This window comes from Sinohyriopsis cumingii, unplaced genomic scaffold (assembly GCF_028554795.1).
Source record: "Sinohyriopsis cumingii isolate HCF-2022 unplaced genomic scaffold, ASM2855479v2 utg000160l, whole genome shotgun sequence".
Lineage (NCBI taxonomy): Eukaryota > Metazoa > Mollusca > Bivalvia > Unionida > Unionidae > Sinohyriopsis > Sinohyriopsis cumingii.
In genome coordinates, this window is record NW_028315873.1 from 2,498,370 (window position 1) to 2,570,171 (window position 71,802).

Here is a 71,802-nt window from a genome sequence, read left to right on the forward strand (position 1 = left end):
GTTGGTGTTTGAGCGCCTGTTTGGTACGTCCCCGACGAGGGCTGTCCCCAAGAAAAGTGGAGTGTTGGCCGTAGGAGATTGGGTGCGCATTGGCAAAACCAAACGCACTTTCCACAAAGGTTACTTACCTAACTGGACGACCGAATTGTTTCGTGTCTTTGGACGAGTGCATGGCCGTCATCCTGACGTCTATAAATTGGAAGACATGAACGGAGAAGTGCTCAAAGGAACGTTTTATTTGCCCGAGTTACAACGTGTGACCAAAAAGAAGACGACGTGTACGACATCGAAAGCATTCTCGAACGCAGAACCCGTAAAGTGGGTAAACGACGTGTCAAAGAAGTGAAAGTACGTTGGAAAGGATATCCACCCAGTTTTGATTCTTGGATCGACGCTTCGCAAGTCATCGACTATAAAAAGAAGTGACCATCATGCCCTTTCACACAGACTCGGCTACTACGGCTACCAATCCTTCACCCAGTTCTTCTCTGCAAGATTTGCAAAAGCAACCCTTGTGGGTGTGGTGCGGAGAATGTGTGCCTAAAACGCAAATCGTCTTTTTCTGCCAAATCTTCGTGGTGTATTGTGTCATCGGGGCAGCCATCGCCAATTTGAGTTTGCAACAAGGAGACAAACAACTGTGGACCATTTTATTGAGCAGTTGCATCGGTTACCTGCTTCCCAATCCCTCCCTGAAATTCTCTTCCAATGGAAACCACGGGGACCTTGTGTCCAGTGCCAGTGTCAGTCACCACTCCAACCACAACCAGAACCCCATTTTGAGCGGATACACGCCTCTGACGTCCAGTAACCCCTCGGACAGCCACAGAACTCTGGAATTATGACTCACCAAAACCAATTTTACTTAACCTTACCCAGTGACAGTTCCATGGAGGTGTTTCCCAAGAACACGTTGTGCTGTTACACGGCCTAATTACCTCAGGCCATCCCATTAGATCACGAAGCCCATTGGGAAGTGGCTTTGGTAGAAATGATTCACCCAACACAAATCAAAAACATTACTTAAGCTCAAAACACTTTTGATGTCGAAATTCTAGACCCAACAGTGCAGCAAAACATGACGAACAGTCCTCAACATAGATCATTTCTTGCGAAGGAGCCATTACCCCGCAGCAGCAGTGACACTTCTCCTCCTTTTTACGTTTATCACTTTAAAATTAACTCAGGCCATTATTTTAGTGGTCAACATCTGGTGGAGGCCATCGCTGACAAATTCTATGCAGCATTTGACAAAGTTCTGACCGGACTAAAAAACGTGTCACCATTGAATACCACAAACTGTCTCACCGTCTACTCATCAAATTTGAAAGTGAGGAAAAAAGTATACATATTAAATTTTGCCCAGAATTGTATGACATTTTGGGTGGAGACCTCAATTTGGTCACGGATAAGCACTCCAAAAAGACTGAGAAAGCAGCGATTGACAACAACGGGCATTTTGCGAGGTATTTTCGTTTCCCGGTAGAACTGAACCAGGGACTGAATTTGATCTTTGTGTACTCCGATGTGGTGGAGTACAACGTGGTGGGACACACCTCCGTGCCGTTACTGCGTGTCATTCCTTTCAAAGTAAATTCTGTCACGGTCACTGACGAGGAAGGTGGAAACACTTACCACATTCACCGCGAATTTGTACATCCTCACTATTTGCCTGTCAGCAAGTCGTATTTGGACACGGTCAACATTGCTATAAAAGGAGATCTGGGACAAAATATTTCATTCACCAAAGGAAAAGTCACGGTGAAACTCCATTTTCGAAAACGGTTCTCTCACGACTCGTAAGTCATGTATCCAGTGTACCGAGGGGTTGCTCGACAGCGAGGACACGGTTTAGGAGATATTTTAAAATCGGCCTTTCGTTCGGTGGTTCCGGTGTTGAAACCGATGGTGACACGCGGAGTGCACGGCTTGAAAGATGCTGCACTGACACAAGGCAAAGAATTTCTCCAAAATGTCATCATCGACAAACAAAACCCCAAAGAAGCCTTCATGAGGGCAGGCAAAAATGTCTTGCTATAAATGGGTAAAGACATTTTGGGCCGACGAGACACACCTATAAATGCCCTGCACGCTACCGAGTCAAGCATTCAGCAAGGACAAGGCAGAAAGAGACGACGAAGAAAACACCCTTTCACCAGACTTCACACGTCTAAAGCTAGAAAGGCAAAGAAAAGAAGAACCGTTCGAGACTTAGACGTTTTCGATTATTGAGACACAGAAAAAAAATGATGCACCGAGAGTCATGCGCTTGTTCCAAGTCGGAACTGGATCTGTTTGCCATGCCACCTACAATGATGACGATGCAAGAATCCCAATGGGTGGAATTTCACCCCGTCCCCTCATTGACAGATTCCGCTCCCATCAAGTTCGACATCAAGGGACAACCCGAAGATTACATCGATCTGAATAGCAGTTACTTGTACTTGAAAGTTAAAGTTCTAGATAAGGGAGGAGATTCTATAAGCGGCGAAGAGAAAGTAGCTCCCGTCAACAATTTCATGCATTCCTTGTTCAGGTCAGTGACTTGTACTTGAATAACAAACTGGTCAGCAGCAGCATGGATACTTACCCTTACCGTGCCTACCTGGAAAATCTCTTGACATACGGAATAGATGCCAAGAATACTCATCTCAATGCCTGTGTGCTATGGGAACCTGACGAAGCGAAGGAGCTTAACACATTAAATAAAAGCAATGACGGCTTTGTGGAAAGACGAAGGAAAATCTTAAATAAGAAGAGTTTAGAACTGATGGATCGTTTGCATTTGGACATATGGTTGCAAGAGAAATATTTGTTGAACGGGGTAAATGTTCGCTTGAGGCTGAATCGTAGCAGTGCCGCTTTCCATTTGTTGGATGATAGTTCTGCCAAAAGCAAAATCGAGGAGGCCAAACTCTACGTACGACGCGTGGAAGTGTTGCCTAAAGTGGGAAACGACATCAGTCAAACGTTGCGCAGAACGACCGCCAAGTATCCCATCCGACGCGTGGAAGTGAAAACGTTCACCATTCCCTGTAACCATCATTCCATGATCGAAGATCATCTGTTTCAAGGACAGTTACCCAAGCGTTTAATCCTTGGTATGGTCTTGAATTCAGCCTTCAACGGAGCCTTCGCTGAAAATTCTTTCTACTTTCAACACTTCGACCTGAAGAAAATCGAAGTCAGTGGCGATGGCAAGACCTTGTCTACCCGTCCTTTCGAACCTGACTTTGGTGACACAAAGATGAATTACTTGAGATCGTACTTGTCCCTGTACGAAGCCACCGGACAATTAGGGACCAACACCAGTCACGGCATTACGTACGAGGATTACGCAGGAGGCTATGCTTTGTGGGCTTTCGATTTCACTCCAGACCAAGGCAGCGACGAGGGACATTTCCACCCTATAAAATCCGGCCAGATTCGTGTGGAACTTCAGCTTGCAAAGCCACTGGACGAGACAGTGAACGTCATCCTGTATGCAGAATTCGATAATACCATAGAAATCAACAGTTTGAGAAAAGTCATTCTAGACTATTAGAAGACTGTTATCCCTCTTTACCTAGTGGAGAAACTTTGGAGATGGAATGTGAGGAGACCGTGGAAAAAACATCTCAAGACAAAGACGACGAAGTTATGATGAAGTCAAGATGGCCAGAACAAGAAGTGCATTTAGTTTCCTGTTTTGCCAAACACTTGGTGGAAAAAATGACGGAATTGATCAAAAAAGAGTGCTATGGATGTCAAAATGATCATCCCAGTCAAATTCAACACGATAAATGCCTGATGCTGAGTCAAGAAGAAAAATTGGACGAGTATCTGGACGAAGCTTGGAGTCTCATCTCGGACGAAGTCGTGTTGCATCAGTGGTATAAAGACTTGCGTGAACATTCTTGTCCACCATTAACCACTCAAGAGATCCATCGTATCGAAGCTCTCCTGAATCAGAGTGAGGAGACGAAACGAAGAAACGGTTATTTGTCAGACATTTTCAAGCAAAAAGTCAGAATCGAATTGATGACTTATTATTACCTGCGAAGAAGAAAAAAAACAACACACAAATGGATACCTGGGAACTTTATTACCTTTTGAACCACAGTTTGTATACGGCTTCTTGGAATCCTGTCGTCTGTACTAAAGATGAACTCCCTCATCGCAAACCTCAAGACCATCTAGCTTACGTCATCAGCACGTACGACAGTCATCTCCCAGGAACCCACTGGCTAGCCGTTTACTTTCCTCAAGAAGGATGTGTGGAATATTTCGATTCGTATGTATTGCCCCCTTTGGAAGACGATATCATTGACTTTATGAGAAGAAATGCTCAAACCACCCGATTCAATAATGTGAAATTACAAGGCACAGATTCCTTGGTGTGTGGACAGTACTGTGTGTATTTTCTGCATCATCGCAGCCTGGGCTATTCCTTAGAACATTTAGTGACTCATTTTGATCCTTGTTCTTCTTCAAGAAACGATGTGAAAGTAGATCGATGGTTTTGTGACCATTATGTTTATCTTTTGTCTCAAGCTAGGAAACATAGTGTCCATCAATGGCCTAATGACTTCCAACAGTGGAAATCACAATTTCATTCAAAACATTGTCAACCCTGTCCAAAATAATGTGCAAATTGAAAAAAATGTTTGTCATTTGAAAAAAATGTTTGATGCTATATTGTTGAATTATCATTATTAATAATGTTAGAGTTGTTTGTTAGTGTTAAGTGATTTTGAATAAAAAATGTTGTGTTTTGAAAAAAAATGCCTTTGTCTTTTGTTTGGATATAAGAATTTTGATTCATGCTCTTTGACTTCTTACTATCCCTCTCATGACACTCATTGATCGTTGCGGCTCGAAAACCGTGGAGGGATGTTTTCCTTCACGTCCGCGCTTTGACTTTAAGAACCGGGGTAGTTTCCAGTCTAACCATCCATTGTCGACTCATCCTCCTACGAAGATGTGCTCCAAACTAGCTAAGCTAAACGAAGTCTACGTGAATTTGCATAGGGTCAGACACAGTCTGATACCGAAGCCAGAAGAGATAGAGAATGTGAGAATGTTAAAAGTCACTGAAGACCTGATAGAAGAGCTCTTCAGAGAAGAAGTGAACAGGGAGAAAGAAGAATGGACAGAGAAGTACAGACTTCAGAGACAGCAGCAACAGCAACAACAACAGCAGCAGCAGCAGCAAACTGAACCTGACAGAGGCTTTGTCGATTGTCGTATCGACACCAAAGAGTTCTTCTTCTCTTTCCGAGGAAGCAGACCTATCGTCAGAAAGTCTATCCTCAGAGGACGTCGCATTCTTAGAAACTAAAAGATTGCCATAGCAAACAAAAAAGCAGCCCTTTTCATGGCTACCCAATACTCTAGAAAAGAAATAACAATTGATTTGCCAATGTATGTAGAGTAGTGTGAATATAAACACTGACTCTTTTATTAGTGTGAGGGTATGTGTTTGCGTTTGTGTTTGTGTGTTTGCAAGTGCTCAAGTACGTTTGTGTGGATAGTAGATTAAGATCATGTTTTATTTGCTGTTTGACGTGTGGGGAGAGTAGATTTGGGGTCTGATTGCTTTGCGTATGTGGATAGTATATTGAAGTGATTACTGAAAATTTTTAAATTAGTAATGGGTAGTATAAAAAAGTGAGTGAGTGTTTCTTTTAGGTCCGCGCGTTGTTTGGTCATGATCTAGGTAAGATCAATTTTGTTTTAGGGGATGTTTTCCTTCACGTCCGCGCTTTTAGTATAAATTGAAAATCGCTGGGCAGTCTAGCTACCCTGTTCATTCGTTAACAAGACAATGAATACCAGAATTGTAAAGCTTCTAGAACTCCAGATGCACCTGGAATATGCCAGGCGCATACTAAATGAACTGGCCGCGGAGGTGATTGTCGAAGAGGGAAGGATGAAAGAGGAGGAGGAATGAAGAAAGAAAGAAGAGGAGGAAAAGGAGAGAAGAAATTTCAGAATCCCAGAGACAGAAAATTGGGATTCTGAAGCCACTTATCCCGCCTCTGCACTCCCAAGAAAAAAGGTAAAAGGAGATTAGGGAAGAAGATGTGTGTGTGGTGCCAGGCCTGGAAGGTGCCATCATTAACCAGGTGTCACTGGAGTTCAAAAACAAACAGCCCTTTTCAGGGCTACCCAAACCTTTAGAAAAGAAATAACAATCGATTTGCCAATGTGTGTATGTAGACTAGTGTGAATATAAACACTGACTCTTTTTTTCTTGTGTGTATATGTGTGTGTGTGTGTTTGTAAGCGCTGACGTAGGTTTTGTGTGGATAGTAGATTTGGGTCTCATTTTAATGCTTTGCGTGTGTAAATAGTAGATTAGGGGTTTGTTTATTGATGCTTTACGTATGTGGATAGTAGATCATATGAAATGAGAAAAGTAGGGGATGCCTTCCTTCACGTCCGCGTGTTGTTAGGTTATGATCTAGGTAATATCAATTTTATGTCTTAGGAGGATGTTTTCCATCACGTCCGCGCTTTCACTATAAGAACCCACAGTATTCGTCGCTCAAACCATTCTACAAAGAATAAAAAAAGAAGATGGCTTCAAACCAACTTGATAAAATGAAAACATTGCAAAACGTCCTGGACAATTTGGGTATGATGGAGCAAATGTTGGTTAACATAAACGAGGATCACTATTCTTATAATCCCCATCGTGTGAAGATGGAGATAAACAATTTAAGAAAAGTAAAGGAAATGATCAGTGCTCTGATGAAAGAAATAAAGGAGGAGAAGGAGGATGAAGAGGAAAGGATAAGGATGAGAGTATGGAACGAGAAAATTGAAAAGGAAGAAGAAAATGAGAAGAGGAAGAAAGAAGAGGAGGAGAAGCAGAAAGAAGAGAAAAAGAAGGAAGAAAAGAAAGAAAAGAAGAGAAAGAGTGTAGGACAGAAAATAAGAAGCTGGTGGAGAAATAGAAGAAATTAAAAGAAGAAGACGAAACCCAAAGGCCCTTTTCAGGGCCACTCCAATCACTCGAAAAGAGATTGACTTTCCATTGCCTACCCCATTTTTTTTTATTTTTTTTTTAAAAATCCCATGTTCAATTTCCCTTGAGGCTATACAGTCCCACCCTGTTTAAATTCCTTTGACGCTATACAGTCCCATCATGTTCAATTTCCATTGTTCAATTCCCCTTGAGGCTAAACAGTCCCACGATTTTTCGTCCATGTTAAATTTCCCTTGAGGCTAAACAGTCCCCGGGTGGTTAATGTTACATTTCCGTTGAGGCTAAACAGTCCCAGGGTGGTTAATGTGAATTTCCATTCAGGCTAAACAGTCCCAGGGGGGTCTGTAATGCTAATTCCCATTGAGGCTGAATCGTCCCTATTCACTACTTTCATAGTTGAAAAAGACTCTTTTCGAGAGAATTTAGTTATATTTGACGATATTTTAATCACTGGTACCTTACAAATGTTCTGTAGAAAAATACTTGTTACAAACTGCGTATTGATACAATACTGAAAGCTTCAATTTCAGGACGAATACGGAAGATACTGATAATGTAACTAGGAACCTTTAATGTATAACATGTGATCCATAATGGAAAGAACTAATATATGAAATCATAGAGCGATTAGGTGAGAAAGGTGTGACTTGTGAGTTCTAATGTTCATGTACTGTCTACCTATCTTGTCTGGACGTTTTAGAGTCTGTGTACACTAGATGGACAAACACTATGTGCTGGACATACCGATATATGTGGCTGAAACAGATCCCAGATCTCCGTGGTATGATCAGAGCACTCCTGTGTCCATCCAGGCCGTAATGCCTACAATATCATTAGCATTCAAAGCTTAATTAAATAAAACTCTATGCTCTTTTTGCCGCCTACGCCGTGTTATAATTCCACAAGTCTTGCAACAACAAAAAAGATTAGGTCATTGTGATTTAGTTTTCAATGAGAACCATCTTTTAAGATAAACGTCCAAATTAGGTTCCATGGCCGTAAGTGCAACAGTGCCAGAGAAACTGTGCTACCGGTGGTCTAGTGGTTAGAGTGTCCGCCTCGGAAGCGGAGGTCGTAGGTTGGAACCCCGGTCGAGTGATACCAAAGACTTACAAAAATGGTACTAACAGCTGCCTCGCTAGACGCTCAGCATTAAAAGCTAGTGTTAAGACTGGTCGGCCTGGTGTCAGGATCAGTGTGACTGGGTGTGACATCATGCTACATGTCTGTGGCATGATGCCTCAGTGCCGGACATCACTACAAACTGCCACATTGCAGACATCGTAGCGATATGACTGAAAAATTGTCTACATATAGAGGGAGTTAAGGATATTATATAGTTAACGATAACAAAATATAGAATTATGGATGTTTTGTAACTAAATGAAAAAAGAGAAACGAACTGTGCCACAATCAGAATTGAAATATATTTGATCTACAAAATATTTGCTTTTCTCAACATTTGTGACGGACAATATGAAGACCAGTCATTTTCAATTTGATGATAAAAGTAATTGTAATAATTTTAATAAGAAATGAATAACGGAGACGGTACAATGACACTACTTCAAGGAGACAAAACTGTACAATTTCACTTCAAGGAAACAAAACTGTACAATGCCACTACAAAACTGTACAATGCCACTACTTTAAGGAAACAAAACTGTACAATGCCACTACTTCAAGGAGATGTTCAAGATCGTAAAAATGAAACAAATGACACTAATTAAAAAAGTATAATCATCACATGGAAGACATAAAGACAGATTACCATTTAAATATTAAAATTTTACGTATGTCACATAATTAAAAAAATATGAATTGCACGTACATTTAGTAAACATTTTTATTACATATAGGGCTCCAGATATATCCAGTTCAAACAAATATTAGGCAACTCAGGACGCCAGATGGAAAGCAGTTTATACATCGTGTCTCTTACAAATAAATAATTTTTCGATTTGAAGCTCGCCGAAAACATAAATAATGAATCACAATGAAAAATTTAAACTTTTAAAAGGAATTAAATTATCTGAATTAGATAATGCTTTTATTCTTTCCTTCTTCCTTCTGTATATCAAGTCTTTAACCAAAAATTCGTTTGTGACATCAACTTCCATTTGATCCAAATCTGCTTACCAAATTTCTCAACAGTGTCTTTGTAACATTCAGGAAGAAAATACGCATTGCATGGAATTGCTAATAAGACTCATTATAAACATAAGTGTCATGAGACAAGCATGTCTCACATTTGAATCTTTCATATAAAGCCAAGCTTAACTAATCAGACTCCATTATTACATATTCTCTCCAAGCTTAACTTATCAGACTCCATTATTACATATTCTCTCCATTCTTAATTAATCAGACTCCATTATTACAACATATTCTCTCCAAGCTTAACTAATCAGACTCCATTTTTACATGTTCTCTCCAAGCTTAACTAATCAGACTCCATTATTACAACATATTCTCTCCAAGCCTAATTAATCAGACTCCATTATTACAACATAGTCTCTCCAACCTTAACTAATCAGACTCCAATATTATAACATAGTCTCTCCAAGCTTAACTAATCAGACTCCATTATTACATATTCTCTCCAAGCTTAATTAATCAGACTCCATTATTACAACATATTCTCTCCAAGCTTAACTAATCAGATGCCATTTTTACATAGTCTCTCCAAGCTTAACTAATCAGACTCCATTATTACAACATATTCTCTCCAAGCTTAATTAATCAGACTCCATTATTACAACATATTCTCTCCAAGCTTAATTAATCAGACTCCATTATTACAACATAGTCTCTCCAAGCTTAACTAATCAGACTCCATTATTACAACATATTCTCTCCAAGCTTAATTAATCAGACTCCATTATTACAACATATTCTCTCCAAGCTTAACTAATCAGACTCCATTATTACATATTCTCTCCAAGCTTAACTAATCAGACTCCATTATTACATATTCACTCCAAGCTTAACTAATCAGACTCCATTATTACATATTCTCTCCAAGCTTAATTAATCAGACTACATTATTACATAGTCTCTCCAAGCTTAACTAATCAGACTCCATTATTACATAGTCTCTCCAAGCTTAACTAATCAGACTCCATTAATACATAGTCTCTCCAAGCTTAACTAATCAGACTCCATTATTACATAGTCTTTCCAAGCTTAACTAATCAGACTCCATTATTACAACATAGTCTCTCCAAGCTTAAATAATCAGACTCCATTTTTACATATTCTCTCCAAGCTTAAATAGTCAGACTCCATTGTTACAACATAGACTCTCCAAGCTTAACTAATCAGACTCCATTTTAACAACATATTCTCATGCAAAAACACGAACTAGAGCCATTATTGTGACATCTTATTAGAAACTTTGCATTTGTTCTGGTCTGTTGAGGAAAATCTAATGATTCTTACTGACATAATGCATAAATAATAATATTTCATGAAGATATTATCTTACTAAAGTTATAAAGCACACAACAATGGTAAAAATAAATACTTGTTTTTAGTTTATAAAAGAATGGTCTTGTTGTTACTAAAGAATTGTAAAGAAACTACAATCGCCTCACAATCCATTTATATTCCTGACTTCCTGCCTGTTCAAATGTATGTATTTTCTATTGTTTACAATCACATAGCAAACGGAAATCCTGCCATTGCTGTCCTTCAGCATTCCTTGAATCAGATACAAAGCATCGGCAATCGAAAAATAAACTAATACTCCAAGCAGTTAGTCCTATTTAAAAGCAGTTTTTTGATAACAAGATGACTCCACGACAATTTCTTTATTTTCCCTTCAGGCACTCTTAACTTAAACAGAATGATGAACTCTTGTACCCGGATGTTTGCTTGCGTGAAATCAAATTCATGAATGGCATTTTGCGACAATCATGTGCTTTTAGAATATTCTGTTTTGTTGTCTCTACTCAACGCTGTGAATATCATCAACATGAAGGTCTTCTATTTCAGGAAATGCAAATCCTTTTGATGAATAAGAAAATGAAGATTTGTGTTCATTGGTATTACGATTTTCCTTTGATCCAATTTGTAGATACTATCGCAACGAACTTTTTTAGCCCTTAACAGCTACAAGCTTTCACAAACATTCTAATATTTAAGGAAAACAGTTTTTGAAAAGTTCAAAACAATCAATTATTACTGCAAATAATCTGGTTAAGGATGATATTGTGTTGTCAGTGACAGCCACAAGATTTCACTACCATATCTTTGTACGGTTTTAGCAATACGTTCGAATTGTCGTCAAAATGAAGAACTGTTATTCCAGACATTTTCGTCGGCGCACAGCAAGGTTTGGGGACTTCAGCTGGTTCAGAGAGGTGGACAAGAGTCTGAACTATAGCGTGATTTGTAGCATTCAGATGCGCCCCTAGTGGGAAAGAACACTCGCCTCCACAATAAAACGCGGCGTATCCATCAGGGGCGATAATCCAGTCCTGAAATGCATGAAAACCCTTTGAAGCTAGCAATGGAGGTCCATTGTTTCATATATATATATATATATATATATATATATATATATATATATATATATATATATATATAACTAATAGCTCTAATTGGGATTTGAGTATAACTTAATTTACGGCTAACTAATAAAAAGTTTATAAATAAATACATTATTGGCAAATAAATACATACATTCGAATAAATTATATGAAAGAAAAATGTAAACCATTTACCTCCCATCCTAAACTCCTGAAACTGACATACAATGTGTGTCGTTGGCATGCCTGACGTCTGAAATGCTCGCCAGCTGCTAAAGTAGAAAATCATTACACATGAAAAGAAAATAATAATAATAATAACAGTAAAATAGTTTTGTTCTCTAACAAATGTTGCATGTGTGATGTAAATAGTCGTTTCAGGAAGATACTAGTCATCAAAATATCACATATGTAATACGTCATCCCTGAACTTTCTTATAATACATCACCATTTTGAGACATTCAACAAATTAGCAGATCAAAATGCGACCAATATGTACTGAATCAATCAAGTTGTTTTCATCAAGCAGATGAAAGGTCTCTAGTTAGTCCAAAGTCTAAAACTACAGGCAGTCCCTGTTCCTTATTTTCATTTTGTAAGGTGTGTAATGTGTTATCTTCTTTTCCAGTTTTACATAGCGTGATTTCATATAAATAAGATCAGTATGCAATTATCTAATTTAAACAAAAAACAAGATATATGTGTTTTGATATATGTTTTAGATTTATACAAGCTAGGTTGATTAAAGCTTTTAAAAGTTTATGTTTAAAAAAAGAAAAAAACATGTGCACGAGACGAGACACCCAACACACAATTGCCAACTTTATGCAGACTGGATATCATACTAAACTGCGCATGCGCTTGCGATATTATGTTTACCAACTGCAAAAGACGATAGTTTTGAATAATTATTGCTGCTCGACTGAGGAGCAAACTCAAGCTAACGACTCTACATCATCTGGTCACTTCAGGCTATTCTAGATGAAAATTCATCCCAGTAGACTGTGATTTGATTAAGGTTTATGAACAATCAAAGTCGATAAGAATAATAGCTAAGCTAACAAGCTGCTACTTTAGTGCCTTTGGTGCAGACATCTTTTCACCAAAACAAAATCATTAAAACAATATAACGACCACAAATTCCTTATATTGCAAGTGCTCGAAGATTACGGATTCATGCATTCTTTTGTCAGTAATTTTACTGAACGGAGTGATTCGTGAAAATGATGTAGATTGTAGCACACCAAAGATTCTGAAGTGGTAGCGAAGGATTAATTGTCGAAAACGCTCTCATTGCGTCAAACAATTCGACCAGTTGCAGCTGCTGAATGCAATATAAACTAAGTGCTAAACAACCGGAAGTAGTCCACATGTTTGTGGCATAGGGCGGTGAGATTATTTATGCTCATCAGGTCTGAAGTCTGAATATTTGCAAGACAAAAAATACCCACCTGAACTCAAGAACACATTTATTTATAAATGTCTGATAAGAAACAAGATACAAAAGACAAACACTAAATATAAAACTTGGTCCAGGTAGCTTGTGTGTGCAATTGAATTGAATTGTTCAACTCATTGATTTGGCTAAATGTTGTACAAAAACGTTGTATAAAAATACAAATGTGATTAGCTGTACATTTAGATTTTACACAGAAATATTGCAAATTTTGAAACTGAGTAATTTAAATGACAATGATAAATGCACCTTCTGTACGAAGGGACTAGAACAAAGTGATGACTTATTCTATTACTGTTCAGGTACGGAACAGTTTTGGAAATTATTTACATAACGGATCCAAACTTCTGATCCAAATTTTAAATTACATGTAATGATGTCTATATAGGAAATAACGATCTTATCATTTTGATATTTTTGTTTACCAAATATATTATAAAAAGGAAATACTGTGCATCAAAAATCCCAAATCTCACCATTAAAAAAAACAATATTTTAGCATACAAAAGAACAGAAAAATATTTCTAAGTGAATAATATAAATGATGAGTTTATGAAAAAGAGAACCCTTTTTGTCAACCTTTCATTTGATTTATTAGGTCTTTACTTTCAACTAAAACAAACAGGCATTGTAAATACCTTGAGATTTGTAAAGGAATGGTTCTCTGTGTACAATTTATTTTATATATGTGTGTGCGTGTGCGCGCACGTGTGTGTGTGTGTGTGTGTGTGTGTGTGTGTCTAAATAAGAGAACATGTGCCAATATCAGGATAAGGTGATGATGTAAGAAACTATGTAACATCCTGACAACTTTTGTTTAATATTATTTAAAAAAGTTCAAACAACCAAGAGAATCCAGTGACATATTAACATGATAATTTGTTTTATTCCATTTTGTCAGCATTTTGTTTACTTTGCAAATGCAAATTAAGGTGGCAATAATTAAAATTTTAAATAATAGTAAAATGAAACCTGAACTTCAGATGTCCTGATGCTCTTTAGAAAACTGCCCACAGCTACATATATATACATGTTAATCCCAGGTAAGATTTTCGAGATTTCTGCCCATAACAACGTATATACATGTTAATCCCAGGAAAGATTTTCGAGATATCTGCCCATAACAACATATATACATGTTAATCCCAGGTAAGATTTTCGAGATATCTGCCCATAACAACATATATACATGTTAATCCCAGGTAAGATTTTCGAGATGTCTTCCGACAACAACATATATACATGTTAATCCCAGGTAAGATTTTCGAGATGTCTGCCCATAACAACATATACACATGTTAATCCCAAGTAAGATTTTCGAGATGTCTGCCCAAAACAACACATACATGTTAATCCCAGCTAAGATTTTCGAGATGACTGTCCAAAACAACACATATACATGTTAATCCCAAGTAAGATTTTCGAGATGTCTGCCCACAACAACATATATACATGTTAATCCCAAGTAAGATTTTCGAGATGTCTGCCCATAAGAACATATACCCATGTTAATCCCAGGTAAGATTTTCGAGATGTCTGCCCATAACAACATATACACACGTTAATCCCAATTACTATTCTTACTTTCAGCAATATTTGTGGTCGTGTGAACTTGTTTATTAACAAACGACTGGAATTAAGGCTTCCGCATACAATACAAAAGTACGCACTAATACACTACCATTATTCTTCCCTAGCTGTGTATTGTGCTGAAATCCTCCAAAACTAATATATTCAAGAAGGAAAACTCACAATAGCTGTGACTTCCCTCTCCCCAATGGTAATAGTCCTCTGTGTCTTCTTCTTCTGTCGGTGAAAAGTTCTGACGCTTCCGTCCTGAACGTCTGTATCGCAAGTGCAATTCATTTGTCATCTTAAAAAAGCCAACCATAAAGGGCTGCTTGTTTTCGGGACCATCTTCTCCTACAATTCCAAATTGTTCGGGGTCAATGTCTCGACCTGTAGTGAGGTAAATATCAAATAAAGGTTAATTGCTAGTCCCAAGGAAAAACGATCAGTATTGCGGGGAAAGAAACCTTTTTTAAATCATCATGTGTGTTAAGCATTTAGAATGCAGAAAGCCATTTGGGATGGTATTATGTTCTAAATTACTGACAAAGATGTAGATTACACTTAATACTTATCCTGAAACAAAAGACTTATTACATCTATCTTCGTTGTGATAAACAATTAAAATTAATTCTAAACATATCTGAGTAGTGAATGGGGATACCCTAGGGACAATGGGAATTAGCATTACAGACACACACCCCCGGGACAATCTGGCGACAATGGAAAATTAACATGGAGAAAAATCGTGGGACAATCTGGCGACAATGGGAAATTAACATGGAGAAAAATCGTGGGACTATTGAGCGACAAGAGAAATTAACATGGAGAAAAATCGTGGGACTGTTGAGCGACAAAGGAATTTAAACAGGGTGGGACTGTATAGCGTCAAGGGAAATTGAACATGGGATTTTTTGTAAAAAAAAAAAAAAAAATTTTAAAAAAAGGGGGTAGGCAATCGAAAGTCATTCTCTTTTCGAGACCTTTGAGTGGCCCTGAAAAGAGCCTTTGGGTTTATGTTAATATTAACATAGATGGCATCTGTCACATCTTCTTCTTCTTCTTAAACTCCTTCTACCTGCAGGTCCATACACAAGTACCCTCTTGAGGCATCCTTGTCTTTCTATGTAAACTCTTCTCATCCATAGACTAGTATCTGTCCTATCAACAACAGTCCACTTGGACCGGACATACATGAGCAGGTCCGTCCTAAACATCATTGAAGACACAAGGGTGGATGATTCAACTGTGGTCCACATCTTGAGGCGCCGAGAACAGGTGAATCAATGCAGTGAACTGTGTTTATTTATAGGCAGAGGAAGGATTGAAACGGATTGAGTTCATTCACCAATCCGAACACGTGTTACAAAATTCAGTCAGCCCGCATCCAATCCGAAGACAGCAGTCTGTGACGTCACGTGGTCTATATAGATTCGCTAGCGCCTGTGTGCTGTCAATCTATGTGACAGTGATTCAACATGACGGAAACTCAGAAAACGATCCACTGGGGTGCACCAGCAGTGGAGACCGCCCAAGGGAACCCGGACTTACTTTCAGAAGAGGTAAATTGGGATTTTGTGGATTTTCTTACCTCGCAAGAATTTCTTCCGGAACCTTCGTTAACTTCTTCATTACCGCAAGTGGAGAATTTTAGACAGAGACAGAAAGAAGAATTGGAGAAATTTATACAACGACAAAAGGAAGCGGAACAAGCTTTTCTCCTACAGCAACAGCAGCAAGAAGAAGAGGTAAGACAAAAACAACAACAACAACAAGAAGTAGCAGCAAAGAAACAAGAGGGTGAAAATCAAACGGTCACGGTACTGTTGGACATTTTAGCGGAGTTAAGGAGTCTGAAACAAATATATCAGACTTCTTTATTACGACCGAAGAGAATACGACCTTCCCGAGCTAAACACGTCAACCCTGTCACTAAGCCTGTCGTACCACCCTTAGTGATTTCAACCAAATCATCATCATCATCAACAGTACGCAGTCCAGAAGTAGGCCTTGGCCGTGGCAAAGGCTTAAGGCAGTTAAAGTTGATTGCTTAAACTCACCCCTACACCAAAAAAGGCCCTTTTCAGGGCCACCCACATTTCTCGAAAAGAAATACAATTTAAATTGCCAACAACTCAAAAAAAACCAAAAACATTTTACCTCTATAGTACGTGTATATGAGTGCGTGAGTGTAGCTTCTTATTTTAAAATCAAAACTCAAAGACACTTACCTTATATAATTAATTTATTCTTTTATCCATAGTTACAATCCAATACACAATTCACAACAGATCACTTTAAAAAGTTCATACACTTCTTCTGTCTCCTTGTTTAGTCTCTCTGTTTTTTAAATTTCTTCACCGTCACACTCTTTTCCTCTTCTTCCTCTTCGCTTTCTTCCCTTCTTCTTTTCTTCTCCTGTTTCTTTTTCTTCACCTGTCTGCTTTCTTCCTCTGAAAAATCCCTCTCCTCTTCCGAAGAATCCCTCTCTTCTTCTGAAGAATCCCTCTTTTCTTCTGACTTCTCTAGTTTCTTTTCTGGGCAATCTGGAGACCAATGTCCTTTTTCTTGACAATAATAACTGGTATCTTGACTTCTGTCTTTTTTAGCCCTTTCTTTTCTTTTTTGACGGTCTGGACACTCTGAAGACCAATGCCCTTTCTTCTGACAGATATAGCAAGTATCTTGACTTTTATCTCGAAAGGAAGGAGAGTAGTCCGTCAGCTGGTCTGAAGAGAACTTTCTAATGACCCCTCGCAAAGCTCTGATGAAACATTCGATTTGGCTAGTCTCTTCCATCGTTGTGCTCGGTTAGAGAGTGAAATGAATAGTGAAAGGACAAGACACACACCCTTTTATATACGCTGGTCTGCCATGACTATAAATTAGTACATGGTGTTTAAACTTGAGTCATTTGACGTTTTTTTACTCAAGATGAAACGATCCCATTCATTCGAGAAGAAAGAAGAAGAAGAAGAGAGTCAGAGGCAGAAACGTGATCTATCGCCTCGTACCAGGGCTGAAGTCTTGGCACAAATTCATGCCAGTGATTTTGAAGAGGACATGAGTGAACCAGAATCCGAACCCTCTAAACCAAGTTCACCACCCTTAGTCAACCCTGAAAAGTACTATTCCATTCGAGAGACGGAAAAGCGCTCCTCTAGAAAATTTAGAACCACGGCTTACAAATACACGGTGAAGTTTAAAGATTTCAAGGCTGAAGAACCGTTAGAGAAAGCAGAAGGGTTCATCACTGGGGTGTGGGATTCTTTGCTCACCTCACTCAAGCGACAACGTCAACCCAAAGAAGGCGATCGCTTGAGACTTTCCATACAACACGACGGTTTGAAATCCCCTGTTTGGATCGAGTTTAGCACCCCTGCAGAATTGACAGCTTCCAAAGTCATGGACAAGATTCAACACGTGCAACAATCTAATGACCAGTTTGACATCACCGATGGAAAAGCCACACTGGACATGACCCACGTCTCTCCTCCTCAAGGGACTGGACGCAAAAAGATGTTATTGGTGGACGACCTCCGCAACATCAAAACAAGTCTCGTCCGAATTAACAACCCTCAAGACCAGATGTGTTTAGCCCGTGCCATCGTGGTGGGACGAACCTATACCAACAAGAACGACACGGTAGAATGGAAAAGAACCTGGAAAACTATTCAACGATCCGACCGAGCCAAACAACGAAATGAAGCAGAACTCCTGTTACAACAAGCCGGACTGTCCAAAGACACACCCTGTGGCATTCCTGAGATGCAAAAATTGTAAGATGCCCTAGCTCCACGATACACCTTGAAAGTGTACCCTCAAGAAATGCGCGGACCTCTGTTGTTTCGAGGGAAAGACTTTAAGGACGGAAAATACATTCATGTCTATTATCACGATGACCATTTCGATACCATTACCAGTATCACCGGATTCCTAGGATACGGTTATTACTGCGAGAAATGTGACCATGGTTATAATAATCGAGAGCAACACAAGCATTGTGGATTGAAATGCTCTGGATGTTTGGCCTCTCCACCCTGTCTGAGCGAAGGACCATTGCCTTGTTCAACTTGTCTGCGCACGTTTGTCAGCCCTACCTGTAACCAACAACATTTGAAGACGCAAGGTTCACAGCAGAAATGTGCTTGTCAACTGCTGAGATTGTGCCCTACGTGTGGACAAGGCATACGTACCAACAGTGTCAAGGCACACGTATGTTCAAGAAAGAAAAAATGTCACATTTGTCATGACATCGTGGACTTGGAACACCAATGCTACGTGCAAAAATACCAACCCCCACCAGAGAAAGAGGACGGTCACAAGAAGAAAGGCAATTTCAATCATTTTCGATTTCGAATGCATGCAAGAGACCGGCATTCACATTCCTAATTTCTGCGTGGCTCATCGCGCGTGCGAGAAGTGCATTCAGGAACCTATCTTCAGTCATTGCCCTTACTGCAGCAAGATTCCCGGAGGGCGCGAAAAAATCTTTCGGGGACCGAACACGTTAGCCGATTTTGCCCAATGGGTTTTAGACCCCATCGACAAGACGTGGAGCCAAGAGGACATTGAACGTTACGGAGATTGTCATCGTCATGCCACGGTGATGGCTCACAATTTCTCCGGATACGATGGACAGTTTCTTTTGAGATACTATACGGAACAAGGCACCGAGCGTCCTAAAGTCACTTTGAACGGAGCCAAAATCATTTTCATGCAAGTGGGACAAGTGCAGTTTAAAGATTCGATGAGCTATTTGGCCATGCCTAAGAGTCGAATGCCTAAAACGTTTGGAATAACAGAAATGGCTAAAGGGTACTTTCTACACTTTTTCAATACGGAAGCCAATCAACACGCCGTTCTACCCCATTTACCTGTGGCTCACTATTACGACCCCGACAACATGCGTACGGAACAACGAGAAGCTTTCTACGCTTGGTACCAGGCTCACGCCTCCGACCCTTTCGACTTTCAGGAAGAAATGTTAAAGTATTGTCCTTCCGACGTGGACATTTTACGTCGTTGCTGTGGAAAATTTCGAGAACTGTTCATGGAACACGGAGGGGTCGATCCTTTGAAAGAAGCTTGCACCATTGCCAAAGCGTGTTCCTTAGTGTATCGACATCGATTCATGCCTGAAAACACCGTAGCTGTCATCAGTCCTCAAACGACACACTATGTCAAACGTTAATACTCGGTCAAAGCCCTACGTTGGTTACATTACTTGTGCGACAAGGAAGACAAGTGGATTCAGCATGCTCGCAACGGAGGGAGTGAAAAGACCATCGGAACGTATTCGGTAGATGGCTGGGACCTAGAAAACCCCAAGATCGTGTACGAGTTTAACGGTTGCTTATTTCACGGATGTCCCGTCTGTTACCCTGACCGTGGCACTAAAAATCAGTTTTTACAACGAACCATGGAAGACTTGTACCAGAACACTTGTCAGCGACGCCTAAAGTTAGAACAGCAAGGATACCAAGTGGTGGAAATGTGGGAACACGAGTACGATCACCGTATGAAAACCGATCCCGAGTTTAAACGCCTCGTGGAAAGTTACCAGTTCATGGACCCGCTGAACCCGAGGGATAGTTTGTACGGAGGAAAGACCAATGCCACCTGTTTGCTGTACCAAGCCGACGAAGAGAAAGGAGAAGAAATCAAATACTTGGACGTGTGCTCGCTGTATCCCTACGTGTGCAAATATTGTCGCTTTCCTGTAGGGCACCCACAATTGTTCACGGAACACATCGACCTGAAAAACATTCGACAATACGAAGGCTTGATCAAGTGTAAAGTTTTGCCTCCCACGAACCTATACCATCCCGTCTTACCTCACCATTGTCAAGGCAAACTGATGTTTCCACTGTGCCGTACTTGTGCCGAAACGTGCAACCAAGACCAACCTTGTCAGCACACCGAGGAAGAACGGGCCTTGACGGGAACCTGGGTCAGCGTAGAATTGTTCAAAGCTCTGGACATGGGATACCAACTGTTAGAAGTATACGAAAATTTGCCACTTTCCCAAGACACAACAATACCACAAGGGTGACCCCAGTCAGAAACGCATTTTCGCCGACTACGTGGATGCCTTTTTGAAACTGAAGCAAGAAGCCAGCGGCTATCCGTCCTGGTGTCACACTCCCGAAGACCAAATACAATTCAAAGAGAAATACTATGAACAAGAAGGCATCACTTTAGACCACATCGAGAAAAATGAAGGCAGGCGATCGTTTGCCAAAGTGATGTTAAATTGCTTGTGGGGTAAAATGGCACAACGACCGTGTTTACCCAAGACGGAATATTTGACCGAACCTTCCCGCTACTTCCAGATGATTCACGACAAAATGAAATACATGAAACACGTGAACGTCGTTCGCGAGGATTTGATCTTGGTCAATTACGAAGAAGATCTGGACTTTGTACAAGACGACCCTTTTGGAAATGTCATCATTGCGGCTTACGTGACAGCTCATGCTCGCTTAAAATTGTACGAAGCTTTAGAACTGTTAGGGGAACGCGTCCTGTACTTTGACACGGACAGTTGCATTTACATCCGTCACCCGAGTCAACAGCACCCTGACATCGAAGGAGACCATTTAGGAGCCTGGACAGACGAGCATCCCGACGACAAGATTCTAAGTTTCGTCAGTGGCGGTCCCAAAAATTACGGCTACGAATACCGGGACCCACAAGGAGAAGTGCACACGACGTGCAAAGTGAAAGGACTGACTCTGAATTATCGTACCAGTCGTGTGGTCAACTTTGGGGTATTGAAAGAAGCCTTGCAATCGGGAGAGGATGCAAACTTTAAAGTGACCACCTATCAACCGAACAAGATTGTACGTTTACCCACTCACCACATCGTCAGTCGACCCTTGGAAAAAGTCTATCAAATCGTGTACCAGAAGCGAGTGAGACTTCCCAATCATTTCACCTTACCGTATGGACACGTCGGTATTGGTCTGTATATAAAAAGGAACCCTAGGCAAGATCGATAGTTCATTGTGACTACCAAGACCGAGCGAACAAGATGAATACCTTCAGAGAAACACAAAACAAGTTCAGACAGGCACAATTCAAGTGTGGGGCTTCGGAAGTGGAATGCGATTGTGAGCCTTGCCATGGGTACGATGCTGTAACGTTGTGACCTTAGCGATGCCGTAAAGCATCATGGGAACTTTAGTGTCACTACTCCTATCATGGAAAGGGATGCTGTGCGTGTCAAACATGAGGGATGCGAAAGTGATGCCGCCCGTCCTCTTGGACATTTTACTGGGTTTCGTTTTAAAGGGGAATGTTCACCTTCACGTCTACCCCCCTACGGATGTCATCCAGCCCTGAGCAAACTCCTGTTCATGTCACCCAACCCTCATCGAAACGAACCTGTGAAAGACGAATATTCGTTTCCTGTGCGTTTGTCGGAATACTGCGACTTTGAAAATCGTCTTCAATCGTTCAAAGGAAAATGGCCTAAGTATCTGGGAGGCCCGACCCCCGAAGAATTAGCCAGAGCCGGATTTTTCTACTTCGGCGAAGGAGATAAAGTCAAGTGCTTCAGTTGCGGTGTGTCACTTCACCACTGGGAACCGCAAGATTCGGCCTACGTAGAACATGCTCGATGGTCACCAAATTGTCATTACTTACCCTTAGTGGGACCGAGACATTGAAGTAACTTACCATAATCTGTTCATGGATACTTTACACGAGAACATTCGTGCTTTGCCTGTGGAGTTGAGAGAACGCATTTACCGAGAACTGATCAAAATACAAGTGAAACGCAAACGCAAAGTTATTCAACCGTTTTTAAATTATGCTCTATTCCAAAGTATAAGAAGACTGATTATGAGTGGATATTACATTTGGCACAAAGGTAAACGAGGCTATTGGCCACCACCCAAGGATTCCAAAAACAGTGTATATACTTATGGATACTTTACAAGAGAACATTTTGGGCTTCCCTGTGGAGTTGAGAGAACGCATTTACCGAGAGCTGGTCAAAATACAAGTCAAACGTAAAGAACAGTTGCATCCGTTACGTCACCAGATCTTTAACCACTGGTACCTGAATGGGATAAAAGAACTGATTCGTCAGAAATTGTTTCAGTGGTCAGACATTGTTCAAAATTTTGAGGTCGCCAATGACCGACATGTTCATAATTTTGGTTACTTCGAGATTCACCTAGTGCAACGCATTGAGGAAGACAAGTTAAAGGATTACAAACATATTTTACGTGGAATCTACTTAGAGGAAGAGGAAACTCCTAAACGAAGTTTGACGTTTAGGTTACAGTATGCAAGATTTAGATCCCCTACTGGAGAACGAAGATCTCTGGCTAGAAAGTACGTGTATTGCATCCGAAAAAAAAGAGAATAAAAAAACAGGCTGCCATGCCACGACTTATGTCACATGTAATCCAATAGATTGAGTGGAAGGAACTCAATGACCATATTCAAACCGTGGATCATTACCATCAATTATTACAAGAACTGTATCCATTCAATTTGGGTCGACAAGTGGTGTGTGTCTTAGTGACTTGTTTTCTAGGATTTCGTTTACCAGCCGATTCTTTGTGGACTCTTTACGATCAGTACTTACCACATCCCCCATGGCCTTAAATGGTCACGAAAAACTCCTTTTGATCAAAGCATTGCGTTTTCATCTGGATACTTCTCGACCTCAACAGGAAAAAAAGATTCGTCAACTTTTAGCAACCCAAGACGTGTATGACGATGTGTGTGTAGTTTGTGACTTACATCCCCATTGGACAGATGTCCGTGCCTGGAAAGAATGGGATTTTGAGGCTTGGACCCAAGAAGTGGCCCAGTATGCACGAGAGTTGTTCAAGGAAGAAAGTTACTTTTCAACCCGTGTTAGTGACGGTGCCAGAAGAACCCGTCACCCAGGACAGGACTGTCGTGGACAGGCCTGAAAGACCCTTTCGGGAGGACACTTGTGTGACCTTGCCCCCTACTATAGAACCGGTTAGAACATTACCCAAAACATGTTGTACAGACACTTGTTTTTATTCCACGTTAATGGTTATCATGTGCCTTTTATCGTTGTACTTAAGCCTTTGGCTTTTATGTATTTTTGTCTTTCGTATTCATGTTTGAAACATTCAATAAACGTGTTCTGAAAAAAGTATATAAACTCTCGTCTTGTTTGTTTTCGTGTCACAAGTGACATTTCTCACACTATGGCTACCTCTGCTGTCTCTGCTTCCTCTTCCTCTACTGTCAAAGTCATCGACGAACACTTAGATCGTGCCAGTTGGGAGGCTTTGTATCTTCGCCATCCCTTTAACATGCTCATTGCTGGACCTAGCGGTTCAGGCAAAACCGAATTCGGCAAACGTTTGATCGAACATAAACATCATTTGATCGATCGACCACCTCAGCGGATCGTGTGGTGTTACAAAGAGTGGCAATCGGCGTACAGCCTCTTGCGAGAAAGTCAAGGCGATTCCATCGTGTTTGTGGAAGGCATTCCTAAAGAAGACGACGGCATCGTCTCTGACTCCCGTCAAACCCATTTGGTCATTTTTGACGACATGTTAGGAGAAGACGAAGAAGAAATTAAACTGTGGTTCACGCGCAAAGGGCATCACCGTAATGCCAGTGTCGTTTACATCACCCAAAATTTGTTTCAACAAAGTAAAGCCCATCGCACCATCAGTCTCAATGCGCATTACGTGGTCTTGTTTAAAAGCCCTCGAGATAAATTACAAGTGCAAGTCTTAGCCAAACAGTTAGGAACGCCTTGGCTGACTCAGGCGTACGACGATGCCACTCAAACGCCACACGCCTATTTACTCGTTGATTTGAAACCTACGACCCCCGAGGATTTGCGATTTCGTACCCACTTGTTTCACCACTGGTGCCAAGACGGAGGGCCTGTCCTGTACACGTCTCCGTCTTCGTCTTAACTTCACTCCACAAAAAAATCTATAAAAACCTCAGACCCTTTTCGTCTGTCTCACACAACGTCAACATGACGTCCCTTCAGTCGCATCTTCCCGTCAAATTGATTCGTGCTTGTATGGCATCAATCGAGAAAAAAATCCACAAATACGAGCTCGTGTCTTAGAAGCTAGTCTCAAAGAAGTCTTACGATGGTTCACGGTGACGGCACGTCAATTACTCCAAGGAATCATTCAGATTCCTCATCAAACCAAACGCTTTTTTGATCGAAACAAAGTCGCTTTGACCCAACTGGCCGATCCCCACCCACATCGACACTCAAACCAAAAAACAAATCATTTTGAAACCTGGAGGGAGCGGTACTCTATGAGGGGTCATCATTCGCTCTCTCTTAAGATGGGATCCTAATGCCCCCAAACTTCTCCCCAAGAAAAAAGTCAAACGAAGCTCCAAGAAGAAAAAGACCAGACCCCCAAGGAGAACTTCTCCAGTGGCGGGACCCTCCTCTTACCAGACACCACCACCCCGGAAAAAGAAAAGAAGCCCCCAGAAAAAGAAACAGAGAAAAAGTCCCCAGAAAAAGAAAAGCCCACAGAAGAAAACTACTCGAAAGAGAGGCACTTCTTCGGCCAGGACGCAACCTTACACTCGCAAACCACGACCTGCCACGGCGGTGACCGCGTCTCCGGCAGCCTCACGTTCATCCACTTCCCCGTTAATGACACCAAGAACTGAAGAGTACTTGGAGACGTTGATCACACCAAGAACTTCTCCGTTGATGACCCCAAAAAGAACTTCCCCAGTGCCAGGACCCTCCAATTTAGTGGCAGTGGCTGCTGCTCACAAAGTACCTTCTCCCAAAATCAAAGTCCAAGAAAGATCGGGCATGTTACAAAGTTTACTGGATTTGTCCAAGCAAGAACTGGCTCGATTTAGTCCGTTACGTACCCCTGCACGACGTGTCATGCCTGTCCTCAAACTGATACGACGTAAAGACAATCCGTGGCGACGCGTTCCAGTATAAAAAGGCCTGTGACTAAGTCGGGGTATCAGTGTTTTTGGTGCTCCTGAAGACTCAAAGATGTCACCCTCCAGAAAACATCCCTCTTCTAAACAGCCCCAAGGAAACAAAAGAAAAGGACTGCCTCCTCGTTTAGTCAAACATGGGGACATGTTGTCTGTCCTGTCCAAAGCTTCTCCACCCCTACGAAAAAAACTCATTCAATCAGCCTCCAAAGAGGTCATCGATACCGTGTGCGAATGTTGTTTGAACGTCTTGAAAGGCACGATCCCTTTGTCCAAACACCAGAAACAATGCTTAGGCAAACACCGTCACGTTCTTCGCCAAATGGTTCAAAAGAAAATTCCCATTCGTCAAAAGAAGATGTTGGTCCAACGTGGAGGCATTTTACCCCTCTTGTTAGGCCCCTTACTGAAAGGAGTCTTGGGAACCATGTTGGGAGGACTGGTGGGAGCAAGATAAAAAGGCCCTCGGAAGTCCCAAGATCTCAGAATTCACCCCTGACAGCCCCATGGAAGGACGAAAACTAGCTTTAGTGCCTTACAAACGATGGATGGAATACCATCGTTGGCAAGAACAGCGTACCCCGCATTTACCTCGCAATCCCAATTTGAGCGAGATGTCCCAGTTACAACACGAATTGCAGTCTTTGATGGATCGCCAAGATTTGTCCGAAACAGAAAAATCGCAAAAGTACGGTCAACTCTTGCAACGACTGCAACTCTTTCACCAGAAAGCTTTAGACGAAACAGCTCTACCCACTCTGAAAGATTTTAAGACCTTGATGAAAAGTTCAGCACCATCACCAGTATCAGTACCAGTGACAAAGACAGAAAAAGGAGAAGAAGAAGAAGAAGGGTTTCAAACTCCACCAGAAAAAGTACGCAAGTTAACAACACCACCTACCTCCAGAATTGGATGAATTAAAAAGATGATGGCCACCCCTTCTTCATCACAAGAGAAAAAGAAAGTGAAGACAGAAGTGAAGACAGAAGTGAAACAAGAACCGATATCCCCCGCTCACACATCCTCCTCCTCGACACCTATTGCCGGTCGCACACGCAAAGCATTGCAATCCAAGAAAATACCCCAAGAGAAAAAGAGTAGCATCACCGAAGAGTGTGTGACTTATTAACACACCACAAAAAGATGGAGAAGGTGTTAGCCAGCATTTACTACGATCCCTCGCATCCTGCAGGTTACGCAGGAGTTCAAAAATTGTATCGTGCTGCCAAAATGCGACTGAAAAGTCTCCGTTTACCTCAGGTGCAACGATGGTTACAAGAACAAGCTACCTACACTTTACACAAACCCATTCGACGCAAGTTTGCCAGAAGTCGCACCCGAGTGGAAGCCATCGATCATCAATGGCAAGCCGATTTAGCCGATGTCTCTCATTTGGCCAGTTACAATCGTGGCTACAAATATTTGTTTTGTGTCATCGACGTCTTTTCCAAATTTGCCTGGGTCGTGCCCTTGACTTCCAAATCGAGCAGCGAGTTAGTGCGAGCCCTGAAACGGGTGTTGAAACAAAGCGGTCGTCACCCTCTTCGATGGCAAACGGACAAAGGCACCGAATTTCTGAACCAAGCTTTCCAAAAAGAATTAAAGAAACGTGACATTCATTTTTTTACCACCGAGAATCCCGAAACCAAAGCCAGCATCGTGGAACGTTTTCAACGCACATTGAAAGAACGCATGTGGAAATATTTTACGCATCACCACACTCTGAAATACATCGACATCTTACCGCACCTGGCGCAAGCGTACAACCAATCTTACCATCGAAGCATCGGACGTGCCCCGCAAGAAGTGACTCCCGACAACGAAGTGCTGATGTTTGAGCGCCTGTTTGGTACGTCCCCGACGAGGGCTGTCCCCAAGAAAAGTGGAGAGTTGGCCGTAGGAGATTGGGTGCGCATTGGCAAAACCAAACGCACTTTCGACAAAGGTTACTTACCTAACTGGACGACCGAATTGTTTCGTGTCTTTGGACGAGTGCATGGTCGTCATCCTGCCGTTTATAAATTGGAAGACATGAACGGAGAAGTGCTCAAAAGGAATGTTTTATTTGCCCGAGTTACAAAGTGTGACCAAAAAAGAAGACGAAGTGTACGACATCGAAAGCATTCTCGAACGCAGAACCCGTAAAGTAGGCAAACGACGTGTCAAAGAAGTGAAAGTACGTTGGAAAGGATATCCACCCAGTTTTGATTCTTGGATCGACGCTTCGCAAGTCATCGACTATAAAAAGAAGTGACCATCATGCCCTTTCACACAGACGCAGCTACGTCGACCACTACTTCACCTAGTTCTTCTGTGCAAGATTTACAAAAACAACCTTTGTGGGTGTGGTGCGGAGAACGTGTGCCTAAAACGCAAATCGTCTTTTTCTGCCAAATCTTCGTGGTGTATTGTGTCATCGGTGCAGCCATTGCGAATTTGAGTTTGCAACAAGGAGACAAACAATTGTGGACCATTTTATTGAGCAGTTGCATCGGTTACCTGCTTCCCAATCCCTCCCTGAAATTCTCTTCCAACGGGAACCAGGGGAACCTTGTGTCCAGTGCCAGTGTCAGTCACCACTCCAATAACAACAACCCCATTTTGGGCGGAGACACGCCTCTGACGTCCACTAACCCCTCGGACAGCCACAGAACTCTGGAATTATGAGTCACCAAAACCAATTTTACTTAACCTTACCCAGTGACAGTTCCATGGAGGTGTTTCCCCACAACACGTTGTGCTGTTACACGGCCAAATTACCTCAGGCCATCCCCTTAGATCACGAAGCTCACTGGGAAGTGGCTTTGGTAGAAATGATTCACCCAACACAAATCAAAAACATCACTTAAACTCAAAACACTTTTGACGTCGAAATTCTGGACCCAACAGTGCAGCAAAACATGACGAACAGTCCTCAACATAGATCATTTCTTGCGAAGGAGCCATTACCCCGTAACAGCAGTGACCCTTCTCCTCCTCTTTACGTTTATCACTTTAAAATTAACTCAGGCCATTATTTTAGTGGTCAACATCTGGTGGAGGTCATCGCTGACAAATTCTATGCAGCATTTGACAAAGTTCTGACCAAACTAAATAAACGTGTCACCATGGAGTACCACAAACTGTCTCACCGTCTACTCATCAGATTTGAAAGTGAGGATAGAAGTATACGTATTAAATTTTGCCCTGCATTTTATGACATTTTGGGTGGAGACCTCAATTTGGTTGTTGTTGTTGTTGTTGTGGGGTTTAACGCCATTTTTCAGCACGATAGGCTATACATGGCGGCCAGTATTAATGGTGGAGGAAGAAACCGGAAAACCCCGGAAAGAACCACCGACCCACGAGAAGCTACTGGCAGGCTTTCTAACATGCCCACATTGGCTGACAGAGGTGAGATGGCAGTGATCCGTAACGAAGAGCGCTTTAGACCACTCGGCCACTCGGGGCCCCCCTCAATTTGGTCACGGATAAGCAGACCAAAAAGATTCACATAGCAGACATAGACAACATTTTGCAAGGTATTTTCGTTTCCCGGTAGAACTGAACCAGGGACTGAATTTGATCTTCGTGTACTCCGATGTGGTGGGGTACAACGTGGTGGGACACACCTCCGTGCCATTACTGCATGTCATTCCTTTCAAAGTAAATTCTGCCACGGCCTCTGACGAGGAAGGTGGAAACACTTACCACGTCCACCGCGAATTTGTACATCCTCACTATTTGCCTGTCAGCAAGTCGTATTTGGACACGGTCAACATTGCTATAAAAGGAGATTTGGGACAAAATATTCCATTCACCAAAGGAAAAGTCACGGTGAAACTCCATTTTCGAAAACGGTTCTTTCACGATTCGTAAGTCATGTATCCAGTGTACCGAGGGGTTGCACGACAGCGAGGACACGGTTTAGGAGATATGTTAAAATCGGCCTTTCCTTCGGTGGCCCCGGTGTTGAAACCGATGGTGACACGCGGATTGCACGCCTTGAAAGATGCGGCACTGACACAAGGCAAAGAATTTCTCCAAAATGTCATCATCGACAAACAAAACCCCAAAGAAGCCTTCATGAGGGCAGGCAAAAATGTCTTGCTGCAAACGGGTAAAGACCTTTTGGGCCGACGAGACACACCTATAAATGCCCTGCACGCTACCCAGTCAGGCATTCAGCAAGGACAAGGCAGAAAGAGACGACGAAGAAAACACCCTTTCACCAGACTTCACACGTCTAAAGCTAGAAAGGCAAAGAAAAGAAGAACCGTTCGAGACTTAGACGTTTTCGATTATTGAGAAACAGCAACAAAAAATGATGCACCGAGAGTCTTGCGCCTGTTCCAAGTCGGAACTGGATCTGTTTGCCATGCCCCCCACCATGATGACGATGCAAGAATCCCAATGGGTGGAATTTCACCCCGTCTCCTCATTGACAGATTCCGCTCCCATCAAGTTTGACATCAAGGGACAACCCGAAGATTACATCGATCTGAATAGCAGTTACTTGTACTTGAAAGTTAAAGTTCTAGATAAGGGAGGAGATTCTATAAGCGGCGAAGAGAAAGTAGCTCCCGTCAACAATTTCATGCATTCCTTGTTCAGCTCAGTGGACTTGTACTTGAATAACAAACTGGTCAGTAGCAGCATGGATACTTACCCTTACCGTGCCTACCTGGAAAATCTTTTGACGTACGGAATAGATGCCAAGAACACCCATCTCAATGCCTGCGTGCTGTGGGAACCTGACGAAGCGGACGAATTTGATAAAACAGGTATTGATGTTGACCCCAAATCAAAAACAGCCGTCAATGAGGGATTTGTAGAACAAAGAAACAAAATCAAAGATGGACACAGTTTAGAACTGATGGATCGTTTGCATTTGGACATGTGGTTGCAAGAGAAATATTTGCTGAACGGGGTAAATGTTCGCTTGAGACTGAATCGTAGCAGTGCTGCTTTCCATTTGTTGGCTGATGCTGATGCTACTATTGGTGGCAATCCTAAAAGCAAAATCGAGGAGGTCAAACTCTACGTACGACGCGTGGAAGTGTTACCCAAAGTGGGAAACGACATTAGTCAGACACTGAGTAGAACGACCGCCAAATGTCCCATACGACGTGTGGAAGTGAAAACGTTCACCATTCCCACTGGACATCATTCCATGATCGAAGATCATCTGTTTCAAGGGCAGTTACCCAAACGTTTAATCCTTGGTATGGTCCTGAATTCAGCCTTCAACGGAGCCTTCGCTGAAAATCCTTTCAACTTTCAACACTTCGACGTGAAGAAAATCGAAGTCAGTCGCGATGGCAAGACCTTGTGTACCCGACCTTTCGAACCTAACTTTGAGAAGAAGAATTACTTGAGATCGTACTTGTCCCTGTACGAAGCCACCGGTCAGTTAGGAACCAACACCAGTCACGGCATTACGTACGAAGATTACGAAGGAGGCTACGCTTTGTGGGCTTTCGATTTCACTCCAGACCAAGGCAGCGACGAGGAACATTTCCACCCTATAAAATCTGGCCAGATTCGTGTGGAACTTCAGTTTAAAGAACCACTGACAGCGACAGTGAACGTCATCCTGTATGCCGAATTCGATAATACCATAGAAATCAACAGTTTGAGAGAAGTCATTCTAGACTATTAGAAGCCATGGAAGACTGTTATCCCTCTTTACCTAGTGGAGAAACTTTGAACATGGAATGTGAGGAGACCGTGGAAGGAGAATCCCAAGACAAAGACGAAGAAGTTGTCATGATGAAGTCGAGATGGCCAGAACAAGAAGCCCATTTAGTCTCCTGTTTTGCCAAACACTTGGTGGAAGAAATGACGGAATTGATCAAAAAAGAGTGTTATGGATGTCAAAACGATCATCCCAGTCAAATTCAACACGATAAATGCCTGATGTTGAGTCAAGAAGAAAAACTGGACGAGTATCTGGACGAAGCTTGGAGTCTCATCTCGGACGAAGTCGTGTTGCATCAGTGATATAAAGACTTGCGTGAACATTCTTGTCCACCATTAACCACTCAAGAGATCCAGCGTATCGAAGCTCTCCTGAATCAGAGTGAGGAGACGAAACGAAGAAACGGTTATTTGTCAGACATTTTCAAGCAAAAAGTCAGGATCGAACTGATGACTTATTATTACCTGTGAAGAAGAAAAAACCACACAAAACATGGATACCTGGGAACTGTATTACCTTTTGAACCACAGTTCGTATACGGCTCCTTGGAATCCCGTCGTCTGTGCTAAAGATGAACTCCCTCATCGCAAACCTCAAGACCATCTAGCTTACGTGATCAACACGGACGACAGTCATCTCCCAGGAACCCACTGGGTAGCCGTTTACTTTCCTCAAGAAGGATGTGTGGAATATTTCGATTCGTACGGATTGCCCCCTATGGAAGACGATATCATTGACTTTATGAGAAGAAATGCTCAAACCACCCGATTCAATAATGTGAAATTACAAGGCACAGATTCCTTGGTGTGTGGACAATATTGTGTGCATTTTCTGCATCATCGCAGCCTGGGCTATTCTTTAGAGCATTTAGTGACTCATTTTCATCCTCGTTCTTCTTCTAGAAATGATGTGAAAGTAGATCGATGGTTTTGTGACCATTATGCTTATCTTTTGTCTCAAGCTAGGAAATGTAGTGTCCATCAATCGCCTAATGACTTCCATCAGTGGAAATCACAATTTCATTCACAACGTTGTCAGCCCTGTTTAAAGTAGAGTATGAATTGAAAAAAATGTTTGTGATTTGAAAAAAATGTTTGATGTTATATGGTTGGATTATTGTTAAAAAATGTTAGAGTTGTTTGTTAGTGTTAAGTGATTTTTGAATAAAAAATGTTGTGTTTTGAAAAAAAATGCCTTTGTCTTTTGTTTGGCTATAAGAATGTTTCATTGATGCTCTTTGACTTCTCTCTATTCCTCTCATGACACTCATTGAACGTTGCGGCTCGAAAACCGTGGAGGGATGTTTTCCTTCACGTCCGCGCTTTGACTTTAAGAACCGGGTTGTTTCCAGTCTAACCATCCATTGTCGATTCATCCTCCTACGAAGATGTGCTCCAAACTAGCTAAGCTCAACGAAGCCTACGTGAATTTGCATAGGGTCAGACACAGTCTGATACCGAAGCCAGAAGAGATAGAGAATGTGAGAATATTAAAAGTCACTGAAGACCTGATAGAAGAGCTCTTCAGAGAAGAAGTGAACAGGGAGAAATAAGAATGGACAGAGAAGTACAGACTTCAGAGACAGCAGCAGCAACAGCAACAACAACAACAACAGCAGCAGCAGCAGCAACCTGAACCTGACAGAGGCTTTGTCGATTGTCGTATCGACACCAAAGAGTTCTTCTTCTCTTTCCGAAGAAGCAGACCTATCGCCAGAAAGTCTATCCTCAGAGGACATCGCATTCTTAGAAACTAAAAGATTGCCAAAGCAAACAAAAAAAAAACAAAAAAACAGCCCTTTTCAGGGCTACCCCAATACTCTAGAAAAGAAATAACAATCGATTTGCCAATGTGTGTAGGTAGAGTAGTGTGAATATAAACACTAACTCTTTTTTATAGTGTGAGGGTATGTGTTTGTGTATAGGATTGTGTGTTTGTAAGTGCTCACGTACGTTGGTGTGGATAGTAGATTAAGATCATGCCTTTTTTTTTGGTCTTTGAGGTGTGGGGAGAGTAGATTTGGGGTTCGATTACTTTGCGTATGTGGATAGTATATTGAAGTGATTAATGAAAATTTTTTAGAATAGTGATGAGCAGTATAAAAAAAGTGAGTGAGTGTTTCTTTTAGGTCCGCGCGTTGCTTGGTCATGATCTAGGTAAGATCAATTTTATGTTTTTAGGGGGATGTTTTCCTTCACGTCCGCGCTTTCACTATAAATTGAAACTCGCTGGGCAGTCTAGCTACCCTGTTCATTCGTTGACAAAACAATGAATACCAGAATTGTGAAACTGCTAGAACTCCAGATGCACCTGGAATATGCCAGGCGCATACTAAATGAACTGGCTGCGGAGGCCATTGTCGAAGAAGCAAGGATGAAAGAGGAGGACGAGGAGGAGGAGGAAAGAAGAAGAAAAGAAGAGGAGGAGAGAAGAAACAAAGAAGAGGAGAGAGGAAATTTCAGAATCCCAGAGACAGAAAATTGGGATTCTGAAGCCACATATCCCGCCTCTGCCCTCCCAAAAAGAAAGGTGAAAGGAGACTGGGGAAGAAGATACGTGTGTGGCGCCAGGCCAGGAAGGTGCCATCATTAGATAGGTGCATCTGAAGTTCAAAAAAAACCAAAAAAAAACAGCCCTTTTCAGGGCTACCCAATACTCTAGAAAAGAAATAACAATCAATTTGCCAATGTGTGTAGGTAGAGTAGTGTGAATATAAACACTGACTCTTTTTTAGTGTGAGGGTATGTGTTTGTGTGTTTGTGTTTGTAAGCGCTCACGTATGTTTGTGTGAATAGTAGATTATGGGTTTGTTTATTGTTTCTTAGCGTATGTGGAGAGTATAGTTTGGGTTTTGTAAACGCTCACGTACGATTGTGTGGATAGTAGATTATGGATTTAGTTTTAATGATTTGCGTGTGTAAATAGCAGATTTGGGGATTGTTTATTGATGGTTCACGTATGTGGATAGTAGAAAAGTAGGGGATGTTTTCCTTCACGTCCGCGCGTTGTTTGGTCATGATCTAGGTAAGATCAATTTTATGTCTTAGGGGGATGTTTTCCATCACGTCCGCGCTTTTCGTATAAGAACCCACAGTATTCGTCGTTCAAACCATTCTACAGAGAAGATGGCTTCAAACCACCTGGATAAAATGCAAACATTGCAAGACGTCCTGGACAATTTGGGCATGATGGAACAAATGCTAGTGAGACTAAATGAAGACCACTATTCTTATAGTCCCCATCGAGTAAAGATGGAGATTAATAACTTAAGAAAAGTAAAGGACATGATAAGTGGTGTGATGAAAGAAATAAAGGAGGAGAAGGAGGATGAAGAGGAAAGGATAAGGATAAGAGAATGGAATGAAAAAATTGAAAAAGAAGAAGAAAATGAGAAGAGGAAGAAAGAAGAGGAGGAGAAGAAGAAATAAGAGGAGGAGAAAAAAAAGAAAGAAAAGAAGAGAAAGAGTGTAGGAGAGAAAATAAGAAGTTGGTGGAGAAAAAGAAGAAATTAGAAGCAGAAGAAACCCAAAGGCCCTTTTCAGGGCCACTCATAGGTCTCGAAAAGAGAATGACTTTCGATTGCCTACCCCTTTTTTTTTTTTTAAAAATTTTTAAAAAAAAAATCCCATGTTCAATTTCCCTTGACGCTATACAGTCCCACCCTGTTTAAATTCCTTTGTCGCTCAACAGTCCCACGATTTTTGTCCATGATAATTTCCCTTGTCGCTCAACAGTCCCACGATTTTTCTCCATGTTAATTTCCCATTGTCGCCAGATTGTCCCACGATGTTTCTCCATGTTAATTTTCCATTGTCGCCAGATTGTCCCGGGGGGGGGGGGGGGTCTGTAATGCTAATTCCCATTGTCGCTAGGGTATCCCCATTCACTACTTATCTGAATCAAGGAGAACAAACCAACTCATAGTAATATATTGTCAACCAACTCCTATTACTATTATCAACCAACTCCTATTACTATTGTCAACCCTTACAGCAACTAAGCCTCACCTTTTCTCACATCAGTGACCCGCATATATAGCCCGAGGTTTTCCGTCCGGTAAACAGTCCAGTAGTTTGCAGCGGTAGTGACTTTTATGCTGAGCCAACCTACAAAATTTTTAGACACCGTCAGGTTTGCTTCCGGTTCAAGAACCTTGTCCCTGAAAGATGCAAATCTGTTAGCAATTTATAACCGTGCAGAAAGAGTCATCATATTAGCATGGTGCGATAGATTCGGATTTAAATGGACAGTGGATGTACTTAGGTGAAACTGTAATATTAACATAAACAATGTTCATTTTTTTATTACATGACAGATTAAGAATCAATCAATGTTATAAAACCTAGATATCTGCAAACCATACATGCTACCTAACAGCTGACAGGATAAATAAAATATAAGACATCAACAATAAATCAATATTTGCCTCTGTCATTAAATAAAGCAATATACATATTAACATGCACGTGTTCTTGTCTCCTTGAAAACGCTGTTATACTCACAGTCAACCATATCTGACATAAACGGATGCCATGTGTCAAAATGGAACAAAGTAGATTGCTAGCCTATTGTCATATAGACAAGCATCTAAATCATTACTAATTATTTCTACTAGAGAGTGAATAAATTATGTGTGTGTGTGTGTGTGTGTGTGTCCATCAATTATTATAAACGCTATGTACCACAGACACATCCCTTCTCTACTTAAAGTTTATACAACACCTTCAAATCATAATGATCTTTATTGTAAACTTACTCTGGATCATTCCCTCTTCGTATTCTGAAGATTTCTATCAGGTATTGGGACTGCTTTCGCTTTGCAGGTGGTTCTTTGTATAATCTTATCTCTGCGTTTGTTACTATTTCCCCTGGTGAGACATCACTAAAGTCGAAGTAGAACATGCGGTTCCGCTCATGCCGAAGGAAGGGTAATTTACGGGCTAAAATAGAGAAAGCAAGTCAACTGATTATGCACAATCTATTTTTATTTATCCGACATTTTAAATATAATTAGCACTTCGAAGGTGTGTGTGTGTGTGTGTGTGTGTGTGTGTGTGTGTGTGTGTGATTTGGATTGTATTCGTATATTAAACAATGTGTCAAGTCATACCGCAACGATGTCTGCAGTGTGACTGTTTAAAAAACAAAGTGATATCTACCATCGGCATCATGCCGCAGACATGTAGAATGATGGCCGACCCAGTCACATTATCCTGACATCACGCGGGCTAGTTCCAACACTAACCTCGTAATGGTGAACACTTAGACAGGCAGCTGTTAGTTCCATTTATTATAAGTCATTCTTATGACTCAGCCGGGGAGGATAATTGGTTACGAACTAAACAATATTATCTTGCACGTCAGGGTCTCATTTTTAGAAGTAGGTGGTTAATTAATTGAGGCATATTTCAGATAGCTAACAAAAAAGATGCCTTCATGGAAAGAGTTATATGCCTGATATTATATGGCACTTTATGGATGGCTTCCAAACTGTATTTATTGTGGCACATATTGGATATTTGTCACCAACAGACTATGCTGGGGCGAATGTTTCGACTATAAAGTCAAGGTGCTTAGAATAAACGTGACCGATTGACGACATCGATGTGTCACTGACTCGAGTGGTGTGTCATTTGAGTGAGATTATTTATACAATATCATTTCATTTACTTTGCCAGTTATTCATCAAATCAATATTACGCTGACCTTATTCACAAGAGTCCTGAGCTAAAGTTAGAAACAGTAAACAATAAATTTTCAAATCTCTCTAACCGAAATGATGGCAATTTGTAGGACAATAACAGCGAGAGCACAGAGTGATGGGCTTAGACGATGATTGTGTCAGTTAAATCACAGAGTGATGGGTGCAAACAATGGTTTTGTTAGTTAAATCACAGAATGATGGGTTTAGACGAAGGCTGTGTTAATTAAATCACCCAATTAGAGCTTAGACTATCCAAAATGGTTTCAAAGTGAGGTGACTCTGTATGCAGTCTTCTTTTATTTTTGTTTTTATAGGAAAATGAAAATGATATAGCGTTTCTCTGGATTAGAACCAACACCTTTCTTAACACCACTATCAGATGTCGATAATCATGCTGTCAGTAATGATGATACCACTCTATATATGTTCCAAACTATCTGTAATAACTGTGTACTCGTGTATGTTAATACAGCTGTCGGTAATAATGATGTCATCTATGTTAATACAGTTGTCGGTAATAATGATGTTATCTATGTTAATACAGCTGTCGGTAATAATGATATCATCTATGTTAATACAGCTGTCGGTAATAATGGGTGTCACTCTAAGTATCTTAGTACAGTATCAACTGTTGATAATAATAGTGTCTATGTATGTTAGTACAGCTGTCGCTAATGATGATGTCACTCTAGTTATGTTATAAATGTCGATAATAATGGAATCACTCTATTTATGTTAATACAGTAGCCCATCAAGAACATAAATCCATAAATTTACTAATTGCTCCCTCGAATTATAAATAGAGCAAGATGCCAGAGGAAGTAGCAATGAAGAAAGGACTAAAAGGTGAAGACAAATATGTCGGGATAAGCTCCACAGAAGACTCTCTCTCTCTCTCTCTTTCTCTCTCTCACACACACACAAACACACACACACACACACACACACACACACACACACACACATTACGTCAAACAAACAACCTCCCAATGAACAATGAACAAAGTTACTCATGAAAATATACAAGTACAAATGCAATCGTAATGAATTTATATACATTTCTTAATTTTAAATAATGACATATGACACTGAAGAGATTGATGAATCATATCATTATGATCTTAAAAATAATACTGTAATAATAGACTTACGATTTAAGACATTAAAAACAAAGCATTATATTCTTGTCCGTCAACTCATTTTAACGAAGACGTTGCATAGCATGCCGTTTGGGTTTATTATCTCTAGAGTCGGAAACAACTTTTAAGTTTACAAAAACTTATTATGGTTTCTATTATTTTTGGAACAGCTAATATATAACAATATGACTGAAGTGAGCCTGAAATTGTACACCTGAAATATAAAAATTAGCAGTTGACCAATTTCATTATACAACTGCAAGAACTGGTCCTTTGTAATCTATATCCGAATCCATATATCACGTTGATTTTACTTATTTTATCATGGCCTGATGCAGTGTTCTTTGCAAACAGAATGCCTCATTAACATGCATAGCCCTTTGCACAACTTTGATAATTCTAGACAATAGAGAGATACGGAGGTGAGTAAATTTGGTCAAACTTTGAATCAGTTATGCTGAACAGTTGCTATACATTTCCTAAATGTTAGAGCAGATGTACGTGTTTTGCAAACGAGGAAAGGAGACTGGAAGACTACATCATACTATCAGGTTTATTAAGCCTGTTGAAAAACTCACTGTTCAAACAAGAACTGAACTGGATCATTTGGCCGATAGTTTCAATACAGCTCTGGGTGATATAAATTTAGGTATAAAACCCTATTATTTTTAGTGAAACGAGGATGCAAATAACTGATATCTGACTAATTAAGAATAGGTACTCATGGACTCGCTTTGTAATGATTTTAAACTACTGTTACTAAGAAAGAACAATCGCTTGACGTATCCTTAAGAACGCTATATAATGAAGCAGATAGCTTCAAAGTCGATTGAATCAAATCAAATATTCCTCAATCACCCTAATGCAGTTTGGATTGAAAATGATAAATTACATCCTCTTTAACTAGTTTAGGAAAACCGATATAAGTAAACTGCATTAAACATTGCTGTAACTCGGAAATAAATATAGAAGTCTGCAGAAATAAATATAGAAGTCTACAATAACAAAAATATAAAGAAGTCTGAAAAATAAATATAGAAGTATGCAGAACTAAATAGAGAGAAGTCTGCAGAAATAAACATAGAAGTATGGAGAACTAAATATAGAGAAGTCTGCAGAAATAAATATAGAGAAGTCTCCAATACTGTATTGAAGCTGGTTCCCAAACTATTAAGTCTATTAATTAAAATATTATTATTATGTCGTTACGGGGCGTAATTATAGGTTACTGTATTTGTATGGGAAAATATGAACGAGTTTTGGGATGGAATACTGCACTACCTTGGGAGTGCAGTATATCCTTTCGACAAAACGAGTTCATATTTTCCCATACAAATGCAGTATCCGTTTTATTATATGCTCATTTTAATAGTCTACCGAAGGTTTAATTATATAAACAAAGTACACTATAAGAAACAACGTAAATGAATGAATGCCGTTTTCCAAAACTAAATACACAAGCGCAGATTTGTCATTACACAATGACATCGTTATTAATGCGCACATAACTCCGCCCAGATAAATTTGAACTTAGTCGCGCGCTCGACATAACTTTCGAAAGAAAATGGCGTGTCCACTTAAAATTGAAATTTGCAGTCATATTGTGAATGAATACGCATTGCAATAACTTTTCCATTGGATATGGAATGAATAGATTTTGGTATTTTGTTTCGATTCGACGAAAGTTTGTGATTTTGGACTGGATTCATCTGTGCAAATTATACATGAAATACATCGGACTATAGTGGCACGGGAGAAACGTGTTTACGTCTGCAAATGTGGTTTTGTTTCTGTCAAGAAATGTTTGAAATCATAATGTGGGAAAAATATTAGGTCTTTCAATTGCAATTATCAAAAAGACGCTATGGAATTTAATGCTTATTTAATTTTGAGTGCAGTAAGGAGGATGTAATTGCACTTTCATCGAAATTACAGCCGAATTTCGAAATGTGTAATCAAGATTGAAAACCTGGCTCATGTAATTCGGATTTGCAGAATTAAGAAAATACATTCTGAGGAAATTCTGGATGTAAAACTAAGTATATTTTATTTTGCCATTCTCATGACCAGCTAAAGAAGACAGAACATACATACCTTGTCACTTGCATGTTATTTGTAAGGACTTATTCTTCCGTCTTTTATATACTGTAGCTAGCCTAAATCCGTAACATTGTATCAACCGCGGAATTGCAGTCCACGAAACATGTTTTAGTTCTTCAGAAACAAATTTAAACAAGCAAAACGTAAAGAGCCTCATACGCCAGCGTACATGCATTGTGTACAAATCATGTACGCTAGCGTCTGCGTCCATTGTTTGTTTACCCTAGAAAGTAGTTCCTTTATACACGTGAATGCTATATGTGTATTGTCGCACGCGTTCAGTATCGGGGAATACTGAACGATTCTGACAATGTAAAGTTAACGGGAGAAAAATTAGCTTACAACAAGTATAAATACATTATGTCGTTACGATACGTAAGTATAAGTACATGATGTTGTTACGGTGCGTAAGTATAAGTACTAAAAAAACAGGTAACAAACAATACAGACCAGAACAAATCACCATGGTTACAAAAACCACCAAGGATTAACATTGAAGCTACCAAATTAGGCAATAAAGAAGGACAAGAAAGCTTACTAAAACCTGTACTGGTAAACGAAATCAACCAAAAATACCCGGACTATGTTAAAATATATACCGATGGATCAAAAACAAACAACCCACCAAGAACAGCAGCAACAATAGTCATCCCTGAATTCAATATACAAACGGAATCCAGATTACCTGACTATTGCTCCATTTACACCAATGAATTCTGGGCTATACTTGAATCACTACAATGGATCAAAGACAACCAAATACCTAAAGCAGTCATTCTAAGCGATTCCCTAAGCGTTATCAAATCGATCCAAAATCGCAATACACACTCTAGGGAACAATTCCTCGACAGAGCATGCCAATTAATCGACGATATCACCACAGCACATCAATTGGTCGAGCTCATATGGATACCGTCGCACATTGGAATCTCTGGCAACGAAACAGCAGACAAAGTTGCAAAAACCAAACTAGGAGATCAAAACTCTATCAAGCTTAACTATAGCTCTACAGAAGCAATAAGCTTCGCACAAACATATATGGACCAAACATGGCAAGATTTTTGGAACTCCTCCACAAAAGGTAAAAAGACCATGAAACCCAAAAAAAGTAGATAGGAACATACAGCTACCTAAGGGTACCTATTTAGAACAGAAACCATAAACAGGATAATAACTGGAAAAACTAAACTAGCAAGCAGTTTTGGAAGGTTTATAGGACCCAAACCAGCAACCATTAACTGCTTTAACTGCCACACCACCGAAGATCTACACCACGTATTCAATATACGCCCAAAATATCAACCCGCTCGGAAAATATTTATCAAAAACCAAAAAGAGATTGGATCACCACACACATACCCAGAGTTACTTATAGACTCTAATAAAAATAAACAATCAGCTTATAAAAATATAGATCAATTCATAGACTCAGCAGGACTTAGGAACAAAATAAAATTACTATCCCCACAAAACCAAAAGACCAAGTAACTAGCAAAATAAATTTAGAAGCCACCACATAAAAACCCATAACATAATCATTCAATTTTATAAAAGTATTAATAAATAATTCACTTACGAAGCTCCTATAAAAAACTAAGGAAACCGCAAAATCGGATGTCCTAGATGTCCTTAACGAACCGAGTAATCAGCTAGGATTCCGGTCCTAGATGTCCTTAACGAACCGTGTAATCGGCTAGGACTCCGGTCTCTTGGTAAATAAAGTATAAATAACATTCAATCTCTATAAACATTAATTAATAAATAACTTAAAGAGGTAACATCTAAAAACTTATAAATAACATAACGTAGGAAGCACACCCTAAACACCTCGACTAGTAATACCATAATAACCTTGAAAATCTCTCTTCATACATGATTCTACTAAGAACCTCTATAAACAGCATAGAACATCCCCCCTCCTTTTAGAACATTTTGAAGAAGAAAAAAAAATTGAAAAAAAAAATTGCAAGAAACACCAGGCAAATGCAACAAGAAACCAACGATGTAATGCAAGCAGGACCGTTCCCGAGCTCTCCTTCCTACTAATGACAGCCAACCATTCAACTGAAGGGACTTTTATGGACCCACAGATTGAGGCCAAACTATCAGGGTTCCTTGAATCCATAAAAGCCTGGGAGAGGTGGCACCATCCCCTTCCCCAGGAACAACTAGCAGGCTGCGGTGCAGTCAGAAAAAAGTGGCACATGCACAATTGTGCGCACGCCACTATAATTTAACTCAACAACAACAAAAGTATAAGTACATGATGTCGGTACGATACGTAAGCATAAGTACATGATGTCGTTACGGTGCGTAAGTATAAGTACATGATGTCGTTACGGTGTGTAAGTATAAGTACATGATGTCGTTACGGTGCGTAAGTATAAGTACATGATGTCGTTACGGTGCGTAAGTATAAGTACATGATGTCGTTACGGTGTGTAAGTATAAGTACATGATGTCGTTACGGTGCGTAAATATAAGTACATGATGTCGATCGATGCGTAAGTATAAATACATGATGTCGTTAGGGTGTGTAAGTATAAGTACATGATGTCGTTACGATACGTAAGTATAAGTACATGATGTTGTTACGGTGCGTAAGTATAAGTACATGATGTCGTTATGGTGCGTAAGTACAAGTACATGATGTCGTTACGGTACGTAAGTATAAGTACATGATGTCGTTACGGTGCGTAAGTATAAGTACATGATGTCGTCACGGTGCGTAAAAGTACATGATGTCGTTACGGTGCGTAAGCATAAGTACATGATGTCGTTACGGTGAGCAATTATAAGTACATGATGTCGTTACGGTGCGTAAGTATAAGTACATGATGTCGTTACGGTGCGTAAGTATAAGTATATGATGTCGTTACGGTGCGTAAGTATAAGTACATGATGTTATGGTGCGTTGAAGTACATGATGTCGTTACGATGCGTAAGTATAAAAACATGATGTCGTTACGGTGCGTAAGTATAAGTACATGATGTCGTTACGGTACGTAAGTAAAAGTACGTGATGTCGTTACGGTGCGTAAGTATAAGTACACGATGTCGTTACGGTACGTAAGTATAAGTACACGATGTCGTTACGGTACGTAAGTATAAGTACACGATGTCGTTACGGTGCGTAAGTATAAGTACACGATGTCGTTCGATGCGTAAGTATAAATACATGATGTCGTTAGGGTGTGTAAGTATAAGTACATGATGTCGTTACGGTACATAAGTACATGATGTCGTTACGATACGTAAGTATAAGTACATGATGTTGTTACGGTGCGTAAGTATAAGTACATGATGTCGTTATGGTGCGTAAGTACAAGTACATGATGTCGCTACGGTACGTAAGTATAAGTACATGATGTCGTTACGGTGCGTAAGTATAAGTACATGATGTCGTTACGGTGCGTAAAAGTACATGATGTCGTTACGGTGCGTAAGCATAAATACATGATGTCGTTACGGTGAGCAATTATAAGTACATGATGTCGTTACGGTGCGTAAGTATAAGTACATGATGTTACGGTGCGTTAAGGTACATGATGTCGTTACGGTGCGTAAGTATAAATACATGATGTCGTTACGGTGCGTAAGTATAAGTACATGATGTCGTTACGGTACGTAAGTAAAAGTACGTGATGTCGTTACGGTGCGTAAGTATAAGTACACGATGTCGTTACGGTACGTAAGTATAAGTACACGATGTCGTTACGGTGCGTAAGTATAAGTACACGATGTCGTTACGGTACGTAAGTATAAGTACATGATGTCGTTACGGTGCGTAAGTATAAGTACACGATGTCGTTACGGTACGTAAGTATAAGTACACGATGTCGTTACGGTACGTAATTATAAGTACATGATGTCGTTACGGTGCATAAGTATAAGTACATGATGTTACGGTGCGTTAAGGTACATGATGTCGTTACGGTGCGTAAGTATAAATACATGATGTCGTTACGGTGCGTAAGTATAAGTACATGATGTCGTTACGGTACGTAAGTAAAAGTACGTGATGTCGTTACGGTGCGTAAGTATAAGTACACGATGTCGTTACGGTACGTAAGTATAAGTACACGATGTCGTTACGGTGCGTAAGTATAAGTACACGATGTCGTTACGGTACGTAAGTATAAGTACATGATGTCGTTACGGTGCGTAAGTATAAGTACACGATGTCGTTACGGTACGTAAGTATAAGTACACGATGTCGTTACGGTACGTAATTATAAGTACATGATGTCGTTACGGTGCATAAGTATAAGTACATGATGTTACGGTGCGTTAAGGTACATGATGTCGTTACGGTGCGTAAGTATAAATACATGATGTCGTTACGGTGCGTAAGTATAAGTACATGATGTCGTTACGGTACGTAAGTAAAAGTACGTGATGTCGTTACGGTGCGTAAGTATAAGTACACGATGTCGTTACGGTACGTAAGTATAAGTACACGATGTCGTTACGGTGCGTAAGTATAAGTACACGATGTCGTTACGGTACGTAAGTATAAGTACATGATGTCGTTACGGTACATAAGTATAAGTACATGATGTCGTTACGGTACGTAAGTATAAGTACATGATATCGTTACGGTGCGTAAGTATAAATACATGATTTCGTTACAGTACTTAGGTGTCAGTTCAATCATGTCGTTATGGCACGTAATTGCAAGTGCATGATGCCGTTACGGTACGTAAGTGTTAGTGAATGTTGTCATTACGATACGTATGTATATGTTCATGATGTCTTTACGGTACGTAAGTGTGAGTGCATGATGTCTTTACGGTACGTAAGTGTGAGCGCATGATGTCTTTACGGTACGTATGTATATGTTCATGATGTCTTGACGGTACGTAAGTGTGAGTGCATGATGTTTTTACGGTACGTAAGTGTAAGTGCATTATATCGTTACATGACCTAAGTATAAGTGGATGAGATCGTTACAGTGCATAAGTAAAAGTGCATGCTGCTGTAAGTGAATGTTGTCGTGAAGCTACATTAGTATAAGCACATGATGTCGTTACAGTACGTAAGTATAAGCGCATGATGTCGTTACGGTACGTAAGTATAAGCGCATGACGTCGTTACGGTACGTAAGTATAAGCGCATGATGTCGTTACGGTACGTAAGTATAAGCGCATGATGTCGTTACAGTACGTAAGTATAAGCGCATGATGTCGTTACGGTACGTAAGTATAAGCGCATGATGTCGTTACGGTACGTAAGTATAAGCGCATGATGTCGTTACGGTACGTAAGTATAAGTGGATGATGTCGTTACTTTACGTAATTGTAAGTGTATGCTGCGGTTAATGACACAGATAAGCACGTAGGTGACAGCACATGATGTGGTTACGGTGGCCATGATGCCAGTGTCTTTAAAGATAAGTCAGTTAGGTGTTAGTTCATGTTGTCGTTGTCGTTGCCGATATAGGTAAGACATTTAAGCGCATAGACCTGAGCGCATGTTGTCGTTACGTTTAAACGTATATTTCGATTCTCAAGCTTAGAGCGGTCAGTTTTATCTATATGCTTATCTCTAAAACCGTTAAAGTTATCCAAATTTACGTAACTAAGACTAAAATTACACATAACTCTGTATGCCTTGCCAAATATTTGTGTGGAGCTACTGGATTTCCAGCACTGTCTCATTACCTTAGTGTACCCACTGTTTTCCTGCAATGGACACATTATCTTACAGCAGTGGTCCTCAATCGTTCTGTGCCTAAGGCCACATTTGAGAGTTCATGACAGAGTGGCGGGCACCAACCAATAAACTTAAACGCATTTTCTTTTCTCAAGACAAATAAAGATATGGACACCAAATAAAAAAGCAACAAAGCAGCACTTACAATGAAACAAAAAACGTTCGACAACATACGTATTTGTATAAGTAAGATTATTGTTAGTCAGGTTGAAAGTTAATGTGATCTTTGGCACTGAATTTCATCGGCCAATTTTTCAAAGCAGCGACTGTAAGATAATGGCGGCACCAAAAACTGACATGGCGCGCAACATGGCGCACGCAGGCACCACGTTGAGGACCATTGTCTTAAAGTATCCAATGTTTTCCAGACAAATAGCAAATACTTACAGCAGGGGTCTCAAACAAGCCGTATCATGTGGCCCGCAATATGATTGTCGCCACAAGGTGTCATGAAAGAAAACTAAGGTGTTGCGGCCCTTGGGTCATAAAAAATGTCCTCATGCGGGTCTCAGGGTGCTTTGAGTTTGAGACCCCTGCCTTACAGTGCCCTCCTTTTTCCGGTTAATTAACACATTACTTTACAACACCCACTGTTTTCTTATCAACTGACACTTTACTTTAGAGTACCCACTGTTTTCATGGCAATTTTTACAAAATCTCACATTACCCACTTTTTTCGGGCAATCATCACATTACCTTAGAATACCCATTGATTTCTGGGCAATAGACACATTACCTTAAGGCACCCACTATTCTCGGGGGCAACTGATTTGTCACATTTCCTTACAATACGTGATATGTACATCACACTGGTTTGACACAAATGAGACCGTGATCCAAACTCCACACTAACTGTACACATTACTTTACAGTACATGATTGGTACACGATACTGATTCGACACATGTCGTTACAGTTCGTGATCTGAACACCGCGTTGATTTGACACGTTACCTTAAAATACGAGATCCGTACACACACTAAATTTACACATCACTGTACATAGCAGTAGACCACAATGATTTGACACACTGCCTTAAAATGCGTGATCCGTACACACTAATTTTACACATCACTGTACATATCGGTAGACCTCACTGATTTGACACATTACCTTAAAATGCGTGATCCCTACACACACTAATTTTACACATCACTGTACATATCCGTAGACCTCACTGATTTGACACATTACCTTAAAATGCGTGATGACTTTCTGTTTCTACTTACAAAAATGATATACATCTCTTTACATCTGTAAATATTCAAAAGTGTACATTTGTATTTTATTTAGACTGTTGTTTTGGGTCTAACACCATTTCACAGTGCACGATAGGCTATACATAGCGTGCAGTATAACTGGTGGATGTATAACGGTACCAACTGTACAACCCCAGGCGAGCGTGGCTTAAGGTGTAGGGAACATTGTTATCCGAAATGAACAACAAAACTAGCTGTGATTAGTGCATTATGTACGAGTTATACTTTCTGTTAGGCTTAAAAAAAAGTTGAGTCTCTTGGCAACATGTGAGATTATGTTAATTCATATCTCGGTCATATTTTGTATTTTTTTTTAATTGATACACATGACTGAAAATGTGACTGTTATGACTAGATAACTCTTACCCCTGTCTAATTTCAGCAGAGTTATCTCTCTTAAATGTAACGGAGTACCTGGTTCTGTCTTTGTCATTTGTCATTCTAACATTGTTCTCTATGACAGTGTGTGACATGCATGCTTAGGTAGGATAGAAAGTATATATTTTTCACAAAACATCAGCATTAAGGTCTATGGAAAAACAATTGGCACCGTGATAGCTTGAGAAAGAATCCAACAAAATCCCGTTAGGAGCCACCAACCAATGGGAAGCTATTGGCAGGCTTTCTCCCATACCGATACTAACCGAGCTCGAGACATGAACCCACAAGGAAGAATGTGATATCATTGATCGGTAAAGCTAAGGGTCTGTACCGCTGTGCTACCAGGAGACCCTAATTTTGACTCAGTGTGCTAGTTGTAATGACAAATTGCGATTAATGTGACACATATTAAACATTTGCCCACGAATCAGTGCTGTATTATTTTGTAAAACACTCTGCTCCTTTTTTTATTTGTAATAAGAAGTAACTAATCCTATAATGCTCTGTTCTACTGGCACTAAAAATATACCGACTTTACTTTTTATGAAACCAATTTTTCACTTTTCAAGTTGTTTTTTTTTTCCAGTTAAAAAAAACTAATTGAGAACTATTTCTTGGAGATAATTCTAATACCATTTTATTTCACGTTTAAAATTTATTTTTAGCCACATGATGTTAAGGAAAATTTATCAAGAAATATGAATAGATTTCGCGCTCTGTTGATGCAATTCGAAGTAACCTTGAAATCTCGTTTTGAAACAACAACAACAGCACAAAGAACAAACAAAAACAACAAGAACACTAAAAAATAACTACCTAAACACACCACGAAAATAAGTGCAATAAAGATTGGCTGCTTAACTAAGCACACAGTTTCCAATGCAGAAACGTCTTCCATATGTAACAAAAAGTCGGGTATATAATGCAAGGTAAAATATATCCTGCGGTCTCTTTGATAATCCTTTGATCTAAAGTGCAAAAGCAGTGAACATGATTTCATTTGTATTTCAACAAGGAGTTAGATAATTACAGACTGTATAATTAGACTCCGGTCTGGGTTGAAATGCGGTCCAAATGGAAAAGAAATTGGCTCGGGTGTGCAATGCCTTTTATATCACAATTATTGGTAGCACTTAATGAATCACTCTTGGAGGTCGTAAGGAGGCAGGGAAACCGCCTGAGACAGAGGTCTTTGGTAGGATGAACGATCCTCATTAGGTAGAAGAACCAGCCTGGGTAGGTCATCATTCGGGAAATACTCCGCTTTCAAAAACATATTTAACTACAATTTTGTTTTAAATTCTGTCTAACTTGCTACACGACACCGCAGAAATTAGGGGGATACATATACACATGAAAATGTTTTTTTCGGCAATCAAATGGGGGAGGGGGGAGCACCTAAACAGTACCCAAAGAAACAATAATGACTTGTAATGGCTACAGTTGAGTTACTCGATGCCGATGGAGATAAAGTAAGTTAGAAGCAGATGGTTGAGAAAATTCATAGTATCATATCGGAAACTGGGTTTCAATTTATTTAGGTTCATTAAAAAAAAGTCCCTGGTTAAATACAACCTTTAAGGAAAGACTTCATAATCAGTTAATATAGACAGACATAGAAATCGTCCATTACTAAATATACAAAAACGGGTACATAGAGATATTTTAAAACGGAATTAAAATCAGAACAGTATTTGTTAGAAGTCTTATAAAACATAAAGCAAACGTAATAATATTTCGGGCAGCATACAATCACTGTTTACCAATAGAAAAATCTGGATTTTTTTTAAGGTAGCTTTAACACTTGTTCAGTCATATCGCTAAGATGTCTGCAGTGTGGCAGTTTATAGTGATGTCTAGCACGGCGACATCATGCCGCAGACATGTAGCATGATGTCCCACACAATCACATTAGCCTGATACCAGGCCGACCAGTCCTAACACTAACCTCTTAATGCTGAGCGCCAAGCGAGGCAGCTGTAGGAACCATTTTTGCAAGTCTTTTGACTCGGCTGAGGTTCGACCTGCGACCTCCCGCATCCGAGGCGGACGCTCTAAACACTAGGCCACCGGAGCTGTCAACGTGACATGCACACATGAAAATGTGTTAAACTATAAAATAATTTATGTTTCATTTATCGAAACTTATATATTGTCTCTCTAGGTATGTAAATATCCCTGTGTTTACGTTTCTTCTTGTACTGGTTCCACTGTAGTATTGACTGCGATATACCTGTCAATCTGTGAATGTGATATAGCTGTCAATTTGTGACTCTGATATAGCTGTCAGTCTGTGACTGTGATCTACAGCTGTGATCTACTTGTCAATCTGTGACTTTGATATACCTGTCAATCTGTGATTGTGATATACCTGTCAATCTGTGACTTTGATATATCTGTCAATCTGTGACTGTGATATACATGTCAATCTGTGACGTTGGTATAGCTGTCAATCTGTGACTGGTATGGCTGTCAATCTGAGTTAAACTGACTCCAATTTGAAAAAAATGGTTTCGTCCATGGCTGATGTACACACATGCAAAACATGATATCATTCATGACTGATGTACACACATGCAAAACATGATATCATCCATGGCTCATGTACACACATGCAGAACATGATATCGTCCATGGCTGATGTACACACATGCAAAACGTCCATGGCTGACGTACACACATGCAAAACATGACATCGTCCATGGCTGATGTACACACATGCAAAACCTGATATCGTCCATGTCTGATGTACACACATGCAAAACATGATATCATCCATGACAGATGTACACATATGCAAAACATGATATCGTCCATGGTTGATGTACACACATGCAAAACATGATATCGTCCATGGCTGATGTACACACATGCAAAACATGATATCATCCATTGCTGATGTACACACATGCAAAACATGATATCATCCATGGCTGATGTACACACATGCAAAATATGATATCTTCCATGGCTGATGTACATACATGTAAAACATGATATCGTCCATGGCTGATGTACACACATGCAAAACGTCATATCGTCCATTACTGATGTACATACATGCGAAACATGATAATCGTTCATGACTTATGTAAGCACATGCAAAACATGATACCGTTCATGACTGATGTACACACACATGCAAAACATATCGTTCATGACTGATGCAGACACATGCAAAACATGATATCATTCATGACTGATGTACACACATGCAAAACATGATATCATCCATGACTGATGTACACACATGCAAAACATGATATCGTCCATGGCTGAGGTACACACATGCAAAACATGATATCGTCCATGGCTGAGGTACACACATGCAAAAGATGATATCGTCCATGGCTGATGTACACACATGCAAAACATGGTATCGTCCATGGCTGAGGTACACACATGCAAAAGATGATATCGTCCATGGCTGATGTACACACAGGCAAAACATGATATCGTCCATGGCTGAGGTACACACATGCAAAAGATGATATCGTCCATGGCTGATGTACACACATGCAAAACATGATATCGTCCATGGCTGATGTACACACATGCAAAAGATGATATCGTCCATGGCTGATGTACACACATGCAAAACATGGTATCGTCCATGGCTGATGTACACACATGCAAAACATGATATCGTCCATGGCTGATGTACACACATGCAAAAAATGATATCGTCCATGGCTGATGTACACACATGCAAAACATGGTATCGTCCATGGCTGAGGTACACATGCAAATCATTGTATCGTCCATGGCTGACGTACACACATGCAAAAGATGATATCGTCCATGGCTGACGTACACACATGCAAAACAAGATACTGATGTGAACAATATGGCATCCCCCATGACTGACATACACACATGCAAAGTGAGATACTAATGATTTACCACGCGTGTTGCGTATTGCAACTTGAGTGTAACAAAGACAAAGGGATTGTCGTTATCACTGTGTTTAATACTGTATTTGTCCTAGTTCATGGGGAGAATTATTATATATTTATTACATAAAAATGGCTCTTCAGACCATTCTGATAATTGTAGTGGTATGTCTTTGATTAAAGCTAAGTACAAAGATATTTACGTCTATTGTAGGGGCCACGAGTGGCTGAATGGTACGGATCATTGCCATCTCACCAGAGGTCTCACCAGACAGAGTCTGCGCGAGTTGAGTATCGGGTTCGGCCAATGTATGTTCGTGAGAAAGCTTGCTTGTTGCTTATCGTGGATCGGTGGTTCTTTCAGGGGTTTTCCCGGCTTTTTCCTCCACCATTTATACTGGCCGCCATGTACAGCCTATATTGTGCTGAAAAATGGCGTTCAACCCTACAACAACAATAACAACCTATGTTGTAAAAGTTCAAACTATAGACTTAGTAATTGCATTACTGACCAAATTCAAGTTGGACGGGGCGGGGGGGGGGGGTATTCCACTCTATAGTCTGATATGGAAGACATGTATATAAAAAGAGAGGGTACTGTTTGTATGTAGAATTTTTAATAAGCGGTTTTATGTGATCAAATACGTTAAATTGTAGAAGTGTCTTTCCTCAGAACATAGCATTGGAAAATGTTTGACCATTCGAATTCAATGTGCTCTAACTTTCGGTTAAATTTAAAGTCAAGCGACGGCTAAGCCGTATACGTTGTTGTTGTTGTTGTTGTAGGGTTTAACGCCATTTTTCAGCACACGATACTATGCATGGCGGCCAGTATTAATGGCAAGCTTTCTCACATAATGATACCCACATTAGCCGAATCCGAGACTCGAACCCACGTAGACAAAAGTGAGATGGCAGATGGTGATATGGATAGGACCAGATAATAAGCAGAATGTTGCAAAACGCTTAATTCGTTATACGATAACGTACGTGATGCATGTGCATCTCATGAGAAACATTTTATATTTAGATATGGTTTGAGCTTTGTACACATATCTTAAGACGCTGAAAATGTTTTTGTAACGGCATTTTCTCAAAGGGTGAATGATTGCATGAAGTTAGAATGTCACGATAAATATACAGTCGTCAAAATGTAGATCTTACCAAATTATAAATTACTCTTAAATGTTGAGAAGTATTTTTCCATCAGATTACCACGCAATGTAGCTTCTCGTGGGTCGGTGGTTCTTTCCGGGGATTTCCCGTTTTCTTCCTCCACCATTTATACTGGCCGCCATGTATAGCCTATCTTGTGCTAAAAAATGGCGTTAAACCCTACAACAACAACAACAACAACCATGCAATGTCTGTAAAGCTCTTTCGAGATTCAGATTTTCAAGTCATAAAGCTCTTTCGAGATTCAGATGTTCTAGTCATAAAGCTCCGTCGAGCTTCAGATTTTCTAGTAGTATTTTTTTAGAGATTTTAAAAGCGTTGCTGTTTCATATCGTAGTCATAATTTAGATCAACAGAGCTATATTAATCTACCTTTTTAAAGATTGTATGTCTTTATGTCACAAACAAATCCTTTTTTATTCACATATTTATATTATTTATATTTGTATAAAGACTTAACTGAGGTAGTTATATGAGATACGCATTTATCTAATTCATGAACGGAAATCTTTCACCAAACTTTAATTCTTTGTTATCTTTTACTAAGGCACATACTGAATAGAATGTTCTGCATTTTCTAAACAGGGGTCTTGTTGTTTTGATCTTTTGGGCGTTCCGTGCAAAACTAATTGGAAGTGCTATTTTGAAGCGGACTATAATGGATTGCTACTCTAAAGAGGCAGTGCTGACTAGTACATGATAATTTGAAAGCACTTCAGACGTATCTGTTTTAGCCAAGGTCAACACGTGTTACCGTATTTATACAAAAAAGACAGTCCTAAATCTCTTGTTTCTTGCTACATATTCTCTGTGGTCACTTCTACATTGGACTTCATTCGAAAACTCTGACACTGATAGGTTCATACATTGTGAGACATCCAATCATTTCCATGTTGGGTCTACGTTCACACATTGTGAGACACCCAATCATTTCCCTGTTGGGTTTACGTTTCATTCCGATGAGTAAGTTCTTATGAATGAAACTGTTTGGCTCAACGTTCAGCAGACGAAATGTTGTCTTTTCACAAACATGGGTCTAACTGATGACTTAATTACACTGGCCTAATTTATAAAACAGAGGACCAAAAACAGTTGTGCCAGGACATCAGCACTATCATGGCTATTTAATACATGAGAACGAACAAGCGTAACATTATATGCTCCCCTATGAAGGCAACGGCTGGACATGAAAAAGGTCATACTACTGTATATGTTAGTGCTACTTTTAATAGCGACATAATAATGTAATAGGGACATAATAATGTAATAGGGACATAATAATGTAATAGGGACATAATAATGTAATAAGGACATAATAATGTAATAGGGATATAATAATGTAATAGGGACACAATAATGTTCTTGTTGTTGTTGTGGGGTTTAACGCCATTTTTTAGCACACGGTAGGCTATGTATGGCGGCCAGTATTAATGGTGGAGGAAGAACCCGGGAAGAACCACCGACCCACAAGAAGCTACTGGCATGCCCACATTGGCATAATAATGTAATGGGGACATAATGTAATAGGGATATAATAGTTAATAGGGACATAATAATGTAATAGGGATATATTAATGTAATAGGGACATAATAATGTAATAGGGATATACTAATGCAATAGGGACATAATAATGTAATAGGGACATAATGTAATAGGGACATGATAATGTAATAGGGATATAATAATGTAATAGGGACATAATAATGTAATAGGGATAGAATAATGTAATAGGGACATAATAATGTAATAGGAATATGATAATATAATAGGGATATAATAATTAATAGGGACATAATAATGTAATAGGGATATAATAATTAATAGGGGCATAATAATTAATAGGGATATAATAATTAATAGGGATATAATAATTAATAGGGACATAATAATGTAATAGGGACATAATAATGTAATAGGTATATAATAATTAATAGGGATACAATAATGTTGTTGGGACCATAATGTAGTAGGAACAAAATAGTAATGCCTTTACAAAACAGATTTTGCATGTATATTGGAGGAGTATTTTGTTTACCTGCAGTTTAATGACATCATGAAATAACCTGTACGGGTGTGTTGCGAAGCTATATGGCGTAGTGGCAGTTTGTTGACATCATGGAACAGCCTTGACAGGTGTGTTGTTGGATTATTGTGCTTACTGACAGTTTAATGATATTACCAACAAGTCTTGACAGATGTTTTGTGGAGCTATACTGTGTAATAACAGTTTAGTGACGTTACGGAACAGCCTTGACAGGTGCGTTGTGGGGGCAATATTGTTTACTGACAGTTTAATTACGTTGCAGAACAGCTTTGACAGGTGTGATGTAGAACTATACTGCATAATGACACGTTAATGATATTACGGGACAGCCTTGACAGGTCTGTGTTGGAGCTGTATTGCTTACTGACAGTTTATGAAAGGACTTAGACCTATGCGTTGTAAGACTATTCCTATCAGTAGGAGTTAGTTCCTCTTGCATTCAGATAGCATACAATGTATTAACCATTACATCAGGAGGCATCCACTGATGCGACTCACCTGAAAATTTGGTCTTTATTCTGTCAACTTTCATGAAAGCAACATATGCACATCAAAAGTACAAGGTGATTTGTAAATTAGACATGGATTCATAAAATACCCATATAGCTACTAAAGTTTGTAATATAACCTATCTTAGCTAGTGTGTGTGTGTGTGTGGTTTAGACTTTTAACGTAACTTTAACAATTTTTCAGTCATATAGCTACGTTGTCTGCAGATTATAGTGATGTCTAGGACCAGTCCTAACACTAACATCTTAATGCTGAACGCCAAGCGAGGCAACTGCTAGTACCATTTTTAGATGTATGTGGTACGATTCGGCTGGGGTTTCGAACCCACAACCTCCGGCATCCGACTTGGACACACTAACGATTAGGCCACCGGTTACAGATGTAAGCTTGGCTGCCATATGAAATCTATCTTTGAGAATGTAGTTCAAGCGCACGACATGCTGAGAATAGCTTAATCAGGCATTCAAAGCGTCATTTACACGCATTTGTTTCAACGAAATGCTATATAATTATACATATTTCTTAGCAAATACTCACCTTCTTTTCTTTACAATTTATACAGACCTAGTCTTACACCAAATCTAAACTGAGAGTCATCGTTGAGCGAAAGTGCAAAGTTCACACAATGGTGCATTATCAAACCTTCAAGAAAACAATTGTCCTTCAGTTTTTGGAAATACTATACATTACCTCATTTCGAAAATATCTCGTCCAGTAAGAAAGATCGTAAAAGCATCATTTCATATGATACGCCTGGCAAAAATCATGTGACCTGTGTTTAGTGTCTTCTAAATTCTCTCTTCATTATTTATTTGGTTCATCACGTGCAAAAAATTAATCTCTGCATCATCTGCTTACTTATGTGCAAATTTTCTGTCAGACAATTCGCACAAATAGCTGTAAAAAATCACCTGGTAAATTTTTAACACAGAGGAAACTCAGTCGTTCCTGACATTATCACTTCAAGTCCTCTCGAATCCGATCAATGATAAAAAGTATGTATAGGTGCCCATTTCCAGTAAGTGACATTTTTGTGATCAGTCATGTCCAATCGTATGCACGTCGGTCAGACATTCAGTTCTCCATATAACAAAAACTGAGTCCAGAACGAGTGAATGAATGACTGACGTTTAATGGCACGCCAAAACAGGGGCGGTTATACCGTGCCTAGACGCAAAGTAGTGTGTGTGATCAGGTGGGGATATGGTTATAATGCAGCTCTACACGTGATGTTTGATCTGAGGGAGATAACGGTTCAACGTCGAATTTTCCAAGGAAATAGAAAGAACAAATGAATGCGATGATTTGTATCTAAATTATTTGCATTATTTGCTGTATCCCTTGGTGTGCGTCACGTGACACAATGAGATAAACCCATGCATCATAGCAAATGTACACGGATTCTACTAAAATATGGAAAAAATAGCAAATTTTGACCCCACCAACCTTCGCCCCCAAGAGCGAGGAATTTAGATTGGACTAACAAACCCAATCATGTACACTTTAAAATTAAGTGAAGCAATTATCATAAAATGTCTACCTGGAAGTTCAGAATCATGGTCTTTCAAATTTAATAATAATAATAACAATAATAATAATACCTGAACTGACGCAGCAACAACAAACAACATCGTGACTTGTATGGTTGACATTTGTTTTTGAGAAAGGCGAGACAAAAATGGGGAATATGCTGCTTTGTTGCTGACATTTATTTTTCTAAATATGACAATGGATTTAAAAAGCCAAGTCATAAAGTATTAGACACCTGTCTTTCCGATAAAATTATTCAGTTTATTGCGACTATGTTTTGACATACCTTGTTTTATACACATGTATTCCTTTGTTCCATGTCAATTGGTGATTCCTTAATATCATAAATGGTGAAATTTGTACGCACCCTTAACTACTAAGATTTTAAATAACAAGGGTTTCGCTGGTAATTTAAACTGGTAATTCGACAATTTAACAAAAGCTTTACTACATAGTTTTTTTATAGATATAATTTTTAGAACTGTCGTTGTTGATGTTTAGGATTTAATACGATTTTTAGCATATGATAAGCAACGCATAGCAGACAGTATATCTGGTAGAAAAAGAACCGGGGAAAACCACATACCCATGGGAAGCTACTGAGAAGCCTTATCACATACCCGAGACACGAACCCAAGTAAAGGTAAAATTTCGGTGGTTTGTGAAGGCGAGCAATTTCGATCACTCCACTCGGCCCCATATGGTTGTCTTAAATGGCTATCGTACCACAAACGTATGGGCTCGTGTGGGATGTAGACAACTTGTTTTTAGTTCTGCCGTATCCCTTGCACGAGTAGGTTGCTGTAGAGTGCAATTCATTTATTGGCCGCAATCATTAATTTTAATGCAGGAACAAAAATTCATTTTGCATTCATTTTTGTCGTATCCATACACGTGTGTAAACAGGAAGAAAAAAAATCCCACCCCTCCCTCTGAATTGACCAATAAAGAAAGAAATCACATGCATATTTCGACTTCCGTCTTGAGTTTTATTGGCGCGATAACCCAGTGGTTAGCATAATAAACTCCGACGCAGGATTACTGGGTTCGGTCCCCGACAATCACCGGGTCAGTTATCGTCATCCATTGCCTTTTTTCTCCTCAAACGTGATACTGGTGGTATCCAACGTGTCGGTTTTGGATAGCTCAGCTTTACAGACAACTGACATTACGCGAATTGTGGCGTACCGTGGAACCCTGCTATCTGAAATAGTACACTACAGGTACTCCACTTTTCCATCTCATTTGGTGATTTTTTTTATGCTACAGTAGCAAAGAGTTTCTTTTGCGCCCATTTTACATTATAAAATGGAATTAGCATGATAACAAAGCTTTCAGGCCATAAGCTGGTTTAAAACTAGATTTACAGGCCGCCTTTTGTAAACATTATATATATATATATATATATATATATATATATATATATATATATATATATATTGTAATTTTGTCTTTACCATGGGGGTGGGGGGCCACTAAGATCGGCAATGAGAAACAGGTACGGTTGGTCGACGTGAAATATATCAACCATTTTTCTCATTATTTAAAAATATTAATTCATTCGTTCGAATAATGCGCCAGTGAATACTGATTTTTTAAAATTATTTGTATTTTGTATTTTTCTTATAATCTTCATCACATAGGGGTTAGTGTGTTGCGCCAGGAAGCCAGGGCATTGTATTGCTGTATCCATCCACTAGCGTGTTCGCGTAACAAAAACGTATTATGCTGCGCCAGTAATTAAAACTGCTAATTAAATATTTAGACTAGTGCTGCAGGACAAAGTTTGGATTTTGTATATGAGTGATGTTATGTCTGTTAATGTGAAAATGTGTACTGCCACAGCGCTAAACAAAGATCGTACTATTCTGTATTAGTTCACGATGCAACATAAATTCTTTATATCACGTATTATGAAGCAATAAATTAAAGTCCTTTAGTAGTTTGGGTCCAGGATTTGTGTAATTACATTTTTTTCTTCTTCAAGGAACATAACTTCTGCTGTAATGGAATATTAACCAAACTGCCCTAATGCAGCGTGTTTTCATGGGTTGTGGTAAGATCCACTTTGACACTCTGTGTGTATGTGTGTGTGTGTGTGTGTGTGTGTGTGATTGGCGGACAGGGACATGAAGAACGTACGAGCTAGAAACTTTTAACATCTACCATGCATACAAATGTTGGAATAACGAAGAAAACAATTTCAAATTTCTCAAGCAATTTCATTGCACGTACCTATCTACAAAATGATTGCAGTGGCGTTTTCCCGTCAGGATTTGCTTGACGTATATTGACGTCAGTCACGCGTAAATCGTATGTGTACTTGAAGACGTAAAGTCTGTCTTTGGGTACCTTCCCAGTCTTTTTGACTTATTTCACTATTTGCGTTCATGTCTAACAAACGGTCCAACAGATAATAAAATATTAAAAACAACCGTTGATTCAACTTACCGTGATTGACGAAGCTCATGATTAGGTCAGTCCCATTCATTTCGTGGATATCAGGTACAGGGTTGTTGTTAAATACCGAATGCAGTCTACTTGGATTCACAGACGGCCTTTCTTCGTCATCATCGCTTCTTATCTTATTATAAAGCTCTAACATAAATTGTGGGGCCGACTTCTCCACGGCGTTGTTCTTAATGGGGTTCGGTCTGTGGTGCAACCCCAAAAGGGCCAGTATTTCTTGCTGCAATTCTTTCCTAGCTTTCCCTGGCATTCGGTCCACGGCGATCGTCTGTTCCAAACCATTGTCAGTTTTGTAAACTGTCGATTCGGAACAATACACTTTGTACAAGTTTATGATGCATACTAAACTTAGGAGAACTATCCACGTTAGAGATCCCACCGCATCCATACTGGTTTATAATGAAACACCTAGATCCTATTAGCGGAGAAAACCAAACAGAAATTTCCTTTCAACTAACGTGTATGTAAACAAGCCTGTCTAATCCAATCGGGGGTCAAGTTTGTTTTAACTCCGTATATACACCACAACTGCCCAAATTTTCACAAACTTCACATTTTCCTTTAAATGAATTCAACTTATGCTGAAGTCTAAGATTGTCGATTATCAGCAAAATGTCATAAAACGCACAGAACAGATCAACATAGAACACCTGCTTTTGTACCTTGCCGCTATATCTTCAGGTGAGTTTATATAAAGGCCGAATTCCTCCACACAAAGAAATCAGTGCAGTCAATACAATGGGGGCGTCAAGTGGGGGCAGTCAAACAAAGTCAGCTGGCTGACAAAGTATGTTCGTTTTCAGTTTGTTCTTTCAATATATGTTGCTAATGGACCCCTAAGGGTCCTGAATTACCCACAGGCCGTAGAGAGCTATCACAGGCCCCTGGGGTAAGAAACCACGGGGCCTCTCCTAGTTCTTCCTGAAACAAAATTGTTTTTTTTTATAAAACTAAAAAGTGTTGTTTGGCCCAGGCCCCCATACGGGCCCGGGCCCCGGGGATATAACCCCAGTTGTTCTCCCCCACCCCCCACCCCCACCCCCTTGTCGGCATTGATTATACACGTGTGTGTATGTGTGTGTGTGTGTGTGTGAGAGAGAGAGAGAGAGAGAGAGAGAGAGAGAGAAAGAGAGGTATACACTAGTATTTATGTGTGGGTATGAATATGGGGACATGGGGGCGAGAGAGTAACAAACACAGAATGGGGCTGATGACAGTGCTTTCGTATGTTATGTTTTATATTATAATTTCTCTATTTTCTTGCATCTTGAGAGTAAGTATTTTGTTGGCGTGAGGATGGAATACACCTTACATGCAGATCTAGTCGATCAAATGCCTCAGATCTAGGTGACCAAATATCACATCGTCTTCATGTTATCCAAATGCGGTTCCTCGTGCACCGTGAAATAGATAATAAGGCGGATTTGTGGAAGGGGTGAGAGAAGATCATTCATGGCACTTGTAAATAAGGCTTCTCCTACATTTAAATATCCTTTTGCATTTTAAAGACGCGATGGTGCATTTGTATAATTTATATTTCCATATTTGAAGATAGTATATTTGGAAATTATGAGAGCTAAAATTAAAGTTGGAATTTATACAAATTTATTCCGTAGGTTTTAGTACATAATATTGCACAAATTTACAAGCAAGCTACATGAATGAAATTGGCACAAACTCTCTCTCTCTCTCTCTCTCTCTCTCTCTCTTACACACATATATGCACACACACATATATATATAGAGCGGGCGCTACCATATAGGCAAACTAAGCAGCCGCCTAGGGCGCTGATTTCGGGGGGGGGGGGGGGCGCATTTGTTATTTTTTGTATTGTTTATAAATTTTGAAATTGATATTTTCCGGGGGGGGGGGCGCCAGAATCTAACCTTGTCTAGGGCGCTAGATAGTCTGGCCGGGTCTGGGGCCGGCCCTGCATATATATATATATATATAGAGAGAGAGAGAGAGAGAGAGAGAGAGAGAGATGAAAAAGACTCATTACGAGTCGAAAGCGCTTAGGCTAGCTAGATACTAGTTTTGCACTGTCCGTAGTCAGTAAATTGCATTTATCTTAATCAATCCCTGACAAACATGATCCCTTGTTGGATCCAGTGCACTTGAGAGGACTGTTATTCTATTAGCCATATGATTATATATATATATATATATATATATATATATATATATATATATATATATATATATATATATATATATATCCATTTTGATACTTCATATTTAGTTTACCCTATCCCGATCCAATTTCAAATCCTATTTATATAAAAAGCGTGTGGGGTGTGGGTTTTTTTATATTTGTTTCTTTGTGAAGGTTGGGGGATATTCTGTTTTGTTTTTTGTTTGTTTGTTTGTTGTTGTTGTTGTTGTTGTTTTCTTAAATTAAAAATCAAATCATGTGTTTCAGATAGGATATATGGTTGCTATTTATGGGTGTTTGATACGAGTGTTACATGACTTTCTATTTGATTGATAGCTTTTGTTTGATTGATAGTTATTTTTTATTGATAACTTTTGCATTTGATTGATAGCTTTTGTTTAATTGGTACAAACATTAGTACATACCAGTATGCAGGAAAGTCAAGTGACAATGTACTAAATTAAAATATATTACTATAAGCAATCTTATTCATGAGGGAAATAACAAATTTGGATATTGCAAGTGAATACAGCCAAATGTGGCCACACAGATCAACTATAGGTACCAAAAATTCCTATATCGTCAACTAAATGTGAAATTCTGATTCCGAAAACTTCTAAACAAGGATGGAAATTAGCATATGTGGGACATATACAATGTACTTGTTAAGATCAAATGTGCAAGCATAATTCAAATGATCTGTTTGAACATTTATAGTGTATTTTTAAGAGTGTTGATTACCAATTAATAAGCTCATTGATTCAGTGGAATCAGATATCAGCTGATGCTACAATACTTCACTCTGTCAAAGTACTAAATTGAAATATGTTACCATACATAGGCATATTCATCATAAAAAAAACATGTTGGGATATTTTCAGTGCACACAGCCAAAAATGCGACTTACAGATTCACTATAGGTACAATGTCAGCCTATATGATGTACTGAATGTGAACTTTTGATCCCAAACATTCTAAATTGTATGGATATTTGTTCATGTGTGATATGTAACCATGTTAAGATCGGTTGTACATAGATAAATTCAAGTAATCTGTTTGAATATTTCTTATCTAATCTTCAGAGTGTCAGTTAACAAATATTATTATTAATTAAAAATGCATAAAGCAAGATGGATCATTAGAATTCCCATAGCATCATATAGGCCACAATGCCGCACTACACCAATCAATATCTTAACCAAACTGAACAATAAAATGGAATGAATTTTGTGTTCAACTTACATCATTTTGCTGTTTTCTTATAGCCAAGGGTAAATATACAAGGGGAAAAGTATATTTCATGCCTTTGACCTGTATTTCATTCTCGAATAGTTTAAAATGATTTAGTAGAGAACTTGAGTAGGTTCTAGTATAAAGTTTTTGTCTCTGTCCTCTCACTAAATACCTTAGAACTGTTTGTACAAGCAGATACGTGTTGCTCAGGAAGTGACCCCATCATAAACACATAATTAACTGCTTGGACCCCTACTAAATAGTTTTGATGACCAATACAAAATATAATTTTGGCTTTGTTTATTTTAAATGAAGGTCTCACTTTGACTTACAAAGATATTTTCTCTGACAAAATTTGACAAATATCCAACATGGAGCTTCTATATGATTTAGGAATATATACATGCTAATATCATTTCCCAAAAATATTATATATGTGCATTTTGGGGACAAAATGTTTATTTTTTATTTGCAAAATTTCATTAAAAATTTTAAATCAAAAATTAATTTTTTATTTTTAATTTCATTCTTATATTTTCAAAGTCAATATACAAAACATATTCAAATTTCATGTGTCTATCATTAATACTAAACATTTTATACCAATTTAAACTTTACTCAAATACTGCACTGACAGGCCATAGAACACAATTAATTTTACTATATGTTCTCTACATTTGTTTCTCAGTACTGACCTTTCCACTGTGTGCCAATCAATACAAATCATATGTTAATCTAAAATACCTTCAAAGATGACTTCACGGTGAAGTTCTTGTCAAAGGCTGACCTGCTCTTTTTTGAGATGCTGGACTGTCAGCATAGCAGCATGTAAACATAACACAGATTTCGTTTCCGGATCATCACCAAGGCCTTATTACTCACTGTGCACTGTCGCCGAAATACACGTGGAAAGCCACACTCTGAGCTCATATTCTTAAGAATAAACAATTACATTTAAATCCCTACCAAACATGCATAAATAAAACTCTTCTATAACCACCAAAATCAGAGAGGACAAAATGTTCTAAAAATAGTCTAGAACTACTTGTGACCCGATTCCAACTAAACGTAACAGACCGTAGAAAGGGAACTGGTCAAACAAAACAAATGAGCGTGACAGACTTCACACCGGGAACAGGTTCCAGTAATTGCAGTCCTTTAAATCGCACAGCAGTATTCACAGTGTTCTAGTATCAGGTCCGGCCAATGTATGGATGTGAAAAGCTTGCCAGTAGCTTTCATTGCGTCGGTGGTTCTTCCCGAGGTTTTACCCCGAGTTCTTCCTCCGCCATTTATACTGGCCGCTATGTATAACCTGTTGTGTGATGAACAATGACGTTCAGCTAAAAGAACAATGCCAAATTTGGCTATCAATTTTCGTTTGGAAATGTGTGTGTGTGTGGGGGGGGGAATACATCATCATGTTTCCGTGTAGGACAGGAAAACTCACCAGAGAGTCAAAATTATGTGTCAAAAACAAGGCTTTACAGAGTGATTCCTGTTTGATCCCGGTGGCTGACGCTTACTATACTATTCCAAAGCATAATGATGAATTCTTTTTCTTAGATTTCTGATTGAAAAATGAGAGCCGAAGTAAAAATGGCGTATTGTAGTTACAGATGTAACTTTAAAACAATAGAACACCCTTTGCAAGATTCATTGCTTTAAGACAGAGCGCACCAAGTTAGGTTTGCACGGGAACAAGGTTTGCGTTGAAACATTTAGTGTACCATTTCAATGAAGTTAAAACACATTCTATTTTTCAAAGAGCTCTGGTTGAAATTGCTCTAGTAAAGATTAGGCAGAGCGTTCGAATTGTGTACTGCTGATATCTTGCGCAATTATAGCAATGTGAATAGGTCTTAAAATGTTATTTTTTATCCAAGAGGTTTATTTGGATAAACAAAACGTTTTGAAATAGACCTCGAATCAATTTTGATCAAGAATGTATTTACCTATCAAAAGTAATAATAAGAATATTAATTTAAAACAACAATACTACTACTACTAATACTAATAATAATAATAATAATAATAATAATAATAACATCTGCAACAACGGCTAAAGTAACAGAGAAACCTTACATGTAGTTAGTCAAGCTGTGCAAGAAGGCATGTTTGTGGAAGACTTAGCTTCAAACACCATTCGTTTAAGTACGTAAATATGTTATAATTAATGTTCATCTTCGTTATTGCAAAAGAAGGCTCAAGTTATTAATAAAATTGAAAAGATGTGCTACTTTTTGTGCACTATGCCCGCAGCAGAAAGTAGCAAATAGTTTACGGGGCAGGATAAAGGTCACGTAAGAAGGAAGTTAGAGCTCCACCGATGTTTCACACCGGAAAACAGCACCAAACATAATAATAATTTGAGACTTTAGCGGGTCGCTTAAGAAGACACTGTATATAGGTTTACTTTTAGTTTTACATTTCACGACAAGTTTAATTAAGTATCATAATATAAAGATATCAGTGCATATTTTAAAAATATTATCAACCTTTTGGCTACAAGTCAATACCTGCTGTTTACAAAAGAGACTATGGAGCTGGTGTGTTGAAAATAAGATACTGGAAATTTTATGATATAACAGACTGGTATAGTTACAAATAGTTAGTACAGGACCACTCTATCAGGTTAGTATACAAATAACGTTTGGGGACTATTCAAGCATGGCTGCAGTATAGTGTGCTCCGGGTGGCCGACTGGTCTAAGGCGCTCGTCTTTACAAACACTTACACATCTAATTTTTTACGATTGGCTTCGAGCTTCAGCTCGACCACCGTGAGTAAGTGAGAACGTTTATCGTGAGTCTGTGGTTCTTCCCAGGGTCTTCCTCTGCCAAATATTCTAACGGCCATGTATGGCCTATCATGTGCTGAAAATGGCGTTAAACCCACATCCAGCGAACAAACAACAACCAGTAGGGTAGCGGAACGATTGAGGTGTCTATGGGACTTCTATGTTTGTAAAGTGTCGAATTTTTTATTGTGTTGAACCTTAAGGTTGAATGAATTGAGCATTAAAATTTTATCACATTTAAGCCAGAAAAGTCTTTGAGAAGGGTCACCTCGACCTTTCATTCTTTTCTCACCCATGTCAGTGTTAAATTTGAAACGCTAAAATGTATGATTGAGTGAGATTGACCAGGGAATCGCTGCGCTGTCCTGAGAAAGTAAACGTTTGAACTACCAACCATCACCGTTTGATAGGAATCCGCGACAAATTATCATTTTCAAAGAGGAATAAAAATGTTCGTACTTCACAAATTATATGCTGTCTTAAAGTTGACGGAAGAAATGTTTATCATGGGATGCTTTAGGAACCGCTATTTACTTACGATTGGGAAGAGTAAATTAAGGAATGCCCTTTGAAAATAATGTGAATTTAAAGTGACGACCTTAGTCGACATTCTTTAGTCTTAAAATTCCTGAGAGGAGAAGTTTTGACGCCTGGGACGCCTAAAAACAACAGTGCTTTCCTCGTTAAACAAGAAAAATGAGCCAGGTGGCTGTCTTGTAAGAAAAATTAGGGTTTAGTGCTAGGACGCACAATTTCTGAAAGTGAACAACATTAAGTTATGCAATTTTAATTCCCCATGTAATTTTCTATTTTTTGATTGTTTGTTTTAAGCAAATGTATTTGATGCGACTAGGATTCATATTATGTATAGTTTATTCATTTTCATGGAAATCTGTTGATGCTAGAGTTGTTATGCAATTTATCTATTTAATTCTACAGTTACTATTTCATTGATAAAATTGAAGATTGCATGCTTTCCAAGTTTTCTTTTTTAGGTGCAGGAGTTCATAGGGTTACAGGGGCCCCGAGTGGCTGAGTGGTCTAAAGCGCTCACCGTTCCGGATCACTGCCATCTCACCTCTGTCTGCGTGGGTTCGAGTCCAAGGCTCGGCTAGCGTGGATACGTGGGAAAGCCTGCCAGTAGCTTCTCGTGGGTCGGTGGTTCTTCCCTGGGTTTTCCAGGGTTCTTCCTCCACCAGTTATACTGGCCGCCATGTATAGCCTATCTTGTGCTGAAAAATGGCGTTAAATACTGAACAACAACAACAACATCATAGGGTTACATGAAATAATTTTCTTTGTCTGTTAGGACGATACTGATTATCGTGACTTAACGATAATCACATATTTATATCTGATTGTGTGATGTTTAAATTATCTTCTAAGTTAAGGTTTGCTGTGAGCTAGAATGTTGTGAATTTTATGCAATAGTAATCGAGCATGTGGTAGCTTAGGTAAAGAGATACAGTAACGTTAGATATACTGCTAATGTGTTAATTATGGCCTGTCGCTATGAAATGAGGGTGATGTTCTATCGGATTAGCTTAGAATTTATGCAGTGTGGATATCTAGTATGCTTCTGAGTAACGTAACCTATGAAATTTTATGTACGTGTATAAAGTACGTGATTAATACAGAGATTTAGGGGTAATTTTGTCCTTTAAGGAACAGCTTTCTTGGGACAGACGGAACAGTCAGAAGACCAAAGTACCAAAAAAGGAGTGACGAGTTCAGAATAAAGACTAAGAAGTCTAGGAAGGGGTGAAGGCTATAGAATATGAAGGCTCGAGGAAACAGAAATACGCTGAGGGAGGAAGGTAATGCGATCAGTCATGGACATTGCGCTCTTTTCACCATTATGATGAAAATAAAATCCAAATTAGACACTGCTATTACATTATGTTGACATAATTTAGATTGAATTGGAATTGCCACTATCAATTTCTTTATTTTTTCTTGTTATTTTTCTTGTCTAAGGGGGTTCGTATTGCATTATTTCTTCCCAATATTCTCGCTCAGTTCTCTGTTGAAATTCTATTTTTTCACTCCCACCGACCTATAATATCGAGGAAGGTCATCCTCTAGATAACGCCAGCCAAATTCACTTAACCACCCCTCTTACTAAGAGTGTGATGTCATAATGTTACACAAGGTCAGACTATCCCGAATGTCTACGAGAATTTATCATTAGGCCGTGATTTTGAAATGTATCGGAAAAAAATATTTATTTGGTAAGCATTGGTCTTAGGGCTTTCACTTGAGGAGTCTGTCCTGGTTAAAAATGTGGAACATAGATTGTATGGTATGTCTGCCCTCTAACTGAAATCACGTAGAATGTTTGGTCTGTCTGCCCTCTAACTGAAATGTCGTAGAATTTTGGTCTGTCTACCCTCTAATCGATATAACGTAGAATGTTTGGTTTCTCTGCCCTCTGACTGATATAGCGTATATTGTTTGGTCTGTATGCCCTCTAACTTAAATAATACTTCATGCGTTTATCATATAAGGTGAGTCTGTCTGGTTAAAAATGTAACATTGTAGCATGTCAGGTCTATTTTGGCGGCAAATATAATAGGCTGGAATTTGTCTGCCTGCTAACTTAAATTAATATTACATCGCAGGTGTTCCTTTGTGGTTCTGTATATAATCGAATGTAAATGTACTGAATGCACCCACTAAACAATTGTTTCGTATGTTACAGAAAGTAAGTGCATAAACAAAACAGTTTGTCAACTTTGACTTATTACTGCCAGTCCGTTTCGTTATCGTTTTGTTTGAACAGTGACATGCAAACTACTCAGACACACCCAAACCTAAATACTCCAAGTTGTGCTATAGAAAGATACAATGTTTTCAGAAATTGCATGATTGTATCATGATCGCAACTACATCGGCTTAAAGAAATCACGTGCCGTCTGTACTAGCTTATAAAGCAAGGAAAACTGCAAGAAACACAGATCCTGATCTGCCGTAGCAGAATACGCCGACCGATCAGGGTCTATGTTGTTTGTTCTACTGATTAATCTTTACAAACTGCATATACCCTGATTGGAAAGGATAGTATGTGACGGCTGATCTGCGTCTGGGTATTTTGCAGTTAGGCCCGAGTTCTATGCGATTATATACGTTACTTTCTTTCGTTTGTGGTTTAGGCAGAATTGATTGTCAAAGCTAAATGTACCGATGAATAAAGCGCGAGCGGGCGCGCGTGTGTGTGATTTTGATTTTTGACTTTGCTTTAAAAAATTTACGATGTCTGCAGTGTGGCACATTATAGCAGCAGACACGTATCCCACCCAGTCACATTATCTTGACGCCAGTCCAACCAGTTCTAACACTGTCTTCTTAAAGATAAGCGCCTAGCGAAGCAGCTGTTAGTACCATTTTTTTAAAAGTCTTTAGTATGACTTGGCCGGTGTTCGAACCCGCGACCTCACGCATCCGAGGCGGACGCTCTAACCACTAGGCCACTGGAGCGTTCCTATTAAATAACGTGCAAGGGGAAAACATTGTTGGTCTTTCTGTTTCAAACCTGATCAAATATATACTAAGATGAGTTAGATGTTTTTCTCATTGACATAAGATGATAATGGTATACTCGAGATAAGCATAACTAAACTGGCGGCAAGATGGTTAAAACGGCATTGTATGAGGGAAGGTTGAATTAAATAACTGACATGGATAAACACACCAGTTTTAACTCTGACAAATGCACAGTACAGTTTGAAGATCTGGCAAACTCTACCGATTCAGTAGAAACAGGTAGAGCATTTCAACCTCCAACGATTCAGTAGAAATATGTAGATACGTTCCGCCTCCAACGATCCAGTAGAAACAGGTAGAGAATATTAACCACCAGTGATTCGGTAGAAACAGCAAGAGAATTTCAACCTCCAACGATTTAGTAAACACAGCTAGAGAATTCCAACCTCGAAAGATTCAGTAGGAACAGGTAGATAATTTAAACCTTAGGCAATTCAGTAGAAACTGGTAGATAATTTCAACCTCCAACAATTCAGTAGATATATCTATAGAATTTCTGTTTCGAACGATTCAGTAGAAACAGTCCGTGTGTGTGTGTGTGTGTGTGTGTGTGTGATTTGGCTCTTTAACGTAGCTTTAACAAATTTTTAGTCATAGCGCTACGATGTTTGTAGTGTGTCAATTTATAGTGATATCTAGTATTGAGGCATCATGCCACATACATGTATCATCATGTCCCACCCACCCAGGAACATGATTCTGACACCAGGCCAACCAGTCCTAACACTAACCTCTTAATGCTAAGCGCCACGCGAGGGAGTTGTTAGTGCCATTTTTATAAGTCTTTTGTATGACTCGGCCGGGCATCGAACCCGCGACCTCTCGCATTCCATGCGAACGCTCTAACCACTATGCCACCTGAGCTGTCAGCAGAAACAGACAGATAATTTATTGACAAAAAAATTTAGAACAACAAAAGAAAAATGTGTGTGAAATAATTGTGTTAGAATCAACCATAGCAATTGCAAATTAGTCTTTGAAGTAATTGTTTCAGTATCAGCTATATGAATTGTAGATCTTTCTATGAAGCAATTATTTTGGTATCAATCATAGGAATTGTAGATCTGTCTATGAAGCATTATTCTAGTATCAACCATGGGAATGGTATATCTGTCTATGAAGAAATTATTTTAAAATCAACCAAAAGAATGGAAAATCCGACAAAATCTAAAATCATTCTTTCTTTTGAAATGATTTTGAAAACATTGCAAATTTCTGAAATAAAAGTAAATGTTGTAGATAGATAGCCCGTAGACTTGAAAATAATAACAGGGCAATGTATAGTTACCTCCCAGGAGTCTTTACTTGACCAAGCGGTGTCAAGCCCTCATGCGATTCTCGCTAGAAGTGATATGTTTACCCCAAATTTCCAAAGACTTCCATACAACTTCAGTTGTTAATTAGAAAGCCCGACGTGTCCCTTCTAAACATCATTTTCACTCTAATCAGTATAAGACCACATATCTCACAACCTGTCCAATATATATCAACCATGGTTACTCTTCGATAGGTTTCCGTACCGCCAGCAGTTCACGCCGTAAAACTATACGACTGTCCCCTTAATACATGGAACTATTTTCACTACGCCACCTTAGGCCAGTCAAACTATGGTTTCCAGGCACATTTCGCCAGTACAACTGCATCACATTCGCCACCTTGGCGACACAACCTGTACATGCCAACTCCCTTCTTATTGATTCCATTATGTAATTTACCGGTTTCCTACCGTACCAATGTACAGCATTATGTTTTTTATAGGAACTATATACTCAGGGACATTCATTCGGATTTGACCTGAATTCACTAAAAGTCAACCATGGCATTATAGAAACTCAATAACACTTTACTTCTTTACGTTTGCTCCTAGTAATGGGCTAATAATTTCGGGCAAAGGAATATTTATATTGCACCGAATTACAATAATCAGACAAGTAATCACAAAAATCTAAGAATTCCTTAAAACGGAGCGCGATAACCAAATGCGCATACTCCACATTTATTACATTATCATGCGTACAGTATTCGCTTTGCATTTCGATTTCAAAATAAATAATGTTGTGCTTTCAATATATAAAAAAACTGAAGCGGATGTGCGGAAACCAAAATTACATAGTTTGATGAAGGAGAAATGCTTACAAAAAGGAAATGTAAAGACTTGTTAGAAAATAAAAACCGAAAATACTTGTGTGATTATTCAGACAAAATACAGCATTGTATCTACAGAGGACCACGTGGTAAATGATAGAAAAAAACTTACAACCAACAAAAGAACTGGAAGAAATAACATACAATTAAATAAAAAATTGGTTAACAATTACATTTCATGCCAAGGTGGTGAACATGAAAAAAAAACAGGATGCAACCATTATTAAACCTTCCAACTCAAAAGCACCATTGATTATAATTGATAAACAAAGTGCATGTGCAAAGGGAGCTTATCCAGATATGAACTAGCATATTCTGCATACAATGATCAATTACATGCTACATTGCAATACAGGTATTTAGCTAAATAAGCGCAAACAAAATTTAGAGCTACCCGAGTTATCTGCTCCTGCTTAAAAATATAAATGTTAAAGAAGAATTGAAGGAAAGCAACGACATGATAACGGATTATTGCACACAATATGGGTTCAAAGGAAAAACAAGACGTGGAAGTTTATTGATGGAAAGATGTACAGACGCAAGGCCGAACTTTACCGGACTTGGGCGGGAAGGAGAGAGGACGCAAAATGTGAATGGTATTATCTTGTATTAGCAAATTCTAGAGTAATTACCATTTTCTGTAAATAAATTGGAATATATAATAAAGTTCACATATATTTGGAGAAGAAAATTAAATGTAATGTACGAAAAATAAATCCACATAGAAAAGCTTTTATTTCTAAAACAAATAGATAGACTTAATATAATGTGTAAAGACAAACTCCATTACAGTTTACCAAAACAACGTTTTTTCTTTCCTTCTCCAATTTATCTTGACT

At 39.3% G+C, this 71,802-nt stretch overlaps 1 protein-coding gene across 4 annotated transcripts; it reads right to left on the reverse strand.

Annotated features, from left to right (window-relative positions):
- Positions 1–8,378: 8,378 nt before the first annotated feature.
- On the reverse strand, positions 8,379–59,821 carry LOC149774635 (bone morphogenetic protein 5-like). 4 transcript variants are annotated; one of them, XM_089944747.1, is made up of 6 exons: positions 59,069–59,821; positions 35,922–36,105; positions 35,173–35,324; positions 14,715–14,921; positions 11,701–11,777; positions 8,379–11,454 (listed from the first exon to the last, which is right to left on the reverse strand). In XM_089944747.1, exons 1-6 carry the CDS (start codon positions 59,472–59,474, stop codon positions 11,194–11,196), a joined length of 1,287 nt encoding a protein of 428 aa, XP_089800873.1. In that variant the 5' UTR covers positions 59,475–59,821; the 3' UTR covers positions 8,379–11,193. The 4 variants fall into 4 exon arrangements, with proteins under 4 accessions (XP_089800873.1, XP_089800874.1, XP_089800871.1 ...); XM_089944748.1 differs by having other exon boundaries at positions 11,701–11,774; positions 59,069–59,793; XM_089944745.1 differs by having other exon boundaries at positions 11,701–11,774; positions 35,173–35,339; positions 59,069–59,793.
- Positions 59,822–71,802: the final 11,981 nt, after the last annotated feature.

Bases quoted from the DNA above. Each gene is read 5' to 3' on its own strand.
- LOC149774635 (XM_089944744.1), bottom strand. From the start codon at position 59,474: ATGGATGCGGTGGGATCTCTAACGTGGATAGTTCTCCTAAGTTTAGTA. The intron at 36,106-59,068 runs GTAAGTTGAATC...TCTCTATTTTAG, and splicing joins CATGAGCTTCGTCAATCACG to CCCGTAAATTACCCTTCCTT. The intron at 11,455-11,700 runs GTAAATGGTTTA...CATGCATTTCAG, and splicing joins TCAGGAGTTTAGGATGGGAG to GACTGGATTATCGCCCCTGA.